The sequence below is a fragment of the Phyllobates terribilis genome, unplaced genomic scaffold, assembly GCF_046119375.1.
Source record: "Phyllobates terribilis strain yellow unplaced genomic scaffold, ASM4611937v1 Scaffold_12__6_contigs__length_324123572, whole genome shotgun sequence".
Taxonomy (NCBI): Eukaryota; Metazoa; Chordata; class Amphibia; order Anura; family Dendrobatidae; genus Phyllobates; species Phyllobates terribilis.
Genome location: NW_027362772.1, coordinates 103,997,811 through 104,069,899, shown reverse-complemented (window position 1 = coordinate 104,069,899; position 72,089 = coordinate 103,997,811).

Sequence of the window (72,089 nt, the reverse complement as noted above, 5' to 3'; positions counted from 1 at the left end):
GCTCACTCACACTCGCACACACACGCACACACACTCGCACACACACGCACACACACTCGCACACACTCATACGCACTCGCACACACACTCGCACACACTTGCACACACTCAAACACACTCGCACACACACTGGCACACACACTCGCACACACTCGCACACACACTCACACACACTCACACCCACTCACTCGTGCACACTCGCGCACATTTGCACACACTCACACACACTCGCACACTCTCTCACACACACTCGCACACAATCGTACACACACTCGCACACACACTCGCACACACTCACACACACTCACACACGCTCGCACACACTCACACGCACACACTCGCACACACACTCACACACACTCACACCCACTCACTCGTGCACACTCGCGCACATTTGCACACACTCGCACACACTCGCACACACACTCGCACACACTCGCACACACACTCGCACACACTCGCACACACACTCGCACACACTCGCAAACACTCGCACATACAGTCCTACAAGCTCACTCACACTCGCACACACACGCACACACACTCGCACACACACGCACACACACTCGCACACACTCATACGCACTCGCACACACACTCGCACACACTTGCACACACTCAAACACACTCGCACACACACTGGCACACACACTCGCACACACTCGCACACACACTCGCACACACTCACACACACTCGCACACGCTCGCACACACTCACACGCACACACTCGCACACACACTCGCACACACTCACACCCACTCACTCGTGCACACTCGCGCACACTCAGGCACATTTGCACACACTCGCACAATCTCGCACACACACTCGCACACACTCGCACACACACTCACACACACTCACACACTCAAACACACTTGCACACACTCGTAAACACTCGCACATACAGTCCTACAAGCTCACTCACACTCGCACACAATCACACACACTCGCACACACACTCGCACACACTCGTACGCACTCGCACACACACTCGCACACACTCGCACACACACTCACACACACTCACACACACTCAAACATACTCGCACACACTCGCAAACACTCGCACATAAAGTCCTACAAGCTCACTCACAATCGCACACAATCACACACACTCGCACACACACGCACACACACTCGCACACACTCATACTCACTCGCACACACACTCGCACACACTTGCACACACTCAAACACACTCGCACACACACTCGCACACACACTCGCACACACACTCATGCTCCCTCGCACACACTCGCACATACAGCCCTACACACAATCGCACACATTCACACACACTCGCACACACACTCACACACACACTCGCACACACTTATACACAATCGCACACACACACTCGTACACACACTCGCACACACTCACACACACTCGCACACACACACTCGCACACACTCACACACACTTGCACACACACACTCGCACACACTCACACACACTTGCACACACTCGCACACATTCACACGCACACACACTTGCACACACACTCACACATGCTCGCACACACTCACACGCACACACTCGCACACACACTCGCACACACTCACACCCACTCACTCGTGCACACTCACGCACATTTGAAAAACACTCGCACACACTCGCACACTCTCGCACACACACTCGCACACACTCGCACACACACTCGCACACACTCACACACACTCGAACATACTCGCACACACTCGCAAACACTCGCACATACAGTCCTACAAGCTCACTCACACTCGCACACAATCACACACACTCGCACACACACTCGCACACACTTGCACACACTCAAACACACTCGCACACACACTCGCACACACTCGCACACACTCGCACACATTCACACACACACACACTCACATACACTCGCACACACTCAAACGCACACACTCGCACACACACTCACACACACCCACTCATTCGTGCACACTCGCGCACATTTGCACACACTCGCACACACTCACACACTCTCGCACACACACTCGCACACACTCGCACACACACTCGCACACACTCACACACACTCACACACTCGAACACACTCGCACACACTCACAAACAATCGCACATACAGTCCTACAAGCTCACTCACACTCGCACACAATCACACACACTCGCACACATGCACACACACTCGCACACACTCGTACGCACTCACACACATACTCGCACACACTTGCACACACTCAAACACACTCACACACACAATCGCACACACTTATACACAATCGCACACACACACTCGTACACACACTCGCACACACTCGAACACACTCACACACACTCACACACACTCGCACACACACACTCGCACACACTCGCACACACTCGCACACATTCACACGCACACACACTCGCACACACACGCACACACACTCGCACACACTCGTACGCACTCACACACATACTCGCACACACTTGCACACACTCAAACACACTCGCACACACACTCGCACACACACTCGCACACACTTATACACAATCGCACACACACACTCGTACACACACTCGCACACACTCACACACACTCGCGCACACACACTCGCACACACTCGCACACACTCGTACACACTCACTCACACACACTCACACACAATCGAGCAAACTCGCACACAAACACTCGCACACACACTAACACACACACTCGCACACACTTATACACAATCGCACACACACACTCGTACACACACTCGCACACACTCGCACACACTCGCACACACTCACACACACTCGCACACACACACTCGCAAACATTCACACGCACAGACACTCGCACACACACTCACACACACTCGCACATGCTCGCACACACACTCGCACACACACTCGCACACACTCACACACACTCGAACATACTCGCACACACTCGAAAACACTCGCACATACAGTCCTACAAGCTCACTCACACTCGCACACACACGCACACACACTCGCACACACACGCGCACACACTCGCACACACTCATACGCACTCGCACACACACTCGCACACACTTGCACACACTCAAACACACTCACACACACACTGGCACACACACTCGCACACACTCGCACACACACTCACACACACTCACACCCACTCACTCGTGCACACTCGCGCACATTTGCACACACTCGCACACACTTGCACACACTCAAACACACTCGCACACACACTCGCACACACTCGCACACACACTCGCACACACTCACACACACTCGCACATGCTCGCACACACTCACACGCACACACTCGCACACACACTCACACACACTCACACCCACTCACTCGTGCACACTCGCGCACATTTGCACACACTCGAACACACTCGCACACTCTCGCACACACACTCGCACACACTCGCACACACACGCACACACACTCGCACACACTCGTACGCACTCACACACATACTCGCACACACTTGCACACACTCAAACACACTCGCACACACACTCGCACACACACTCGCACATACACTCATATACACTCGCACACACACGCACACACTCGCACACAGAGTCGTACACACTCACTCACACACTCGCACACACTCACACACACACTCACTTACTCACACGCACACACTTGCGCACACTCACACACACTCACACACTCACGCACACTCGCACACACTCATACACCCTCGCACACACACTTGCACACACTCGCACACACTCACATACACTCGCACATACAGTCCTACAAGCTCACTCACACTCGCACACAATCACACACACTCGCACACACATGCACACACACTCGCACACACTCATACGCACTCGCACACACACTCGCACACACTTGCACACACACAAACACACTTGCACACACACTTGCGCACACACTCGCACACACTCGCACACACACTCGCACACACTCACACACACCCGCACACGCTCGCACACACTCACACGCACACACTAGCACACACTCACACCCACTCACTCGTGCACACTCACTCACACTCGGGCACATTTGCACACACTCGCACACTCTCGCACACACACTCGCACACACTCGCACACACACTCGCACTTACTCACACACACTCACACACTCAAACACACTCACACACACTCGCACACACTCGCACACGCTCGCACACATTTGCACACACTCGCAATCACTTGCACACACTCGCACGCACACACCCGTGCACACTCACACACACACTCGCACACACTTTCACACACACTCGCACACACTCACTCATACACAATCGCACACACACTCGCACACACTCGCACACACTCGTACACACTTTGACACACACTCGCACACACTCACTCATACACAATCGCACACACACACTCGCACACACTCGCACACACTCGCACACACACCCGCACACACTCGCACACACTTGCACACACACGCACACACACTCGTACACACTCGCACTCACTTGCACACACTCGTATGCACACACTGGCACACACTCGCACACACACTCGTACACACTTGCACACATTCACACACACAGTTGCACACACTCGCACACACACTCGCACACACTCGCACACACTTGCACACACTCGCACACACACTCATACACACTCGCACACACTCGCACATACAGCCCTACACACAATCGCACACATTCACACACACTCGCACACACTCGCACACACTCGTACACACTCACTCACACTCGCACACACACACTCGCACACACACTCACACACACACTCGCACATACTTATACACAATCGCACACACACACTCGTACACACACTCGCACACACTCGCACACACTCGCACACACTCGCACACACTCACACACACTCGCACACACACACTCGCACACACTCGCACACACTCGCACACATTCACACGCACACACACTCGCACATACACTCACACACACTCGCACACACTCAAACGCACACACTCGCACACACACTCACACACACACCCACACACTCATGCACACTCGCGCACATTTGCACACACTCGCACACACTCACACACTCTCGCACACACACTCGCACACACTCGCACACACTCGTACACACTTTGACACACACTCGCACACACTCACTCATACACAATCGCACACACACACTCGCACACACTCGCACACACACCCGCACGCACTCGCACACACTTGCACACACACGCACACACACTCGTACACACTCGCACTCACTTGCACACACTCGTATGCACACACTGGCACACACTCGCACACACACTCGTACACACTTGCACACACTCACACACACACTCGCACACACTTGCACACACTCGCACACACTCATACACACTCGCACACACTCGCACATACAGCCCTACACACAATCGCACACATTCACACACACACTCGCACATACTCGTACACACTCACTCACACACACTCACACACACTCACACACAATCGAGCAAACTCGCACACACACACTCGCACACACACTCACACACACACTCGCACACACTTATACACAATCGCACACACACACTCGTACACACACTCGCACACACTCACACACACTCGTACACACTCGCACACACTCACACACTCACACACACTCGCACACACTCACACACACTCGCACACATTCACACGCACACACACTCGCACATACACTCACACACACTCGCACACACTCAAACGCACACACTCGCACACACACTCACACACACAGACCCACTCACTCGTGCACACTCGGGCACATTTGCACACACTCGCACACACTCACACACTCTCGCACACACACTCGCACACACTCGCACACACACTCGCACACACTCACACACACTCACACACTCGAACACACTCGCACACACTCACAAACAATCGCACATACAGTCCTACAAGCTCACTCACACTCGCACACAATCACACACACTCGCACACACACGCACACACACTCGCACACACTCATACGCACTCACACACATACTCGCACACACTTGCACACACTCAAACACACTCACACACACAATCGCACACACTTATACACAATCGCACACACACACTCGTACACAGACTCGCACACACTCGCACACACTCACACACACTCGCACACACACACTCGCACACACTCGCACACACTCGCACACATTCACACGCACACACACTCGCACATACACTCACACACACTCGCACACGCTCGCACACACTCAAACGCACACACTCGCACACACACTCGCACACACACACACACTCACTCGTGCACACTCGCGCACATTTGCACACACTCGCACATGCTCGCACACACTCAAACGCACACACTCGCACACACACTCGCACACACACACCCACTCACTCGTGCACACTCGCGCACATTTGCACACACTCGCACACTCTCGCACACACACTCGCACACACTCGCACACACACTCGCACACACTCACACACACTCACACACTCAAACACACTCGCACACACTCACAAACAATCGCACATACAGTCCTACAAGCTCACTCACACTCGCACACAATCACACACACTCGCACACACACGCACACACACTCGCACACACTCGTACGCACTCACACACATACTCGCACACACTTGCACACACTCAAACACACTCGCACACACACTCGCACACACACTCGCACACACACTCACACACACTTATACACAATCGCACACACACACTCGTACACACACTCGCACACACTCGCACACACTCGTATGCACACACTGGCACACACTCGCACACACACTCGTACACACTTGCACACACTCACACACACAGTCGCACACACTCGCACGCACACACTCGCACGCACACACACTCGCACACACTCGCACACACTTGCACACAATCGCACACACACTCATACACACTCGCACATACAGCCCTACACACAATCGCACACATTCACACACACACTCGCACACACTCGCACACACTCGTACACACTCAATCACACACACTCACACACAATCGAGCAAACTCGCACACACACACTCGCACACACTCACACACACTCACACACTTGAACACACTCGCACACACTCACAAACAATCGCACATACAGTCCTACAAGCTCACTCACACTCACACACAATCACACACACTCGCACACACGCACACACACTCGCACACACTCGTACTCACTCACACACATACTCGCACACACTTGCACACACTCAAACACACTCACACACACAATCGCACACACTTATACACAATCGCACACACACACTCGTACACACACTCGCACACTCTCGCACACACACTCGCACACACTCGCACACACACTCGCACACACTCACACACACTCACACACTCGAACATACTCGCACACACTCGCATACACTCGCACATACAGTCCTACAAGCTCACTCACACTCACACACAATCACACACACTCGCACACACACGCACACACACTCGCACACACTCATACGCACTTGCACACACACTCGCACACACTTGCACACACTCAAACACACTCGCACACACACTCGCACACACTCACACACACTCGCACATGCTCGCACACACTCACACGCACACACTCGCACACACACTCACACACACTCACACCCACTCACTCGTGCACACTCGCGCACATTTGCACACACTGGCACACACTCGCACACTCTCGCACACACACTCGCACACACTCGCACACACACGCACACACACTCGCACACACTCGTACGCACTCACACACATACTCGCACACACTTGCACACACTCAAACACACTCGCACACACACTCGCACACACACTCGCACATACACTCATATACACTCGCACACACACGCACACACTCGCACACAGAGTCGTACACACTCACACACACACTCGCACACACTCACACACACACTCACTTACTCACACACACACACTCGCGCACACTCACACACACTCACACACTCACGCACACTAGCACACACTCGCAAGCACACACTCACACAGACTCACACACACTCACTCACACTCGTGCACACTCACACACACTCACACTCACTCGCACGCACTCGCACACACTTGCACACACACGCACACACACTCATACACACTCGTACACTCTCGCACACACACTCAAACATACTCACACACACTCGCAAACACTCGCACATACAGTCCTACAAGCTCACTCACACTCGCACACAATCACACACACTCGCACACACACGCACACACACTCGCACACACTCACACACACTCACACACTCGAACACACTCGCACACACTTATACACAATCGCACACACACACTCGTACACACACTCGCACACACTCACACACACTCGAACACACACACTCGCACACACACTTGCACCCACTCGCACACATTCACACACACACACACTTGCACACACACTCACACACGCTCGCGCACACACTCGCACACACACTCGCACACACTCACACCCACTCACTCGTGCACACTCGCGCACACTCGCACACACACTCGCACACACTCACACACACTCGAACATACTCGCACACACTCGCAAACACTCGCACATACAGTCCTACAAGCTCACTCACACTCGCACACAATCACACACACTCGCACACACACGCACACACACTCGCACACACTCATACGCACTCGCACACACACTCGCACACACTTGCACACACTCAAACACACTCGCACACACACTCGCACACACTCGCACACACTCGCACACACTCGCACACATTCACACGCACACACACTCGCACATACACTCACACACACTCGCACACACTCAAACGCACACACTCGCACACACACTCACACACACACACACCCACTCACTCGTGCACACTCGCGCACATTTGCACACACTCGCACACACTCACACACTCTCACACACACACTCGCACACACTCGCACACACACTCGCACACACTCACACACACTCACACACTTGAACACACTCGCACACACTCACAAACAATCGCACATACAGTCCTACAAGCTCACTCACACTCACACACAATCACACACACTCGCACACACGCACACACACTCGCACACACTCGTACTCACTCACACACATACTCGCACACACTTGCACACACTCAAACACACTCACACACACAATCGCACACACTTATACTCAATCGCACACACAAACTCGTACACACACTCGCACACACTCGAACACACTCGCACACACTCACACACACTCGCACACACACACTCGCACACACTCGCACACATTCACACGCACACACTCGCACACACACGCACACACACTCGCACACACTCATACGCACTCACACACATACTCGCACACACTTGCACACACTCAAACACACTCGCACACACACTCGCACACACACTCGCACACACACTCGCACACACTTATACACAATCGCACACACACACTTGTACACACACTCGCACACACTCGAAAACACTCACACACACTCGCGCACACACACTCGCACACACTCACACACACTTGCACACACTCGCACACACTCACACGCACACACTCGCACTCACTTGCACACACTCGTACGCACACACTGGCACACACTAGCACACACACTCGCACACACTTGCACACACTCGCACACACACTCATACACACTCGCACATACAGCCCTACACACAATTGCACGCATTCACACACACTCGTACCCACTCACTCACACACACTCACACACAATCGAGCAAACTCGCACACACACACTCACACACATACTCACACACACACTCGCACACACTTATACACAATCGCACACACACACTCGTACACACACTCGCACACACTCGCACACACTCGCACACACTCACACACACTCGCGCACACACACTCGCACACAATCACACACACTTGCACACACTCGCACACACTCACAAACACTCACACTTACAGTCCTACAAGCTCACTCACACTCGCACACAATCACACACACTCGCACACACATGCACACACACTCGCACACACTCATACGCACTCGCACACACTTGCACACACTCAAACACACTTGCACACACACTTGCGCACACACTCGCACACACTCGCACACACACTCGCACACACTCACACACACCCGCACACGCTCGCACACACTCACACGCACACACTCGCACACACTCACACCCACTCACTCGTGCACACTCACTCACACTCGGGCACATTTGCACACACTCGCACACTCTCGCACACGCACTCGCACACACACTCGCACATACTCACACACACTCACACACTCAAACACACTCACACACACTCGCACACACTCGCACACACACTCGCACATACTCACACACACTCACACACTCAAACACACTCACACACACTCGCACACACTCGCACACGCTCGCACACATTTGCACACACTCGCACTCACTTGCACGCACTCTCACGCACAAACCCGTGCACACTCACACACACACTCGCACACACTTTCACACACACTCGCACACACTCACTCATACACAATCGCACACACACTCGCACACACTCGCACACACTCGTACACACTTTGACACACACTCGCACACACTCACTCATACACAATCGCACACACACACTCGCACACACACCCGCACGCACTCGCACACACTTGCACACACACGCACACACACTCGTACACACTCGCAGTCACTTGCACACACTCGTATGCACACACTGGCACACACTCGCACACACACTCGTACACACTTGCACACACTCACACACACAGTCGCACACACTCGCACGCACACACTCGCACGCACACACACTCGCACACACTCGCACACACTTGCACACACTCGCACACACACTCATACACACTCGCACACACTCGCACACACTTGCACACACTCGCACACACACTCATACACACTCGCACACACTCGCACATACAGCCCTACACACAATCGCACACATTCACACAAACTCGCACACACTCGCACACACTCGTACACACTCACTCACACACAATCGAGCAAACTCGCACACACACACTCGCACACACACTCACACACACACTCGCACACACTCGCACACACTCGCACACACTCGCACACACTCACACACACTCGCACACACACACTCGCACTCACTTGCACACACTCGTACGCACACACTGGCACACACTAGCACACACACTCGCACACACTTGCACACACTCGCACACACACTCATACACACTCGCACATACAGCCCTACACACAATTGCACGCATTCACACACACTCGTACCCACTCACTCACACACACTCACACACAATCGAGCAAACTCGCACACACACACTCACACACATACTCACACACACACTCGCACACACTTATACACAATCGCACACACACACTCGTACACACACTCGCACACACTCGCACACACTCACACACACTCGCGCACACACACTCGCACACACTCACACACACTTGCACACACTCGCACACACTCACAAACACTCACACATACAGTCCTACAAGCTCACTCACACTCGCACACAATCACACACACTCGCACACACATGCACACACACTCGCACACACTCATACGCACTTGCACACACACTCGCACACACTTGCACACACTCAAACACACTTGCACACACACTTGCACACACACTCGCACACACTCGCACACACACTCGCACACACTCACACACACTCGCACACGCTCGCACACACTCACACGCACACACTCGCACACACACTCGCACACACTCACACCCACTCACTCGTGCACACTCGCGCACACTCAGGCACATTTGCACACACTCGCACAATCTCGCACACACACTCGCACACACTCGCACACACACTCACACACACTCACACACTCAAACACACTCGCACACACTCACAAACACTCGCACATACAGTCCTACAAGCTCACTCAAACTCGTACACAATCACACACACTCGCACACACACTCGCACACACTCGTACGCACTCGCACACACACTCGCACATACACTCATACACACTCGCACACACGCACACACAGTCGTACACACTCACACACACTCGCACACAATCACACACACACGCACACACACTCGCACACACACTCGCACACACTCACACACACCCGCACACGCTCGCACACACTCACACGCACACACTCGCACACACTCACACCCACTCACTCGTGCACACTCACTCACACTCGGGCACATTTGCACACACTCGCACACTCTCGCACACACACTCGCACACACTCGCACACACACTCGCACATACTCACACACACTCACACACTCAAACACAGTCTCACACACTCGCACACACTCGCACACACACTCGCACATACTCACACACACTCACACACTCAAACACACTCACACACACTCGCACACACTCGCACACACACTCGCACATACTCACACACACTCACACACTCAAACACACTCACACACACTCGCACACACTCGCACACACTCGCACACATTTGCACACACTCGCACTCACTTGCACGCACTCGCACGCACACACCCGTGCACACTCACACACACACTCGCACACACTTTCACACACACTCGCACACACTCACTCATACACAATCGCACACACACTCGCACACACTCGCACACACTCGTACACACTTTGACACACACTCGCACACACTCACTCATACACAATCGCACACACACACTCGCACACACTCTCACACACTCGCACACACACCCGCACGCACTCGCACACACTTGCACACACACGCACACACACTCGTACACACTCGCACTCACTTGCACACACTCGTATGCACACACTGGCACACACTCGCACACACACTCGTACACACTTGCACACACTCACACACACAGTCGCACACACTCGCACGCACACACTCGCACGCACACACACTCGCACACACTCGCACACACTTGCACACACTCGCACACACACTCATACACACTCGCACATACAGCCCTACACACAATCGCACACATTCACACAAACTCGCACACACTCGCACACACTCGTACACACTCACTCACACACAATCGAGCAAACTCGCACACACACACTCGCACACACACTCACACACACACTCGCACACACTTATACACAATCGCACACACACACTCGTACACACACTCGCACACACTCGCACACACTCGCACACACTCGCACACACTCACACACACTCGCACACACACACTCGCACACACTCGCACACACTCGCACACATTCACACGCACACACACTCGCACATACACTCACACACACTCGCACACACTCAAACGCACACACTCACACACACACTCACACACAGACACACCCACTCACTCGTGCACACTCGCGCACATTTGCACACACTCACACACACTCATACACTCTCGCACACACACTCGCACACACTCACTCATACACAATCGCACACACACTCGCACACACTCGCACACACTCGTACACACTTTGACACACACTCGCACACACTCACTTGTACACAATCGCACACACACACTCGCACACACTCGCACACACACCCGCACGCACTCGCACACACTTGCACACACACGCACACACACTCGTACACACTCGCACTCACTTGCACACACTCGTATGCACACACTGGCACACACTCGCACACACACTCGTACACACTTGCACACACTCACACACACAGTCGCACACACTCGCACACACACACTCGCACGCACACACACTCGCACACACTCGCACACACTTGCACACACTCGCACACACTCATACACACTCGCACACACTCGCACATACAGCCCTACACACAATCGCACACATTCACACACACACTCGCACACACTCACTCACACACACTCACACACACTCACACACAATCGAGCAAACTCGCACACACACACTCGCACACACACTCACACACACACTCGCACACACTTATACACAATCGCACACACACACTCGTACACACACTCGCACACACTCGCACACACTCGCACACACTCGCACACACTCACACACACTCGCACACATACACTCGCACACACTCGCACACACTCGCACACATTCACACGCACACACACTCGCACATACACTCACACACACTGGCACACACTCAAACGCACACAATCGCACACACACTCACACACACACACACCCACTCACTCGTGCACACTCGCGCACATTTGCACACACTCGCACACACTCACACACTCTCGCACACACACTCGCACACACTCGCACACACACTCGCACACACTCACACACACTCACACACTCGAACACACTCGCACACACTCACAAACAATCGCACATACAGTCCTACAAGCTCACTCACACTCGCACACAATCACACACACTCGCACACACACGCACAAACCCTCGCACACACTCGTACGCACTCACACACATACTCGCACACACTTGCAAACACTCAAACACACTCACACACACAATCGCACACACTTATACACAATCGCACACACACACTCGTACACACACTCGCACACACTCGCACACACTCGCACACACTCACACACACTCGCACACACACACTCGCACACACTCGCACACATTCACACGCACACACACTCGCACATACACTCACACACACTCGCACACGCTCGCACACACTCAAACGCACACACTCGCACACACACTCGCACACACACACACCCACTCACTCGTGCACACTCGCGCACATTTGCACACACTCGCACACACTCACACACTCTCGCACACACACTCGCACACACTCGCACACACACGCACACACACTCGCACACACTCACACACACTCACACACTCGAACACACTCGCACACACTCACAAACAATCGCACATACAGTCCTACAAGCTCACTCACACTCGCACACAATCACACACACTCGCACACACACGCACACACACTCGCACACACTCGTACGCACTCACACACATACTCGCACACACTTGCACACACTCAAACACACTCACACACACAATCGCACACACTTATACACAATCGCACACACACACTCGTACACACACTCGCACACACTCGCACACACTCGCACACACTCACACACACTCGCACACACACACTCGCACACACTCACACACATTCACACACACACTCGCACATACACTCACACACTCGCACACGCTCGCACACACTCAAACGCACACACTCGCACACACACTCGCACACACACACACACACTCACTCGTGCACACTCGCGCACATTTGCACACACTCGCACACGCTCGCACATGCTCGCACACACTCAAACGCACACACTCGCACACACACTCGCACACGGACACACCCACTCACTCGTGCACACTCGCGCACATTTGCACACACTCGCACACTCTCGCACACACACTCGCACACACTCGCACACACACTCGCACACACTCACACACACTCACACACTCGAACACACTCGCACACACTCACAAACAATCGCACATACAGTCCTACAAGCTCACTCACACTTGCACACAATCACACACACTCGCACACACACGCACACACACTCGCACACACTCGTATGCACTCACACACATACTCGCACACACTTGCACACACTCAAACACAATCGCACACAAACTCGCACACACACTCGCACACACTCGCACACACACTCGCACACACTCACACACACTCGCACACGCTCGCACACACTCACACGCACATACTCGCACACACACTCGCACACACTCACACCCACTCACTCGTGCACACTCGCGCACACTCAGGCACATTTGCACACCCTCGCACAATCTCGCACACACACTCGCACACACTCGCACACACTCACACACACTCACACACTCAAACACACTCGCACACACTCGCAAACACTCGCACATACAGTCCTACAAGCTCACTCACACTCGCACACAATCACACACACTCGCACACACACTCGCACACACTCGTACGCACTCGCACACACACTCGCACATACACTCATACACACTCGCACACACGCACACACAGTCGTACACACTCAAACACACTCGCACACAATCACACACACTCGCACACACACGCACACACACTCGCACACACTCATACGCACTCGCACACACACTCGCACACACTTGCACACAATCAAACACACTCGCACACACACTCGCACACACACTCGCACACACTCGCACACACACTCGCACACACTCACACACACTCGCACACGCTCGCACACACTCACACGCACACACTCGCACACACACTCGCACACACACTCACACCCACTCACTCGTGCACACTCGCGCACACTCAGACACATTTGCACACACTCGAACAATCTCGCACACACACTCGCACACACTCGCACACACACTCACACACACTCACACACTCAAACACACTCGCACACACTCGCAAACACTCGCACATACAGTCCTACAAGCTCACTCACACTCGCACACAATCACACACACTCGCACACACACTCGCACACACTCGTACGCACTCGCACACACACTCGCACATACACTCATACACACTCGCACACACGCACACACAGTCGTACACACTCACACACACACACTCGCACACACTCACACACACACTCACTTACTCACACGCACACACTCGCGCACACTAGCACACACTCGCAAGCACACACTCACACAGACTCACACACACTCACTTACACACACACACTCGTGCACACTCACACACACTCGCACACACTCGCACACGCTCGCACACATTTGCACACACTCGTACTCACTTGCACGCACTCGCACGCACACACCCGTGCACACTCACACACACACTCGCACACACTTTCACACACACTCGCACACACTCACTCATACACAATCGCACACACACTCGCACACACTCGCACACACTCGTACACACTTTGACACACACTTGCACACACTCACTCATACACAATCGCACACACACACTCGCACACACTCGCACACACACCCGCACGCACTCGCACACACTTGTACACACACGCACACACACTCGTACACACTCGCACTCACTTGCACACACTCGTATGCACACACTGGCACACACTCGCACACACACTCGTACACACTTGCACACACGCACACACACAGTCGCACACACTCGCACGCACACACTCGCACGCACACACACTCGCACACACTCGCACACACTTGCACACACTCGCACACACACTCATACACACTCGCACACACTCGCACATACAGCCCTACACACAATCGCACACATTCACACACACTCGCACACATTCACACACACACTCGCACACACTCGTACACACTCACTCACACACACTCACACACACTCACACACAATCGAGCAAACTCGCACACACACACTCGCACACACACTCACACACACTCGCACACACTTATACACAATCGAACACACACACTCGTACACACACTCGCACACACTCGCACACACTCGCACACACTCGCACACACTCACACACACTCGCACACACACACTCGCACACACTCGCATACACTCGCACACATTCACACGCACACACACTCGCACATACACTCACAAACTCAAACGCACACACTCGCACACACACTCACACACACACACACCCACTCACTCGTGCACACTCGCGCACATTTGCACACACTCGCACACACTCGCACACTCTCGCACACACACTCGCACACGCTCGCACACACTCAAACGCACACACTCGCACACACACTCGCACACACACACACACACTCACTCGTGCACACTCGCGCACATTTGCACACACTCGCACACGCTCGCACATGCTCGCACACACTCAAACACACACACTCGCACACACACTCGCACACGGACACACCCACTCACTCGTGCACACTCGCGCACATTTGCACACACTCGCACACTCTCGCACACACACTCGCACACACTCGCACACACACTCGCACACACTCACACACACTCACACACTCGAACACACTCGCACACACTCACAAACAATCGCACATACAGTCCTACAAGCTCACTCACACTTGCACACAATCACACACACTCGCACACACACGCACACACACTCGCACACACTCGTATGCACTCACACACATACTCGCACACACTTGCACACACTCAAACACAATCGCACACAAACTCGCACACACACTCGCACACACTCGCACACACACTCGCACACACTCACACACACTCGCACACGCTCGCACACACTCACACGCACATACTCGCACACACACTCGCACACACTCACACCCACTCACTCGTGCACACTCGCGCACACTCAGGCACATTTTCACACCCTCGCACAATCTCGCACACACACTCGCACACACTCGCACACACTCACACACACTCACACACTCAAACACACTCGCACACACTCGCAAACACTCGCACATACAGTCCTACAAGCTCACTCACACTCGCACACAATCACACACACTCGCACACACACTCGCACACACTCGTACGCACTCGCACACACACTCGCACATACACTCATACACACTCGCACACACGCACACACAGTCGTACACACTCACACACACTCGCACACAATCACACACACTCGCACACACACGCACACACACTCGCACACACTCATACGCACTCGCACACACACTCGCACACACTTGCACACAATCAAACACACTCGCACACACACTCGCACACACACTCGCACACACTCGCACACACACTCGCACACACTCGCACACACTTGCACACACTCGCACACACACTCATACACACTCGCACACACTCGCACACACTTGCACACACTCGCACACACACTCATACACACTCGCACACACTCGCACATACAGCCCTACACACAATCGCACACATTCACACAAACTCGCACACACTCGCACACACTCGTACACACTCACTCACACACAATCGAGCAAACTCGCACACACACACTCGCACACACACTCACACACACACTCGCACACACTCGCACACACTCGCACACACTCGCACACACTCACACACACTCGCACACACACACTCGCACTCACTTGCACACACTCGTACGCACACACTGGCACACACTAGCACACACACTCGCACACACTTGCACACACTCGCACACACACTCATACACACTCGCACATACAGCCCTACACACAATTGCACGCATTCACACACACTCGTACCCACTCACTCACACACACTCACACACAATCGAGCAAACTCGCACACACACACTCACACACATACTCACACACACACTCGCACACACTTATACACAATCGCACACACACACTCGTACACACACTCGCACACACTCGCACACACTCACACACACTCGCGCACACACACTCGCACACACTCACACACACTTGCACACACTCGCACACACTCACAAACACTCACACATACAGTCCTACAAGCTCACTCACACTCGCACACAATCACACACACTCGCACACACATGCACACACACTCGCACACACTCATACGCACTTGCACACACACTCGCACACACTTGCACACACTCAAACACACTTGCACACACACTTGCACACACACTCGCACACACTCGCACACACACTCGCACACACTCACACACACTCGCACACGCTCGCACACACTCACACGCACACACTCGCACACACACTCGCACACACTCACACCCACTCACTCGTGCACACTCGCGCACACTCAGGCACATTTGCACACACTCGCACAATCTCGCACACACACTCGCACACACTCGCACACACACTCACACACACTCACACACTCAAACACACTCGCACACACTCACAAACACTCGCACATACAGTCCTACAAGCTCACTCAAACTCGTACACAATCACACACACTCGCACACACACTCGCACACACTCGTACGCACTCGCACACACACTCGCACATACACTCATACACACTCGCACACACGCACACACAGTCGTACACACTCACACACACTCGCACACAATCACACACACACGCACACACACTCGCACACACACTCGCACACACTCACACACACCCGCACACGCTCGCACACACTCACACGCACACACTCGCACACACTCACACCCACTCACTCGTGCACACTCACTCACACTCGGGCACATTTGCACACACTCGCACACTCTCGCACACACACTCGCACACACTCGCACACACACTCGCACATACTCACACACACTCACACACTCAAACACAGTCTCACACACTCGCACACACTCGCACACACACTCGCACATACTCACACACACTCACACACTCAAACACACTCACACACACTCGCACACACTCGCACACACACTCGCACATACTCACACACACTCACACACTCAAACACACTCACACACACTCGCACACACTCGCACACACTCGCACACATTTGCACACACTCGCACTCACTTGCACGCACTCGCACGCACACACCCGTGCACACTCACACACACACTCGCACACACTTTCACACACACTCGCACACACTCACTCATACACAATCGCACACACACTCGCACACACTCGCACACACTCGTACACACTTTGACACACACTCGCACACACTCACTCATACACAATCGCACACACACACTCGCACACACTCTCACACACTCGCACACACACCCGCACGCACTCGCACACACTTGCACACACACGCACACACACTCGTACACACTCGCACTCACTTGCACACACTCGTATGCACACACTGGCACACACTCGCACACACACTCGTACACACTTGCACACACTCACACACACAGTCGCACACACTCGCACGCACACACTCGCACGCACACACACTCGCACACACTCGCACACACTTGCACACACTCGCACACACACTCATACACACTCGCACATACAGCCCTACACACAATCGCACACATTCACACAAACTCGCACACACTCGCACACACTCGTACACACTCACTCACACACAATCGAGCAAACTCGCACACACACACTCGCACACACACTCACACACACACTCGCACACACTTATACACAATCGCACACACACACTCGTACACACACTCGCACACACTCGCACACACTCGCACACACTCGCACACACTCACACACACTCGCACACACACACTCGCACACACTCGCACACACTCGCACACATTCACACGCACACACACTCGCACATACACTCACACACACTCGCACACACTCAAACGCACACACTCACACACACACTCACACACAGACACACCCACTCACTCGTGCACACTCGCGCACATTTGCACACACTCACACACACTCATACACTCTCGCACACACACTCGCACACACTCACTCATACACAATCGCACACACACTCGCACACACTCGCACACACTCGTACACACTTTGACACACACTCGCACACACTCACTTGTACACAATCGCACACACACACTCGCACACACTCGCACACACACCCGCACGCACTCGCACACACTTGCACACACACGCACACACACTCGTACACACTCGCACTCACTTGCACACACTCGTATGCACACACTGGCACACACTCGCACACACACTCGTACACACTTGCACACACTCACACACACAGTCGCACACACTCGCACACACACACTCGCACGCACACACACTCGCACACACTCGCACACACTTGCACACACTCGCACACACTCATACACACTCGCACACACTCGCACATACAGCCCTACACACAATCGCACACATTCACACACACACTCGCACACACTCACTCACACACACTCACACACACTCACACACAATCGAGCAAACTCGCACACACACACTCGCACACACACTCACACACACACTCGCACACACTTATACACAATCGCACACACACACTCGTACACACACTCGCACACACTCGCACACACTCGCACACACTCGCACACACTCACACACACTCGCACACATACACTCGCACACACTCGCACACACTCGCACACATTCACACGCACACACACTCGCACATACACTCACACACACTGGCACACACTCAAACGCACACAATCGCACACACACTCACACACACACACACCCACTCACTCGTGCACACTCGCGCACATTTGCACACACTCGCACACACTCACACACTCTCGCACACACACTCGCACACACTCGCACACACACTCGCACACACTCACACACACTCACACACTCGAACACACTCGCACACACTCACAAACAATCGCACATACAGTCCTACAAGCTCACTCACACTCGCACACAATCACACACACTCGCACACACACGCACAAACCCTCGCACACACTCGTACGCACTCACACACATACTCGCACACACTTGCAAACACTCAAACACACTCACACACACAATCGCACACACTTATACACAATCGCACACACACACTCGTACACACACTCGCACACACTCGCACACACTCGCACACACTCACACACACTCGCACACACACACTCGCACACACTCGCACACATTCACACGCACACACACTCGCACATACACTCACACACACTCGCACACGCTCGCACACACTCAAACGCACACACTCGCACACACACTCGCACACACACACACCCACTCACTCGTGCACACTCGCGCACATTTGCACACACTCGCACACACTCACACACTCTCGCACACACACTCGCACACACTCGCACACACACGCACACACACTCGCACACACTCACACACACTCACACACTCGAACACACTCGCACACACTCACAAACAATCGCACATACAGTCCTACAAGCTCACTCACACTCGCACACAATCACACACACTCGCACACACACGCACACACACTCGCACACACTCGTACGCACTCACACACATACTCGCACACACTTGCACACACTCAAACACACTCACACACACAATCGCACACACTTATACACAATCGCACACACACACTCGTACACACACTCGCACACACTCGCACACACTCGCACACACTCACACACACTCGCACACACACACTCGCACACACTCACACACATTCACACACACACTCGCACATACACTCACACACTCGCACACGCTCGCACACACTCAAACGCACACACTCGCACACACACTCGCACACACACACACACACTCACTCGTGCACACTCGCGCACATTTGCACACACTCGCACACGCTCGCACATGCTCGCACACACTCAAACGCACACACTCGCACACACACTCGCACACGGACACACCCACTCACTCGTGCACACTCGCGCACATTTGCACACACTCGCACACTCTCGCACACACACTCGCACACACTCGCACACACACTCGCACACACTCACACACACTCACACACTCGAACACACTCGCACACACTCACAAACAATCGCACATACAGTCCTACAAGCTCACTCACACTTGCACACAATCACACACACTCGCACACACACGCACACACACTCGCACACACTCGTATGCACTCACACACATACTCGCACACACTTGCACACACTCAAACACAATCGCACACAAACTCGCACACACACTCGCACACACTCGCACACACACTCGCACACACTCACACACACTCGCACACGCTCGCACACACTCACACGCACATACTCGCACACACACTCGCACACACTCACACCCACTCACTCGTGCACACTCGCGCACACTCAGGCACATTTGCACACCCTCGCACAATCTCGCACACACACTCGCACACACTCGCACACACTCACACACACTCACACACTCAAACACACTCGCACACACTCGCAAACACTCGCACATACAGTCCTACAAGCTCACTCACACTCGCACACAATCACACACACTCGCACACACACTCGCACACACTCGTACGCACTCGCACACACACTCGCACATACACTCATACACACTCGCACACACGCACACACAGTCGTACACACTCAAACACACTCGCACACAATCACACACACTCGCACACACACGCACACACACTCGCACACACTCATACGCACTCGCACACACACTCGCACACACTTGCACACAATCAAACACACTCGCACACACACTCGCACACACACTCGCACACACTCGCACACACACTCGCACACACTCACACACACTCGCACACGCTCGCACACACTCACACGCACACACTCGCACACACACTCGCACACACACTCACACCCACTCACTCGTGCACACTCGCGCACACTCAGACACATTTGCACACACTCGAACAATCTCGCACACACACTCGCACACACTCGCACACACACTCACACACACTCACACACTCAAACACACTCGCACACACTCGCAAACACTCGCACATACAGTCCTACAAGCTCACTCACACTCGCACACAATCACACACACTCGCACACACACTCGCACACACTCGTACGCACTCGCACACACACTCGCACATACACTCATACACACTCGCACACACGCACACACAGTCGTACACACTCACACACACACACTCGCACACACTCACACACACACTCACTTACTCACACGCACACACTCGCGCACACTAGCACACACTCGCAAGCACACACTCACACAGACTCACACACACTCACTTACACACACACACTCGTGCACACTCACACACACTCGCACACACTCGCACACGCTCGCACACATTTGCACACACTCGTACTCACTTGCACGCACTCGCACGCACACACCCGTGCACACTCACACACACACTCGCACACACTTTCACACACACTCGCACACACTCACTCATACACAATCGCACACACACTCGCACACACTCGCACACACTCGTACACACTTTGACACACACTTGCACACACTCACTCATACACAATCGCACACACACACTCGCACACACTCGCACACACACCCGCACGCACTCGCACACACTTGTACACACACGCACACACACTCGTACACACTCGCACTCACTTGCACACACTCGTATGCACACACTGGCACACACTCGCACACACACTCGTACACACTTGCACACACGCACACACACAGTCGCACACACTCGCACGCACACACTCGCACGCACACACACTCGCACACACTCGCACACACTTGCACACACTCGCACACACACTCATACACACTCGCACACACTCGCACATACAGCCCTACACACAATCGCACACATTCACACACACTCGCACACATTCACACACACACTCGCACACACTCGTACACACTCACTCACACACACTCACACACACTCACACACAATCGAGCAAACTCGCACACACACACTCGCACACACACTCACACACACTCGCACACACTTATACACAATCGAACACACACACTCGTACACACACTCGCACACACTCGCACACACTCGCACACACTCGCACACACTCACACACACTCGCACACACACACTCGCACACACTCGCATACACTCGCACACATTCACACGCACACACACTCGCACATACACTCACAAACTCAAACGCACACACTCGCACACACACTCACACACACACACACCCACTCACTCGTGCACACTCGCGCACATTTGCACACACTCGCACACACTCGCACACTCTCGCACACACACTCGCACACGCTCGCACACACTCAAACGCACACACTCGCACACACACTCGCACACACACACACACACTCACTCGTGCACACTCGCGCACATTTGCACACACTCGCACACGCTCGCACATGCTCGCACACACTCAAACGCACACACTCGCACACACACTCGCACACGGACACACCCACTCACTCGTGCACACTCGCGCACATTTGCACACACTCGCACACTCTCGCACACACACTCGCACACACTCGCACACACACTCGCACACACTCACACACACTCACACACTCGAACACACTCGCACACACTCACAAACAATCGCACATACAGTCCTACAAGCTCACTCACACTTGCACACAATCACACACACTCGCACACACACGCACACACACTCGCACACACTCGTATGCACTCACACACATACTCGCACACACTTGCACACACTCAAACACAATCGCACACAAACTCGCACACACACTCGCACACACTCGCACACACACTCGCACACACTCACACACACTCGCACACGCTCGCACACACTCACACGCACATACTCGCACACACACTCGCACACACTCACACCCACTCACTCGTGCACACTCGCGCACACTCAGGCACATTTTCACACCCTCGCACAATCTCGCACACACACTCGCACACACTCGCACACACTCACACACACTCACACACTCAAACACACTCGCACACACTCGCAAACACTCGCACATACAGTCCTACAAGCTCACTCACACTCGCACACAATCACACACACTCGCACACACACTCGCACACACTCGTACGCACTCGCACACACACTCGCACATACACTCATACACACTCGCACACACGCACACACAGTCGTACACACTCACACACACTCGCACACAATCACACACACTCGCACACACACGCACACACACTCGCACACACTCATACGCACTCGCACACACACTCGCACACACTTGCACACAATCAAACACACTCGCACACACACTCGCACACACACTCGCACACACTCGCACACACACTCGCACACACTCACAAACACTCGCACACGCTCGCACACACTCACACGCACACACTCGCACACACACTCGCACACACACTCACACCCACTCACTCGTGCACACTCGCGCACACTCAGACACATTTGCACACACTCGAACAATCTCGCACACACACTCGCACACACTCGCACACACACTCACACACACTCACACACTCAAACACACTCGCACACACTCGCAAACACTCGCACATACAGTCCTACAAGCTCACTCACACTCGCACACAATCACACACACTCGCACACACACTCGCACACACTCGTACGCACTCGCACACACACTCGCACATACACTCATACACACTCGCACACACGCACACACAGTCGTACACACTCACACACACACACTCGCACACACTCACACACACACTCACTTACTCACACGCACACACTCGCGCACACTAGCACACACTCGCAAGCACACACTCACACAGACTCACACACACTCACTTACACACACACACTCGTGCACACTCACACACACTCGCACACACTCGCACACGCTCGCACACACTCGTACTCACTTGCACGCACTCGCACGCACACACCCGTGCACACTCACACACACACTCGCACACACTTTCACACGCACTCGCACACACTCACTCATACACAATCGCACACACACTCGCACACACTCGCACACACTCGTACACACTTTGACACACACTTGCACACACTCACTCATACACAATCGCACACACACACTCGCACACACTCGCACACACACCCGCACGCACTCGCACACACTTGTACACACACGCACACACACTCGTACACACTCGCACTCACTTGCACACACTCGTATGCACACACTGGCACACACTCGCACACACACTCGTACACACTCGCACACACTTATACACAATCGAACACACACACTCGTACACACACTCGCACACACTCGCACACACTCGCACACACTCGCACACACTCACACACACTCGCACACACACACTCGCACACACTCGCATACACTCGCACACATTCACACGCACACACACTCGCACATACACTCACAAACTCAAACGCACACACTCGCACACACACTCACACACACACACACCCACTCACTCGTGCACACTCGCGCACATTTGCACACACTCGCACACACTCGCACACTCTCGCACACACACTCGCACACACTCGCACACACACTCGCACACACTCATACACACTCACACACTCAAACACACTCGCACACACTCACAAACAATCGCACATACAGTCCTACAAGCTCACTCACACTCGCACACAATCACACACACTCGCACACACACGCACACACACTCGCACACACTCGTACGCACTCACACACATACTCGCACACACTTGCACACACTCAAACACACTCGCACACACACTCGCACACACACTCGCACACACACTCACACACACTTATACACAATCGCACACACACACTCGTACACACACTCGCACACACTCGCACACACTCGTATGCACACACTGGCACACACTCGCACACACACTCGTACACACTTGCACACACTCACACACACAGTCGCACACACTCGCACGCACACACTCGCACGCACACACAATCACACACACTCGCACACACACGCACACACACTCACACACACTCGTACGCACTCACACACATACTCGCACACACTTGCACACACTCAAACACACTCACACACACAATCGCACACACTTATACACAATCGCACACACACTCGTACACACGCTCGCAAACACTCGCACACACTCGCACACACTCACACACACTCGCACACACACACTCGCACACACTCGCACACACTCGCACACATTCACACGCACACACACTCGCACATACACTCACACACACTCGCACACACTCAAACGCACACACTCGCACACACACTCGCACACACACACACACACTCACTCGTGCACACTCGCGCACATTTGCACACACTCGCACACGCTCGCACACACTCAAACGCACACACTCGCACACACTCGCACACACACTCGCAGACACACACACCCACTCACTCGTGCACACTCGCGCACATTTGCACACACTCGCACACTCTCGCACACACACTCGCACACACTCGCATACACACTCGCACACACTCACACACACTCACACACTCGAACACACTCGCACACACTCACAAACAATCGCACATACAGTCCTACAAGCTCACTCACACTCGCACACAATCACACACACTCGCACACACACGCACACACACTAGCACACACTCGTACGCACTCACACACATACTCGCACACACTTGCACACACTCAAACACACTCGCACACACACTCACACACACACTCGCACACACACTCGCACACACACTCGCACACACTTATACAAAATTGCACACACACACTCGTACACACACTCGCACACACTCGCACACACTCACACACTCGCGCACACACACTCGCACACACTCACACACACTTGCACACACTCGCACACACTCACACGCACACACACTCGCACACACTCACACACACTTGCACACACTCGCACACACTCACACGCACACACTCGCACACACTCACACGCACACACTCGCACACACACTCGTACACACTTGCACACACTCACACAAACAGTCGCACACAATCGCACGCACACAATCGCACGCACACACACTCGCACACACTCGCACACACTTGCACACACTCGCACACACACTCATACACACTCGCACACACTCGCACATACAGCCCTACACACAATCGCACACATTCACACACACTCGCACACACTCACACACACACTCGCACACACTCATACACACACTCGCACACACTCGCACACACTCGTACACACTCACTCACACACACTCACACACAATCGAGCAAACTCGCACACAAACACTCGCACACACACTAACACACACACTCGCACACACTTATACACAATCGCACACACACACTCGTACACACACTCGCACACACTCGCACACACTCACACACACTCGCACACACACACTCGCAAACATTCACACGCACAGACACTCGCACACACACTCACACACACTCGCACATGCTCGCACACACTCACACGCACACACTCGCACACACACTCACACACACTCACACCCACTCACTCGTGCACACTCGCGCACATTTGCACACGCTCGCACACACTCGCACACTCTCTCACACACACTCGCACACACTCGAACACACACTCGTACACACACTCGCACACACTCACACACACTCGCACATGCTCGCACACACTCACACGCACACACTCGCACACACACTCACACACACTCACACACACTCACTCGTGCACACTCGCGCACATTTGCACACACTCGCACACACTCGCACACTCTCGCACACACACTCGCACACACTCACACACACACTCACACACACTCGAACATACTCGCACACGCTCGCAAACACTCGCACATACAGTCCTACAAGCTCACTCACACTCGCACACAATCACACACACTCGCACACACACGCACACACACACTCGCACACACTCATACGCACTCGCACACACACTCGCACACACTTGCACACACTCAAACACACTGGCACACACACTGGCACACACACTCGCACACACTCGCACACACACTCGCACACACTCACACACACTCGCACACGCTCGCACACACTCACACGCACACACTCGCACACACACTCGCACACACTCACACCCACTCACTCGTGCACACTCACGCACATTTGCACACACTCGCACACACTCGCACACTCTCGCACACACACTCGCACACACTCACACACACTCGAACATACTCGCACACACTCGCAAACACTCGCACATACAGTCCTACAAGCTCACTCACACTCGCACACAATCACACACACTCGCGCACACACGCACACACACTCGCACACACTCATACGCACTCGCACACACACTCGCACACACTTGCACACACTCAAACACACTGGCACACACACTGGCACACACACTCGCACACACTCGCACACACACTCGCACACACTCACACACACTCGCACACGCTCGCACACACTCACACGCACACACTCGCACACACACTCGCACACACTCACACCCACTCACTCGTGCACACTCGCGCACACTCAGGCACATTTGCACACACTCGCACAATCTCGCACACACACTCGCACACACTCGCACACACACTCACACACACTCACACACTCAAACACACTCGTAAACACTCGCACATACAGTCCTACAAGCTCACTCACACTCGCACACAATCACACACACTCGCACACACACTCGCACACACTCGTACGCACTCGCACATACACTCATACACACTCGCACACACTTATACACAATCGCACACACACACTCGTACACACACTCGTGCACACTCGCGCACATTTGCACACACTCGCACACACTCGCACACGCTCGCACACACTCAAACGCACACACTCGCACACACACTCGCACACACACACACCCACTCACTCGTGCACACTCACGCACATTTGCACACTCGCACACACACTCGCTCACACTCGCACACACACTCGCACACACTCACACACACTCACACACTCGAACACACTCGCACACACTCACAAACAATCGCACATACAGTCCTACAAGCACACTCACACTCGCACACAATCACACACACTCGCACACACACGCACACACACTCGCACACACTCAAACACACTCGCACACACACTCGCACACACACTCGCACACACACTCGCACACACTTATACACAATCGCACACACACACTCGTACACACACTCGCACACACTCGCACACACTCACACACACTCACGCACACACACTTGCACACACTCACACACACTTGCACACACTCGCACACACTCACACGCACACACTCGCACTCACTTGCACACACTCGTACGCACACACTGGCACAAACTAGCACACACACTTGCACACACTTGCACACACTCGCACACACACTCATACACACTCGCACATACAGCCCTACACACAATTTGCACGCATTCACACACACTCGTACACACTCACTCACACACACTCACACACAATCGAGCAAACTCGCACACACACACTCACACACATACTCACACACACACTCGCACACACTTATACACAATCGCACACACACACTCGTACACACACTCGCACACACTCGCACACACTCGCACACACTCACACACACTCGCGCACACACACTCGCACACACTCACACACACTTGCACACACTCGCACACACTCACACACACTCGCGCACACTCGCACACAATCACACACACTCGCACACACATGCACACACACTCGCACACACTCATACGCACTCGCACACACACTCGCACACACTTGCACACACTCAAACACACTTGCACACACTTGCGCACACACTCGCACACACTGGCACACACACTCGCACACACTCACACACACCCGCACACGCTCGCACACACTCACATGCACACACTCGCACACACACTCGCACACACTCACACCCACTCACTCGTGCACACTCGCGCACATTTGCACACACTCGCACACACTCGCACACTCTCGCACACACACTCGCACACACTCGCACACACACTCGCACACACTCACACACACTCACACACTCGAACATACTCGCACACACTCGCATACACTCGCACATACAGTCCTACAAGCTCACTCACACTCACACACAATCACACACACTCGCACACACACGCACACACACTCGCACACACTCATATGCACTCGCACACACACTCGCACACACTTGCACACACTCAAACACACTCGCACACACACTCGCACACACTCGCACACACACTCGCACATGCTCGCACACACTCACACGCACACACTCGCACACACTCACACACACTCACACCCACTCACTCGTGCACACTCGCGCACATTTGCACACACTCGCACACACTCGCACACTCTCGCACACACACTCGCACACACTCGCACACACACGCACACACACTCGCACACACTCGTACGCACTCACACACATACTCGCACACACTTGCACACACTCAAACACACTCGCACACACACTCGCACACACACTCGCACATACACTCATATACACTCGCACACACACGCACACACTCGCACACAGAGTCGTACACTCTCACACACACACTCGCACACACTCACACACACACTCACTTACTCACACGCACACACTCGCGCACACTCACACACACTCACACACTCACGCACACTAGCACACACTCGCAAGCACACACTCACACAGACTCACACACACTCACTCACACTCGTGCACACTCACACACACTCGCACACACTCGCACACGCTCGCACACATTTGCACACACTCACACTCACTCGCACACACTTGCACACACACGCACACACACTCATACACACTCGTACACACTCGCACACACACTCGCACAAACACGCACGCACACACTCGCACACACTCACACCCACTCACTCGTGCACACTCGCGCACATTTGCACACACTCGCACACACTCGCACACTCTCGCACACACACTCGCACACACTCACACACACTCAAACATACTCGCACACACTCGCAAACACTCGCACATACAGTCCTACAAGCTCACTCACACTCGCACACAATCACACACACTCGCACACACACGCACACACACTCGCACACACTTGCACACACTCAAACACACTCAAACACACTCGCACACACACTCGCACACACACTCATACACCCTCGCACACACTCGCACATACAGCCCTACACACAATCGCACACATTCACACACACTCGCACACACACTCACACACACACTCGCACACACTTATACACAATCGCACACACACACTCGTACACACACTCGCACACACTCACACACACTCGCACACACACACTCGCACACACTCACACACACTTGCACACACTCACACACATTCACACACACACACTCACATACGCTCGCACACACTCACACGCACACACTCGCACACACACTCGCACACACTCACACCCACTCACTCGCGCACATTTGCACACACTCGCACACACTTGCACACTCTCGCACACACACTCGCACACACTCATACACACACTCGCACACACTCGCACACACTCACACACACTCGCGCACACAAACTCGCACACACTCGCACACACTCGTACACACTCACTCACACACACTCACACACAATCGAGCAAACTCGCACACAAACACTCGCACACACACTAACACACACACTCGCACACACTTATACACAATCGCACACACACACTCGTACACACACTCGCACACACTCGCACACACTCGCACACACTCGCACACACTCACACACACTCGCACACACACACTCGCAAACATTCACACGCACAGACACTCGCACACACACTCACACACACTCGCACATGCTCGCACACACTCACACGCACACACTCGCACACACACTCACACACACTCACACCCACTCACTCGTGCACACTCGCGCACATTTGCACACACTCGCACACTCTCTCACACACACTCGCACACACTCGTACACACACTCGCACACACACTCGCACACACTCACACACACTCGCACACGCTCGCACACACTCACACGCACACACTCGCACACACACTCACACACACTCACACCCACTCACTCGTGCACACTCGCGCACATTTGCACACACTCGCACACACTCGCACACACACTCGCACACACTCGCACACACACGCACACACACTCGCACACACTCGCACGCACACACTCGCACGCACACACACTCGCACACACTCGCACACACTTGCACACACTCGCACACACTCATACACACTGGCACACACTCGCACATACAGGCCTACACACAATCGCACACATTCACACACACTCGCACACACACTCACACACACACTCGCACACACTTATACACAATCGCACACACACACTCGTACACACACTCGCACACACTCACACACACTCGCACACACACACTCGCACACACTCACACACACTTGCACACACTCACACACATTCACACACACACACTCACATACGCTCGCACACACTCACACGCACACACTCGCACACACACTCGCACACACTCACACCCACTCACTCGTGCACACTCGCGCACATTTGCACACACTCGCACACACTCGCACACTCTCGCACACACACTCGCACACACTCGCACACACACTCGCACACACTCACACACACTCGAACATACTCGCACACACTCGCAAACACTCGCACATACAGTCCTACAAGCTCACTCACACTCGCACACAATCACACACACTCGCACACACACGCACACACACTCGCACACACTCATACGCACTCGCACACACACTCGCACACACTTGCACACACTCAAACACACTCGCACACATTCGCACACATTCACACGCACACACACTCGCACATACACTCACACACACTCGCACACACTTTGACACACACTCGCACACACTCACTCATACACAATCGCACACACACACTCGCACACACTCACACACACTCGCACATGCTCGCACACACTCACACGCACACACTCGCACACACACTCACACACACTCACACACACTCACTCGTGCACACTCGCGCACATTTGCACACACTCGCACACACTCGCACACTCTCGCACACACACTCGCACACACTCGCACACACACGCACACACACTCGCACATACACTCACACACACTCGCACACACTTTGACACACACTCGCACACACTCACTCATACACAATCGCACACACACACTCGCACACACTCACACACACTCGCACATGCTCGCACACACTCACACGCACACACTCGCACACACACTCACACACACTCACACACACTCACTCGTGCACACTCGCGCACATTTGCACACACTCGCACACACTCGCACACTCTCGCACACACACTCGCACACACTCGCACACACACGCACACACACTCGCACACACTCGTACGCACTCACACACATACTCGCACACACTTGCACACACTCAAACACACTCGCACACACACTCGCACACACACTCGCACATACACTCATATACACTCGCACACACTCGCACACAGAGTCGTACACACTCACACACACACTCGCACACACTCACACACACACTCACTTACTCACACGCACACACTCGCGCACACTCACACACACTCACACACTCACGCACACTAGCACACACTCGCAAGCACACACTCACACAGACTCACACACACTCACTCACACTCGTGCACACTCACACACACTCGCACACACTCGCACACGCTCGCACACATTTGCACACACTCACACTCACTCGCACGCACTCGCACACACTTGCACACACACGTACACACACTCATACACACTCGTACACACTCGCACACACACTCGCACAAACACGCATGCACACACTCGCACACACTCACACCCACTCACTCGTGCACACTCGCGCACATTTGCACACACTCGCACACACTCGCACACTCTCGCACACACACTCGCACACACTCGCACACACACTCGCACACACTCACACACACTCAAACATACGAGCACACACTCGCAAACACTCGCACATACAGTCCTACAAGCTCACTCACACTCGCACACAATCACACACACTCGCACACACACGCACACACACTCGCACACACTCATACGCACTCGCACACACACTCGCACACACTTGCACACACTCAAACACACTCGCACACACACTCGCACACACACTCATACACCCTCGCACATACAGCCCTACACACAATCGCACACATTCACACACACTCGCACACACTCGTACGCACTCACACACATACTCGCACACACTTGCACACACTCAAACACACTCACACACACAATCGCACACACTTACACACAATCGCACACACACTCTCGCACACACTCGCACACACTTGCACACACTCAAACACACTCGCACACACACTCGCACACACTCGCACACACTCGCACACATTCACACGCACACACACTCGCACATACACTCACACACACTCGCACACACTCAAACGCACACACACGCACACACACTCACACACACGCACACCCACTCACTCGTGCACACTCGCGCACATTTGCACACACTCGCACACACTCACACACTCTCGCACACACACTCGCACACACTCGCACACACACTCGCACACACTCACACACACTCACACACTCGCACACACTCACAAACAATCGCACATACAGTCCTACAAGCTCACTCACACTCGCACTCAATCACACACACTCGCACACACGCACACACACTCGCACACACTCGTACGCACTCACACACATACTCGCACACACTTGCACACACTCAAACACACTCACACACACACTCGCACACACACTCGCACACACACTCATGCACCCTCGCACACACTCGCACATACAGCCCTACACACAATCGCACACATTCACACACACTCGCACACACACTCACACACACACTCGCACACACTTATACACAATCGCACACACACACTCGTACACACACTCGCACACACTCACACACACTCTCACACACACACTCGCACACACTCACACACACTTGCACACACTCGCACACATTCACACGCACACACACTTGCACACACTCACACACGCTCGCACACACTCACACGCACACACTCGCACACACACTCGCACCCACTCACTCGTGCACACTCGCGCACATTTGCACACACTCGCACACACTCGCACACTCTCGCACACACACTCGCACACACTCGCACACACACTCGCACACACTCACACACACTCGAACATACTCGCACACACTCGCAAACACTCGCACATACAGTCCTACAAGCTCACTCACACTCGCACACAATCACACACACTCGCACACACACGCACACACACTCGCACACACTCATACGCACTCGCACACACACTCGCACACACTTGCACACACTTGCACACACTCGCACACACACTCGCACACACTCGCACACACTCGCACACACTCGCACACATTCACACGCACACACACTCGCACATACACTCACACACACTCGCACACACTTAAACGCACACACTCGCACACACACTCACACACACGCACACCCACTCACTCGTGCACACTCGCGCACATTTGCACACACTCGCACACACTCACACACACTCACACACTCGAACACACTCGCACACACTCACAAACAATCGCACATACAGTCCTACAAGCTCACTCACACTCGGACTCAATCACACACACTCGCACACACGCACACACACTCGCACACACTCGTACGCACTCACACACATACTCGCACACACTTGCACACACTCAAACACTCTCACACACACAATCGCACACACTTATACACAATCGCACACACACACTCGTACACACACTCGCACACATTCGAACACACTCACACGCACACACTCGCACACACACTCACACACACTCACACCCACTCACTCGTGCACACTTGCGCACATTTGCACACACTCGCACACACTCGCACACTCTCGCACACACACTCGCACACACACACACACACACTCACACACACTCAAACACACTCGCACACACACTCGCAAACACACTCGCACACACTTGCACACACTCGCACACACTCGCACACTCTCGCACACACACTCGCACACACTCACACCCACTCACTCGTGCACACTCGCGCACATTTGCACACACTCGCACACACTCGCACACTCTCGCACACACACTCGCACACACTCACACACACTCACACACACTCACACACACTCACACACTCGAACATACTCGCACACACTCGCATACACTCGCACATACAGTCCTACAAGCTCACTCACACTCACACACAATCACACACACACGCACACACACTCGCACACACTCATACGCACTCGCACACACACTCGAACACACTCGCACAAACACTCGCACACACTCACACACACTCGCACATGCTCGCACACACTCACACGCACACACTTGCACACACACTCACACACACTCACACCCAATCACTCGTGCACACTCGTGCACATTTGCACACACTCGCACACACTCGCACACTCTCGCACACACACTCGCACACACTCGCACACACACGCACACACACTCGCACACACTCGTACGCACTCACACACATACTCGCACACACTTGCACACACTCAAACACACTCGCACACACACTCGCACACACACTCGCACATACACTCATATACACTCGCACACACACGCACACACTCGCACACAGAGTCGTACACACTCACACACACACTCGCACACACTCACACACACACTCACTTACTCACACGCACACACTCGCGCACACTCACACACACTCACACACTCACGCACACTAGCACACACTCGCAAGCACACACTCACACAGACTCAAACACACTCACTCACACTCGTGCACACTCACACACACTCGCACACACTCGCACACGCTCGCTCACATTTGCACACACTCACACTCACTCGCACGCACTCGCACACACTTGCACACACACGCACACACACTCATACACACTCGTACACACTCGCACACACACTCGCACAAACACGCACGCACACACTTGCACACACTCACACCCACTCACTCGTGCACACTCGCGCACATTTGCACACACTCGCACACACTCGCACACTCTCGCACACACACTCGCACACACTCGCACACACACTCACACACACTCACACACACTCAAACATACTCGCACACACTCGCAAACACTCGCACATACAGTCCTACAAGCTCACTCACACTCGCACACAATCACACACACTGGCACACACACGCACACACACTCGCACACACTCATACGCACTCGCACACACACTCGCACACACTTGCACACACTCAAACACACACGCACACACACTCGCACACACACTCGCACACACACTCATGCACCCTCGCACACACTCGCACATACAGCCCTACACACAATCGCACACATTCACACACACTCGCACACACACTCACACACACACTCGCACACACTTTTACACAATCGCACACACACACTCGTACACACACTCGCACACACTCACACACACTCGCACACACACACTCGCACACACTCACACACACTTGCACACACTCGCACACATTCACACGCACACACACTTGCACACACACTCACACACGCTCGCACACACTCACACGCACACACTCGCAGACACACTCGCACACACTCACACCCACTCACTCGTGCACACTCACGCACATTTGCACACACTCGCACACACTCGCACACTCTCGCACACACAGTCGCACACACTCGCACACACACTCGCACACACTCACACACACTCGAACATACTCGCACACACTCACAAACACTCGCACATACAGTCCTACAAGCTCACTCACACTCGCACACAATCACACACACTGGCACACACACGCACACACACTCGCACACACTCATACGCACTCGTACACACACTCGCACACACTTGCACACACTCAAACACACTCGCGCACACACTCGCACACACTCGCACACACTCGCACACATTCACACGCACACACACTCGCACATACACTCACACACACTCGCACACACTCAAACGCACACACTCGCACACACACTCACACACACACACACCCACTCACTCGTGCACACTCGCGCACATTTGCACACACTCGCACACACTCACACACTCTCGCACACACACTCGCACACACTCGCACACACACTCGCACACACTCACACACACTCACACACTCGAACACACTCGCACACACTCACAAACAATCGCACATACAGTCCTACAAGCTCACTCACACTCGCACACAATCACACACACTCGCACACATGCACACACACTCGCACACACTCGTACGCACTCACACACATACTCGCACACACTTGCACACACTCAAACACACTCACACACACAATCGCACACACTTATACACAATCGCACACACACACTCGTACACACACTCGCACACACTCGAACACACTCGCACACACTCACACACACTCGCACACACACACTCGCACACACTCGCACACACTCGCACACATTCACACGCACACACACACTCGCACACACACGCACACACACTCGCACACACTCGTACGCACTCACACACATACTCGCACACACTTGCACACACTCAAACACACTCGCACACACACTCGCACACACACTCGCACACACACTCGCACACACTTATACACAATCGCACACACACACTCGTACACACACTCGCACACACTCGCACACACTCACACACACTCGCGCACACAAACTCGCACACACTCGCACACACTCGTACACACTCACTCACACACACTCACACACAATCAAGCAAACTCGCACACAAACACTCGCACACACACTAACACACACACTCGCAAACACTTATACACAATCGCACACACACACTCGTACACACACTCGCACACACTCGCACACACTCGCACACACTCGCACACACTCACACACACTCGCACACACACACTCGCAAACATTCACACGCACAGACACTCGCACACACACTCACACACACTCGCACATGCTCGCACACACTCACACGCACACACTCGCACACACACTCACACACACTCACACCCACTCACTCGTGCACACTCGCGCACATTTGCACACACTCGCACACTCTCTCACACACACTCGCACACACTCGTACACACACTCGCACACACACTCGCACACACTCACACACACTCGCACACGCTCGCACACACTCACACGCACACACTCGCACACACACTCACACACACTCACACCCACTCACTCGTGCACACTCGCGCACATTTGCACACACTCGCACACACTCGCACACACACTCGCACACACTCGCACACACACGCACACACACTCGCACACACTCACACACACTCGAACATACTCGCACACGCTCGCACACACTCACACACACACACTCGCACACACACTCGCACACACTCACACCCACTCACTCGTGCATACTCACGCACACTCAGGCACATTTGCACACACTCGCACAATCTCGCACACACACTCGCACACACTCGCACACACACTCACACATACTCACACACACTCACACACTCAAACACACTCACACACACTCGCAAACACTCGCACATACAGTCCTACAAGCTCACTCACACTCGCACACAATCACACACACTCGCACACACACTCGCACACACTCGTACGCACTCGCACATACACTCGCACATACACTCATACACACTCGCACACACTTATACACAATCGCACACACACACTCGTACACACACTCGTGCACACTCGCGCACATTTGCACACACTCGCACACACTCGCACATGCTCGCACACACTCAAACGTACACACTCGCACACACACTCGCACACACACACACCCACTCACTCGTGCACACTCACGCACATTTGCACACACTCGCACACTCTCGCACACACACTCGCTCACACTCGCACACACACTCGCACACACTCACACACACTCACACACTCGAACACACTCGCACACACTCACAAACAATCGCACATACAGTCCTACAAGCTCACTCACACTCGCACACAATCACACACACTCGCACACACATGCACACACACTCGCACACACACTCGCACACACTCACACCCACTCACTCGTGCACACTCGCGCACATTTGCACACACTCGCACACACTCGCACACTCTCGCACACACACTCGCACACACTCGCACACACACTCGCACACACTCACACACACTCGAACATACTCGCACACACTCGCAAACACTCGCACATACAGTCCTACAAGCTCACTAACACTCGCACACAATCACACACACTCGCACACACACGCACACACACTCGCACACACTCATACGCACTCGCACACACACTCGCACACACTTGCACACACTCAAACACACTCGCACACACTCGCACACACTCGCACACACTCGCACACATTCACACGCACACACACTCGCACATACACTCACACACACTCGCACACACTCAAACGCACACACTCGCACACACACTCACACACACGCACACCCACTCACTCGTGCACACTCGCGCACATTTGCACACACTCGCACACACTCACACACTCTCGCACACACACTCGCACACACTCGCACACACACTCGCACACACTCACACACACTCACACACTCGAACACACTCGCACACACTCACAAACAATCGCACATACAGTCCTACAAGCTCACTCACACTCGCACTCAATCACACACACTCGCACACACGCACACACACTCGCACACACTCGTACGCACTCACACACATACTCGCACACACTTGCACACACTCAAACACACTCACACACACAATCGCACACACTTATACACAATCGCACACACACACTCGTACACACACTCGCACACATTCGAACACTCTCACACGCACACACTCGCACACACACTCACACACACTCACACCCACTCACTCGTGCACACTTGCGCACATTTGCACACACTCGCACACACTCGCACACTCTCGCACACACACTCGCACACACACGCACACACACTCGCACACACTCAAACACACTCGCACGCACACTCGCAAACACACTCGCACACACTTGCACACACTCGCACACACTCGCACACTCTCGCACACACACTCGCACACACTCACACCCACTCACTCGTGCACACTCGCGCACATTTGCACACACTCGCACACACTCGCACACTCTCGCACACACACTCGCACACACTCACACACACACTCGCACACACTCACACACACTCACACACTCGAACATACTCGCACACACTCGCATACACTCGCACATAAAGTCCTACAAGCTCACTCACACTCACACACAATCACACACACTCGCACACACACGCACACACACTCGCACACACTCATACCCACTCACTCGTGCACACTTGCGCACATTTGCACACACTCGCACACACTCGCACACTCTCGCACACACACTCGCACACACACACACACACACTCGCACACACTCAAACACACTCGCACACACACTCGCACACACTCGCACACACACTCGCACACATTCGAACACACTCACACGCACACACTCGCACACACACTCACACACACTCACACCCACTCACTCGTGCACACTTGCGCACATTTGCACACACTCGCACACACTCGCACACACTCGCACACACACGCACACACACTCGCACACACTCAAACACACTCGCACACACACTCGCACACACTCGCACACACACTCGCACACACTCACACACACTCGCACATGCTCGCGCACACTCACACGCACACACTCGCACACACACTCACACACACTCACACCCACTCACTCGTGCACACTCGTGCACATTTGCACACACTCGCACACACTCGCACACTCTCGCACACACACTCGCACACACTCGCACACACACGCACACACACTCGCACACACTCGTATGCACTCACACACATACTCGCACACACTTGCACACACTCAAACACACTCGCACACACACTCGCACACACACTCGCACATACACTCATATACACTCGCACACACATGCACACACTCGCACACAGAGTCGTACACACTCACACACACACTCGCACACACTCACACACACACTCACTTACTCACACGCACACACTCGCGCACACTCACACACACTCACACACTCACGCACACTAGCACACACTCGCAAGCACACCCTCACACAGACTCACACACACTCACTCACACTCGTGCACACTCACACACACTCGCACACACTCGCACACACTCGCACACATTTGCACACACTCACACTCACTCGCACCCACTCGCACACACTTGCACACACACGCACACACACTCATACACACTCGTACACACTCGCACACACACTCGCACAAACACGCACGCACACACTCGCACACACTCACACCCACTCACTCGTGCACACTCGCGCACATTTGCACACACTCGCACACACTCGCACACTCTCGCACACACACTCGCACACACTCGCACACACACTCACACACACTCACACACACTCAAACATACTCGCACACACTCGCAAACACTCGCACATAAAGTCCTACAAGCTCACTCACAATTGCACACAATCACACACACTCGCACACACACGAACACACACTCGCACACACTCATACTCACTCGCACACACACTCGCACACACTTGCACACACTCAAACACACTCGCACACACACTCGCACACACATTCGCACACACACTCATGCTCCCTCGCACACACTCGCACATACAGCCCTACACACAATCGCACACATTCACACACACTCGCACACACACTCACACACACACTCGCACACACTTATACACAATCGCACACACACACTCGTACACACACTCGCACACACTCACACACACTCGCACACACACACTCGCACACACTCACACACACTTGCACACACTCGCACACATTCACACGCACACACATTTGCACACACACTCACACACGCTCGCACACACTCACACGCACACACTCGCACACACACTCGCACACACTCACACCCACTCACTCGTGCACACTCGCGCACATTTGAAAAACACTCGCACACACTCGCACACTCTCGCACACACACTCGCACACACTCGCACACACACTCGCACACACTCACACACACTCGAACATACTCGCACACACTCGCAAGCACTCGCACATACAGTCCTACAAGCTCACTCACACTCGCACACAATCACACACACTCGCACACACACGCACACACACTCGCACACACTAATACGCACTCGCACACACACTCGCACACACTTGCACACACTCAAACACACTCACACACACACTCGCACACACTCGCACACACTCGCACACATTCACACGCACACACACTCACACACACTCGCACACACTCAACTCAAACGCACACACTCACACACACACTCACACACACACACACCCACTCACTCGTGGACACTCGCGCACATTTGCACACACTCGCACACACTCACACACTCTCGCACACACACTCGCACACACTCGCACACACACTCGCACACACTCACACACACTCACACACTCGAACACACTCGCACACACTCACAATCGCACATACAGTCCTACAAGCTCACTCACACTCGCACACAATCACACACACTCGCACACATGCACACACACTCGCACACACTCGTACGCACTCACACACATACTCGCACACACTTGCACACACTCAAACACACTCACACACACAATCGCACACACTTATACACAATCGCACACACACACTCGTACACACACTCGCACACACTCGAACACACTCGCACACACTCACACACACTCGCACACACACACTCGCACACACTCGCACACACTCGCACACATTCACACGCACACACACTCGCACACACACGCACACACACTCGCACACACTCGTACGCACTCACACACATACTCGCACACACTTGCACACACTCAAACACACTCGCACACACACTCGCACACACACTCGCACACACACTCGCACACACTTATACACAATCGCACACACACACTCGTACACACACTCGCACACACTCGCACACACTCGTACACACTCACTCACACACACTCACACACAATCGAGCAAACTCGCACACAAACACTCGCACACACACTAACACACACACTCGCACACACTTATACACAATCGCACACACACACTCGTACACACACTCGCACACACTCGCACACACTCGCACACACTCGCACACACTCACACACACTCGCACACACACACTCGCAAACATTCACACGCACAGACACTCGCACACACACTCACACACACTCGCACATGCTCGCACACACACTCGCACACACACTCGCACACACTCACACACACTCGAACATACTCGCACACACTCGCAAACACTCGCACATACAGTCGTACAAGCTCACTCACACTCGCACACACACGCACACACACTCGCACACACACGCACACACACTCGCACACACTCATACGCACTCGCACACACACTCGCACACACTTGCACACACTCAAACACACTCGCACACACACTGGCACACACACTCGCACACACTCGCACACACACTCACACACACTCACACCCACTCACTCGTGCACACTCGCGCACATTTGCACACACTCGCACACTCTCTCACACACACTCGCACACACTCGTACACACACTCGCACACACACTCGCACACACTCACACACACTCACACACGCTCGCACACACTCACACGCACACACTCACACACACTCACACCCACTCACTCGTGCACACTCGCGCACATTTGCACACACTCGCACACACTCGCACACACACTCGCACACACTCGCACACACACTCGCACTCACTCACACACACTCGAACATACTCGCACACACTCGCAAACACTCGCACATACAGTCCTACAAGCTCACTCACACTCGCACACACACGCACACACACTCACACACACAAGCACACGCACTCGCACACACTCATACGCACTCGCACACACACTCGCACACACTTGCACACACTCAAACACACTCGCACACACACTGGCACGCACACTCGCACACACTCGCACACACACTCGCACACACTCACACACACTCGCACACGCTCACACACACTCACACGCACACACTCGCACACACACTCGCACACACTCACACCCACTCACTCGTGCACACTCGCGCACACTCAGGCACATTTGCACACACTCGCACAATCTCGCACACACACTCGCACACACTCGCACACACACTCACACACACTCACACACTCAAACACACTCGCACACACTCGTAAACACTCGCACATACAGTCCTACAAGCTCACTCACACTCGCACACAATCACACACACTCGCACACACACTCGCACACACTCGTACGCACTCGCACATACACTCGCACATACACTCATACACACTCGCACACACTTATACACAATCGCACACACACACTCGTACACACACTCGTGCACACTCGCGCACATTTGCACACACTCGCACACGCTCGCACACGCTCGCACACACTCAAACGCACACACTCGCACACACACTCGCACACACACACACCCACTCACTCGTGCACACTCACGCACATTTGCACACACTCGCACACTCTCGCACACACACTCGCTCACACTCGCACACACACTCGCACACACTCACACACACTCACACACTCGAACACACTCGCACACACTCACAAACAATCGCACATACAGTCCTACAAGCTCACTCACACTCGCACACAATCACACACACTCGCACACACACGCACACACACTCGCACACACTCGTACGCACTCACACACATACTCGCACACACTTGCACACACTCAAACACACTGGTACACACTCGCACACACACTCGCACACACACTCGCACACACTTATACACAATCGCACACACACACTCGTACACACACTCGCACACACTCGCACACACTCACACACACTCACGCACACACACTCGCACACACTCACACACACTTGCACACACTCGCACACACTCACACGCACACACTCGCACTCACTTGCACACACTCGTACACACACACTGGCACACACTAGCACACACACTTGCACACACTTGCACACACTCGCACACACACTCATACACACTCGCACATACAGCCCTACACACAATTTGCACGCATTCACACACACTCGTACACACTCACTCACACACACTCACACACAATCGAGCAAACTCGCACACACACACTCACACACATACTCACACACACACTCGCACACACTTATACACAATTGCACACACACACTCGTACACACACTCGCACACACTCGCACACACTCGCACACACTCACACACACTCGCGCACACACACTCGCACACACTCACACACACTTGCACACACTCGCACACACTTGCACACATTCACACGCACACACACTCGCAAACACACGCACACACACTCGCACACACTCGTACGCACTCACACACATACTCGCACACACTTGCACACACTCAAACACACTCGCACACACACTCGCACACACACTCGCACACACACTCGCACACACTTATACACAATCGCACACACACACTCGTACACACACTCGCACACACTCGCACACACTCGTACACACTCACTCACACACACTCACACACAATCGAGCAAACTCGCACACAAACACTCGCACACACACTAACACACACACTCGCACACACTTATACACAATCGCACACACACACTCGTACACACACTCGCACACACTCGCACACACTCGCACACACTTGCACACACTCACACACACTCGCACACACACACTCGCAAACATTCACACGCACAGACACTCGCACACACACTCACACACACTCGCACATGCTCGCACACACACTCGCACACACACTCGCACACACTCACACACACTCGAACATACTCGCACACACTCGCAAACATTCGCACATACAGTCGTACAAGCTCACTCACACTCGCACACACACGCACACACACTCGCACACACACGCACACACACTCGCACACACTCATACGCACTCGCACACACACTCGCACACACTTGCACACACTCAAACACACTCGCACACACACTGGCACACACACTCGCACACACTCGCACACACACTCACACACACTCACACCCACTCACTCGTGCACACTCGCGCACATTTGCACACACTCGCACACTCTCTCACACACACTCGCACACACTCGTACACACACTCGCACACACACTCGCACACACTCACACACACTCACACACGCTCGCACACACTCACACGCACACACTCGCACACACACTCACACACACTCACACCCACTCACTCGTGCACACTCGCGCACATTTGCACACACTCGCACACACTCGCACACACACTCGCACACACTCGCACACACACTCGCACTCACTCACACACACTCGAACATACTCGCACACACTCGCAAACACTCGCACATACAGTCCTACAAGCTCACTCACACTCGCACACACACGCACACACACTCGCACACACAAGCACACGCACTCGCACACACTCATACGCACTCGCACACACACTCGCACACACTTGCACACACTCAAACACACTCGCACACACACTGGCACACACACTCGCACACACTCGCACACACACTCGCACACACTCACACACACTCGCACACGCTCACACACACTCACACGCACACACTCGCACACACACTCGCACACACTCACACCCACTCACTTGTGCACACTCGCGCACACTCAGGCACATTTGCACACACTCGCACAATCTCGCACACACACTCGCACACACTCGCACACACACTCACACACACTCACACACTCAAACACACTCGCACACACTCGTAAACACTCGCACATACAGTCCTACAAGCTCACTCACACTCGCACACAATCACACACACTCGCACACAAACTCGCACACACTCGTACGCACTCGCACATACACTCGCACATTCATTCATACACACTCGCACACACTTATACACAATCGCACACACACACTCGTACACACACTCGTGCACACTCGCGCACATTTGCACACACTCGCACACACTCGCACACGCTCGCACACACTCAAACGCACACACTCGCACACACACTCGCACACACACACACCCACTCACTCGTGCACACTCACGCACATTTACACACACTCGCACACTCTCGCACACACACTCGCTCACACTCGCACACACACTCGCACACACTCACACACACTCACACACTCGAACACACTCGCACACACTCACAAACAATCGCACATACAGTCCTACAAGCTCACTCACACTCGCACACAATCACACACACTCGCACACACACGCACACACACTCGCACACACTCACACCCACTCACTCGTGCACACTCGCGCACATTTGAAAAACACTCGCACACACTCGCACACTCTCGCACACACACTCGCACACACTCGCACACACACTCGCACACACTCACACACACTCGAACATACTCGCACACACTCGCAAGCACTCGCACATACAGTCCTACAAGCTCACTCACACTCGCACACAATCACACACACTCGCACACACACGCACACACACTCGCACACACTAATACGCACTCGCACACACACTCGCACACACTTGCACACACTCAAACACACTCACACACACACTCGCACACACTCGCACACACTCGCACACATTCACACGCACACACACTCACACACACTCGCACACACTCAACTCAAACGCACACACTCACACACACACTCACACACACACACACCCACTCACTCGTGGACACTCGCGCACATTTGCACACACTCGCACACACTCACACACTCTCGCACACACACTCGCACACACTCGCACACACACTCGCACACACTCACACACACTCACACACTCGAACACACTCGCACACACTCACAAACAATCGCACATACAGTCCTACAAGCTCACTCACACTCGCACACAATCACACACACTCGCACACATGCACACACACTCGCACACACTCGTACGCACTCACACACATACTCGCACACACTTGCACACACTCAAACACACTCACACACACAATCGCACACACTTATACACAATCGCACACACACACTCGTACACACACTCGCACACACTCGAACACACTCGCACACACTCACACACACTCGCACACACACACTCGCACACACTCGCACACACTCGCACACATTCACACGCACACACACTCGCACACACACGCACACACACTCGCACACACTCGTACGCACTCACACACATACTCGCACACACTTGCACACACTCAAACACACTCGCACACACACTCGCACACACACTCGCACACACACTCGCACACACTTATACACAATCGCACACACACACTCGTACACACACTCGCACACACTCGCACACACTCGTACACACTCACTCACACACACTCACACACAATCGAGCAAACTCGCACACAAACACTCGCACACACACTAACACACACACTCGCACACACTTATACACAATCGCACACACACACTCGTACACACACTCGCACACACTCGCACACACTCGCACACACTCGCACACACTCACACACACTCGCACACACACACTCGCAAACATTCACACGCACAGACACTCGCACACACACTCACACACACTCGCACATGCTCGCACACACACTCGCACACACACTCGCACACACTCACACACACTCGAACATACTCGCACACACTCGCAAACACTCGCACATACAGTCGTACAAGCTCACTCACACTCGCACACACACGCACACACACTCGCACACACACGCACACACACTCGCACACACTCATACGCACTCGCACACACACTCGCACACACTTGCACACACTCAAACACACTCGCACACACACTGGCACACACACTCGCACACACTCGCACACACACTCACACACACTCACACCCACTCACTCGTGCACACTCGCGCACATTTGCACACACTCGCACACTCTCTCACACACACTCGCACACACTCGTACACACACTCGCACACACACTCGCACACACTCACACACACTCACACACGCTCGCACACACTCACACGCACACACTCACACACACTCACACCCACTCACTCGTGCACACTCGCGCACATTTGCACACACTCGCACACACTCGCACACACACTCGCACACACTCGCACACACACTCGCACTCACTCACACACACTCGAACATACTCGCACACACTCGCAAACACTCGCACATACAGTCCTACAAGCTCACTCACACTCGCACACACACGCACACACACTCACACACACAAGCACACGCACTCGCACACACTCATACGCACTCGCACACACACTCGCACACACTTGCACACACTCAAACACACTCGCACACACACTGGCACGCACACTCGCACACACTCGCACACACACTCGCACATACTCACACACACTCGCACACGCTCACACACACTCACACGAACACACTCGCACACACACTCGCACACACTCACACCCACTCACTCGTGCACACTCGCGCACACTCAGGCACATTTGCACACACTCGCACAATCTCGCACACACACTCGCACACACTCGCACACACACTCACACACACTCACACACTCAAACACACTCGCACACACTCGTAAACACTCGCACATACAGTCCTACAAGCTCACTCACACTCGCACACAATCACACACACTCGCACACACACTCGCACACACTCGTACGCACTCGCACATACACTCGCACATACACTCATACACACTCGCACACACTTATACACAATCGCACACACACACTCGTACACACACTCGTGCACACTCGCGCACATTTGCACACACTCGCACACGCTCGCACACGCTCGCACACACTCAAACGCACACACTCGCACACACACTCGCACACACACACACCCACTCACTCGTGCACACTCACGCACATTTGCACACACTCGCACACTCTCGCACACACACTCGCTCACACTCGCACACACACTCGCACACACTCACACACACTCACACACTCGAACACACTCGCACACACTCACAAACAATCGCACATACAGTCCTACAAGCTCACTCACACTCGCACACAATCACACACACTCGCACACACACGCACACACACTCGCACACACTCGTACGCACTCACACACATACTCGCACACACTTGCACACACTCAAACACACTCGCACACACACTCGCACACACACTCGCACACACACTCGCACACACTTATACACAATCGCACACACACACTCGTACACACACTCGCACACACTCGCACACACTCACACACACTCGCGCACACACACTCGCACACACTCACACACACTTGCACACACTCGCACACACTCACACGCACACACTCGCACTCACTTGCACACACTCGTACACACACACTGGCACACACTAGCACACACACTTGCACACACTTGCACACACTCGCACACACACTCATACACACTCGCACATACAGCCCTACACACAATTTGCACGCATTCACACACACTCGTACACACTCACTCACACACACTCACACACAATCGAGCAAACTCGCACACACACACTCACACACATACTCACACACACACTCGCACACACTTATACACAATTGCACACACACACTCGTACACACACTCGCACACACTCGCACACACTCGCACACACTCACACACACTCGCGCACACACACTCGCACACACTCACACACACTTGCACACACTCGCACACACTTGCACACATTCACACGCACACACACTCGCAAACACACGCACACACACTCGCACACACTCGTACGCACTCACACACATACTCGCACACACTTGCACACACTCAAACACACTCGCACACACACTCGCACACACACTCGCACACACACTCGCACACACTTATACACAATCGCACACACACACTCGTACACACACTCGCACACACTCGCACACACTCACTCACACACACTCACACACAATCGAGCAAACTCGCACACAAACACTCGCACACACACTAACACACACACTCGCACACACTTATACACAATCGCACACACACACTCGTACACACACTCGCACACACTCGCACACACTCGCACACACTTGCACACACTCACACACACTCGCACACACACACTCGCAAACATTCACACGCACAGACACTCGCACACACACTCACACACACTCGCACATGCTCGCACACACACTCGCACACACACTCGCACACACTCACACACACTCGAACATACTCGCACACACTCGCAAACACTCGCACATACAGTCGTACAAGCTCACTCACACTCGCACACACACGCACACACACTCGCACACACACGCACACACACTCGCACACACTCATACGCACTCGCACACACACTCGCACACACTTGCACACACTCAAACACACTCGCACACACACTGGCACACACACTCGCACACACTCGCACACACACTCACACACACTCACACCCACTCACTCGTGCACACTCGCGCACATTTGCACACACTCGCACACTCTCTCACACACACTCGCACACACTCGTACACACACTCGCACACACACTCGCACACACTCACACACACTCACACACGCTCGCACACACTCACACGCACACACTCGCACACACACTCACACACACTCACACCCACTCACTCGTGCACACTCGCGCACATTTGCACACACTCGCACACACTCGCACACACACTCGCACACACTCGCACACACACTCGCACTCACTCACACACACTCGAACATACTCGCACACACTCGCAAACACTCGCACATACAGTCCTACAAGCTCACTCACACTCGCACACACACGCACACACACTCGCACACACAAGCACACGCACTCGCACACACTCATACGCACTCGCACACACACTCGCACACACTTGCACACACTCAAACACACTCGCACACACACTGGCACACACACTCGCACACACTCGCACACACACTCGCACACACTCACACACACTCGCACACGCTCACACACACTCACACGCACACACTCGCACACACACTCGCACACACTCACACCCACTCACTCGTGCACACTCGCGCACACTCAGGCACATTTGCACACACTCGCACAATCTCGCACACACACTCGCACACACTCGCACACACACTCACACACACTCACACACTCAAACACACTCGCACACACTCGTAAACACTCGCACATACAGTCCTACAAGCTCACTCACACTCGCACACAATCACACACACTCGCACACAAACTCGCACACACTCGTACGCACTCGCACATACACTCGCACATTCATTCATACACACTCGCACACACTTATACACAATCGCACACACACACTCGTACACACACTCGTGCACACTCGCGCACATTTGCACACACTCGCACACACTCGCACACGCTCGCACACACTCAAACGCACACACTCGCACACACACTCGCACACACACACACCCACTCACTCGTGCACACTCACGCACATTTACACACACTCGCACACTCTCGCACACACACTCGCTCACACTCGCACACACACTCGCACACACTCACACACACTCACACACTCGAACACACTCGCACACACTCACAAACAATCGCACATACAGTCCTACAAGCTCACTCACACTCGCACACAATCACACACACTCGCACACACACGCACACACACTCGCACACACTCGTACGCACTCACACACATACTCGCACACACTTGCACACACTCAAACACACTGGTACACACTCGCACACACACTCGCACACACACTCGCACACACTTATACACACTCGCACATACAGCCCTACACACAATTTGCACGCATTCACACACACTCGTACACACTCACTCACACACACTCACACACAATCGAGCAAACTCGCACACACACACTCACACACATACTCACACACACACTCGCACACACTTATACACAATTGCACACACACACTCGTACACACACTCGCACACACTCGCACACACTCGCACACACTCACACACACTCGCGCACACACACTCGCACACACTCACACACACTTGCACACACTCGCACACACTCACAAACACTCGCACATACAGTCCTACAAGCTCCCTCACACTCGCACACAATCACACACACTCGCACACACATGCACACACACTCGCACACACTCATACGCACTCGCACACACACTCGCACACACTTGCACACACTCAAACACACTTGCACACACACTTGCGCACACACTCGCACACACTCGCACACACACTCGCACACACTCACACACACCCGCACACGCTCGCACACACTCACATGCACACACTCGCACACACACTCGCACACACTCACACCCACTCACTCGTGCACACTCACGCACACTCAGGCACATTTGCACACACTCGCACACTCTCGCACACACACTCGCACACACTCGCACACAGACTCGCACACACTCACACACACTCACACACTCAAACACACTCACACACACTCGCAAACACTCGCACATACAGTCCTACAAGCTCACTCACACTCGCACACAATCACACACACTCGCACACACACGCACACACACTTGCACACACTGGTATGCACTCGCACACACACTCGCACACACTTGCACACACTCAAACACACTCGCACACACACTCGCAAACACACTCGCACACACTTGCACACACTCGCACACTCTCGCACACACACTCGCACACACTTACACCCACTCACTCGTGCACACTCGCGCACATTTGCACACACTCGCACACACTCGCACACTCTCGCACACACACTCGCACACACTCGCACACACACTCGCACACACTCACACACACTCGAACATACTCGCACACACTCGCAAACACTCGCACATACAGTCCTACAAGCTCACTAACACTCGCACACAATCACACACACTCGCACACACACGCACACACACTCGCACACACTCATACGCACTCGCACACACACTCACACACACTTGCACACACTCAAACACACTCGCACACACACTCGCACACACTCGCACACACTCGCACACACTCGCACACATTCACACGCACACACACTCGCACATACACTCACACACACTCGCACACACTCAAACGCACACACTCGCACACACACTCACACACACGCACACCCACTCACTCGTGCACACTCGCGCACATTTGCACACACTCGCACACACTCACACACTCTCGCACACACACTCGCACACACTCGCACACACACTCGCACACACTCACACACACTCACACACTCGAACACACTCGCACACACTCACAAACAATCGCACATACAGTCCTACAAGCTCACTCACACTCGCACTCAATCACACACACTCGCACACACGCACACACACTCGCACACACTCGTACGCACTCACACACATACTCGCACACACTTGCACACACTCAAACACACTCACACACACTCGCACACACTTATACACAATCGCACACACACACACTCGTACACACACTCGCAAACATTCAAACACACTCACACGCACACACTCGCACACACACTCACACACACTCACACCCACTCACTCGTGCACACTTGCGCACATTTGCACACACTCGCACACACTCGCACACTCTCGCACACACACTCGCACACACACGCACACACACTCGCACACACTCAAACACACTCGCACACACACTCGCAAACACACTCGCACACACTTCCACACACTCGCACACACTCGCACACTCTCGCACACACACTCGCACACACTCACACCCACTCACTCGTGCACACTCGCGCACATTTGCACACACTCGCACACACTCGCACACTCTCGCACACACACTCGCACACGCTCACACACACACTCGCACACACTCACACACACTCACACACTCAAACATACTCGCACACACTCGCATACACTCGCACATACAGTCCTACAAGCTCACTCACACTCACACACAATCACACACACTCGCACACACACGCACACACACTCGCACACACTCATACCCACTCACTCATGCACACTTGTGCACATTTGCACACACTCGCACACACTCGCACACTCTCGCACACACACTCGCACACACACGCACACACACTCGCACACACTCAAACACACTCGCACACACACTCGCACACACTCGCACACACACTCGCACACATTCGAACACACTCACACGCACACACTCGCACACACACTCACACACACTCACACCCACTCACTCGTGCACACTTGCGCACATTTGCACACACTCGCACACACTCGCACACTCTCGCACACACACTCGCACACACACGCACACACACTCGCACACACTCAAACACACTCGCACACACACTCGCACACACTCGCACACACACGCACACACACTCGCACACACTCGTACGCACTCACACACATACTCGCACACACTTGCACACACTCAAAAACACTCGCACACACACTCGCACACACACTCGCACATACACTCATATACACTCGCACACACACGCACACACTCGCACACAGAGTCGTACACACTCACACACACACTCGCACACACTCACACACACACTCACTTACTCACACGCACACACTCGCGCACACTCACACACACTCACACACTCACGCACCCTAGCACACACTCGCAAGCACACACTCACACAGACTCACACACACTCACTCACACTCGTGCACACTCACACACACTCGCACACACTCGCACACACTCCCACACATTTGCACACACTCACACTCACTCGCACGCACTCGCACACACTTGCACACACACGCACACACACTCATACACACTCGTACACACTCGCACACACACTCGCACAAACACGCACGCACACACTCGCACACACTCACACCCACTCACTCGTGCACACTCGCGCACATTTGCACACACTCGCACACACTCGCACACTCTCGCACACACACTTGCACACACTCGCACACACACTCACACACACTCACACACACTCAAACATACTCGCACACACTCGCAAACACTCGCACATAAAGTCCTACAAGCTCACTCACAATCGCACACAATCACACACACTCGCACACACACGCACACACACTCGCACACACTCAAACTCACTCGCACACACACTCGCACACACTTGCACACACTCAAACACACTCGCACACACACTCGCACACACACTCGCACACACACTCATGCTCCCTCGCACACACTCGCACATACAGCCCTACACACAATCGCACACATTCACACACACTCGCACACACACTCACACACACACTCGCACACACTTATACACAATCGCACACACACACTCGTACACACACTCGCACACACTCACACACACTCGCACACACACACTCGCACACACTCACACACACTTGCACACACTCGCACACATTCACACGCACACACACTTGCACACACACTCACACACGCTCGCACACACTCACACGCACACACTCGCACACACACTCGCACACACTCACACCCACTCACTCGTGCACACTCGCGCACATTTGAAAAACACTCGCACACACTCGCACACTCTCGCACACACACTCGCACACACTCGCACACACACTCGCACACACTCACACACACTCGAACATACTCGCACACACTCGCACACACTCACAAACAATCGCACATACAGTCCTACAAGCTCACTCACACTCGCACACAATCACACACACTCGCACACATGCACACACACTCGCACACACTCGTACGCACTCACACACATACTCGCACACACTTGCACACACTCAAACACACTCACACACACAATCGCACACACTTATACACAATCGCACACACACACTCGTACACACACTCACACACACTCGCGCACACACACTCGCATACACTCGCACACACTCGTACACACTCACTCACACACACTCACACACAGTCGAGCAAACTCGCACACAAACACTCGCACACACACTAACACACACACTCGCACACACTTATACACAATCGCACACACACACTCGTACACACACTCGCACACACTCGCACACACTCGCACACACTCGCACACACTCACACACACTCGCACACACACACTCGCAAACATTCACACGCACAGACACTCGCACACACACTCACACACACTCGCACATGCTCGCACACACACTCGCACACACACTCGCACACACTCACACACACTCGAACATACTCGCACACACTCGCAAACACTCGCACATACAGTCCTACAAGCTCACTCACACTCGCACACACACGCACACACACTCGCACACACACGCACACACACTCGCACACACTCATACGCACTCGCACACACACTCGCACACACTTGCACACACTCAAACACACTCACACACACACTGGCACACACACTCGCACACACTCGCACACACACTCACACACACTCACACCCACTCACTCGTGCACACTCGCGCACATTTACACACACTCGCACACACTCGTACACACACTCGCACACACACTCGCACACACTCACACACACTCACACACGCTCGCACACACTCACACGCACACACTCGCACACACACTCACACACACTCACACCCACTCACACTTGCACACTCGCGCACATTTGCACACACTCGCACACACTCGCACACTCACTCGCACACACTCGCACACACACTCGCACACACTCGCACACACTCGCACATACAGTCCTACAAGCTCACTCACACTCGCACACACATGCACACACACTCGCACACACACGCACACACACTCGCACACACTCATACGCACTCGCACACACACTCGCACACACTTGCACACACTCAAACACACTCGCACACACACTGGCACACACACTCGCACACACTCGCACACACACTCGCACACACTCACACACACTTGCACACGCTCGCACACACTCACACGCACACACTCGCACACACACTCGCACACACTCACACCCACTCACTCGTGCACACTCGCGCACACTCAGGCACATTTGCACACACTCGCACAATCTCGCACACACACTCGCACACACTCGCACACACACTCACACACACTCACACACTCAAACACACTCGCACACACTCGTAAACACTCGCACATACAGTCCTACAAGCTCACTCACACTCGCACACAATCACACACACTCGCACACACACTCGCACACACTCGTACGCACTCGCACACACACTCGCACACACTCGCACACACACTCACACACACTCACACACACTCAAACATACTCGCACACACTCGCAAACACTCGCACATAAAGTCCTACAAGCTCACTCACAATCGCACACAATCACACACACTCGCACACACACGCACACACACTCGCACACACTCATACTCACTCGCACACACACTCGCACACACTTGCACACACTCAAACACACTCGCACACACACTCGCACACACACTCGCACACACACTCATGCTCCCTCGCACACACTCGCACATACAGCCCTACACACAATCGCACACATTCACACACATTCGCACACACACTCACACACACACTCGCACACACTTATACACAATCGCACACACACACTCGTACACACACTCGCACACACTCACACACACTCGCACACACACACTCGCACACACTCACACACACTTGCACACACTCGCACACATTCACATGCACACACACTTGCACAAACACTCACACACGCTCGCACACACTCACACGCACACACTCGCACACACACTCGCACACACTCACACCCACTCACTCGTGCACACTCGCGCACATTTGAAAAACACTCGCACACACTCGCACACTCTCGCACACACACTCGCACACACTCGCACACACACTCGCACACACTCACACACACTCGAACATACTCTCACACACTCGCAAACACTCGCACATACAGTCCTACAAGCTCACTCACACTCGCACACAATCACACACACTCGCACACACACGCACACACACTCGCACACACTCATACGCACTCGCACACACACTCGCACACACTTGCACACACTCAAACACACTCGCACACACACTCGCACACACTCGCACACACTCGCACACATTCACACACACACACACTCACACACACTCGCACACACTCAAACGCACACACTCGCACACACACACACACACACCCACTCATTCGTGCACACTCGCGCACATTTGCACACACTCGCACACACTCACACACTCTCGCACACACACTCGCACACACTCGCACACACACTCGCACACACTCACACACACTCACACACTCGAACACACTCGCACACACTCACAAACAATCGCACATACAGTCCTACAAGCTCACTCACACTCGCACACAATCACACACACTCGCACACATGCACACACACTCGCACACACTCGTACGCACTCACACACATACTCGCACACACTTGCACACACTCAAACACACTCACACACACAATCGCACACACTTATACACAATCGCACACACACACTCGTACACACACTCGCACACACTCGAACACACTCGCACACACTCACACACACTCGCACACACACACTCGCACACACTCGCACACACTCGCACACATTCACACGCACACACACTCGCACACACACGCACACACACTCGCACACACTCGTACGCACTCACACACATACTCGCACACACTTGCACACACTCAAACACACTCGCACACACACTCGCACACACACTCGTACACACTTATACACAATCGCACACACACACTCGTACACACACTCGCACACACTCACACACACTCGCGCACACACACTCGCACACACGCGCACACACTCGTACACACTCACTCACACACACTCACACACAATCGAGCAAACTCGCACACAAACACTCGCACACACACTAACACACACACTCGCACACACTTATACACAATCGCACACACACACTCGTACACACACTCGCACACACTCGAACACACTCGCACACACTCGCACACACTCACACACACTCGCACACACACACTCGCAAACATTCACACGCACAGACACTCGCACACACACTCACACACACTCGCACATGCTCGCACACACACTCGCACACACACTCGCACACACTCACACACACTCGAACATACTCGCACACACTCGCAAACACTCGCACATACAGTCCTACAAGCTCACTCACACTCGCACACACACGCACACACACTCGCACACACACGCACACACACTCGCACACACTCATACGCACTCGCACACACACTCGCACACACTTGCACACACTCAGACACACTGGCACACACACTCGCACACACTCGTACACACACTCGCACACACACTCGCACACACTCACACACACTCACACACGCTCGCACACACTCACACGCACACACTCGCACACACACTCACACACACTCACACCCACTCACTCGTGCACACTCGCGCACATTTGCACACACTCGCACACACTCGCACACACACTCGCACACACTCGCACACACACTCGCACACACTCACACACACTCGAACATACTCGCACACACTCGCAAACACTCGCACATACAGTCCTACAAGCTCACTCACACTCGCACACACACGCACACACACTCGCACACACACGCACACACACTCGCACACACTCATACGCACTCGCACACACACTCGCACACACTTGCACACACTCAAACACACTCGCACACACACTGGCACACACACTCGCACACACTCGCACACACAATCGCACACACTCACACACACTCGCACACGCTCGCACACACTCACACGCACACACTCGCACACACACGCACACACACTCGCACACACACGCACACACACTCGCACACACTCATACGCACTCGCACACACACTCGCACACACTTGCACACACTCAAACACACTCACACACACACTGGCACACACACTCGCACACACTCGTACACACACTCGCACACACACTCGCACACACACTCGCACACACTCACACACACTCACACACGCTCGCACACACTCACACGCACACACTCGCACACACACTCACACACACTCACACCCACTCACTCGTGCACACTCGCGCACATTTGCACACACTCGCACACACTCGCACACACACTCGCACACACTCGCACACACACTCGCACACACTCACACACACTCGAACATACTCGTACACACTCGCAAACACTCGCACATACAGTCCTACAAGCTCACTCACACTCGCACACACACGCACACACACTCGCACACACACGCACACACACTCGCACACACTCATACGCACTCGCACACACACTCGCACACACTTGCACACACTCAAACACACTCGCACACACACTGGCACACACACTCGCACACACTCGCACACACACTCGCACACACTCACACACACTCGCACACGCTCGCACACACTCACACGCACACACTCGCACACACACTCGCACACACTCACACCCACTCACTCGTGCACACTCGCGCACACTCAGGCACATTTGCACACACTCGCACAATCTCGCACACACACTCGCACACACTCGCACACACACTCACACACACTCACACACTCAAACACACTCGCACACACTCGTAAACACTCGCACATACAGTCCTACAAGCTCACTCACACTCGCACACAATCACACACACTCGCACACACACTCGCACACACTCGTACGCACTCACACATACACTCGCACATACACTCATACACACTCGCACACACTTATACACAATCGCACACACACACTCGTACACACACTCGTGCACACTCGCGCACATTTGCACACACTCGCACACACTCGCACACGCTCGCACACGCTCAAATGCACACACTCGCACACACACTCGCACACACACACACCCACTCACTCGTGCACACTCACGCACATTTGCACACACTCGCACACTCTCGCACACACACTCGCTCACACTCGCACACACACTCGCACACACTCACACACACTCACACACTCGAACACACTCGCACACACTCACAAACAATCGCACATACAGTCCTACAAGCTCACTCACACTCGCACACAATCACACACACTCGCACACACACGCACAAACACTCGCACACACTCGTACACACTCACACACATACTCGCACACACTTGCACACACTCAAACACACTCGCACACACACTCGCACACACACTCGCACACACACTCGCACACACTTATACACAATCGCACACACACACTCGTACACACACTCGCACACACTCGCACACACTCACACACACTCGCGCACACACACTCGCACACACTCACACACACTTGCACACACTCGCACACACTCACACGCACACACTCGCACTCACTTGCACACACTCGTACGCACACACTGGCACACACTAGCACACACACTTGCACACACTTGCACACACTCGCACACACACTCATACACACTCGCACATACAGCCCTACACACAATTTGCACGCATTCACACACACTCGTACACACTCACTCACACACACTCACACACAATCGAGCAAACTCGCACACACACACTCACACACATACTCACACACACACTCGCACACACTTATACACAATTGCACACACACACTCGTACACACACTCGCACACACTCGCACACACTCGCACACACTCACACACACTCGCGCACACACACTCGCACACACTTGCACACACTCGCACACACTCACAAACACTCGCACATACAGTCCTACAAGCTCACTCACACTCGCACACAATCACACACACTCGCACACACACGCACACACACTCGCACACACTGGTATGCACTCGCACACACACTCGCACACACACTCGCACACACTCACACACACTCGCGCACACACACTCGCACACACTCGCACACACTCGTACACACTCACTCACACACACTCACACACAATCGAGCAAACTCGCACACAAACACTCGCACACACACTAACACACACACTCGCACACACTTATACACAATCGCACACACACACTCGTACACACACTCGCACACACTCGAACACACTCGCACACACTCGCACACACTCACACACACTCGCACACACACACTCGCAAACATTCACACGCACAGACACTCGCACACACACTCACACACACTCGCACATGCTCGCACACACACTCGCACACACACTCGCACACACTCACACACACTCGAACATACTCGCACACACTCGCAAACACTCGCACATACAGTCCTACAAGCTCACTCACACTCGCACACACACGCACACACACTCGCACACACACGCACACACACTCGCACACACTCATACGCACTCGCACACACACTCGCACACACTCACACACACTCACACACGCTCGCACACACTCACACGCACACACTCGCACACACACTCACACACACTCACACCCACTCACTCGTGCACACTCGCGCACATTTGCACACACTCGCACACACTCGCACACACACTCGCACACACTCGCACACACACTCGCACACACTCACACACACTCGAACATACTCGCACACACTCGCAAACACTCGCACATACAGTCCTACAAGCTCACTCACACTCGCACACACACGCACACACACTCGCACACACACGCACACACACTCGCACACACTCATACGCACTCGCACACACACTCGCACACACTTGCACACACTCAAACACACTCGCACACACACTGGCACACACACTCGCACACACTCGCACACACACTCGCACACACTCACACACACTCGCACACGCTCGCACACACTCACACGCACACACTCGCACACACACTCGCACACACTCACACCCACTCACTCGTGCACACTCGCGCACACTCAGGCACATTTGCACACACTCGCACAATCTCGCACACACACTCGCACACACTCGCACACACACTCACACACACTCACACACTCAAACACACTCGCACACACTCGTAAACACTCGCACATACAGTCCTACAAGCTCACTCACACTCGCACACAATCACACACACTCGCACACACACTCGCACACACTCGTACGCACTCACACATACACTCGCACATACACTCATACACACTCGCACACACTTATACACAATCGCACACACACACTCGTACACACACTCGTGCACACTCGCGCACATTTGCACACACTCGCACACACTCGCACACGCTCGCACACGCTCAAATGCACACACTCGCACACACACTCGCACACACACACACCCACTCACTCGTGCACACTCACGCACATTTGCACACACTCGCACACTCTCGCACACACACTCGCTCACACTCGCACACACACTCGCACACACTCACACACACTCACACACTCGAACACACTCGCACACACTCACAAACAATCGCACATACAGTCCTACAAGCTCACTCACACTCGCACACAATCACACACACTCGCACACACACGCACAAACACTCGCACACACTCGTACACACTCACACACATACTCGCACACACTTGCACACACTCAAACACACTCGCACACACACTCGCACACACACTCGCACACACACTCGCACACACTTATACACAATCGCACACACACACTCGTACACACACTCGCACACACTCGCACACACTCACACACACTCGCGCACACACACTCGCACACACTCACACACACTTGCACACACTCGCACACACTCACACGCACACACTCGCACTCACTTGCACACACTCGTACGCACACACTGGCACACACTAGCACACACACTTGCACACACTTGCACACACTCGCACACACACTCATACACACTCGCACATACAGCCCTACACACAATTTGCACGCATTCACACACACTCGTACACACTCACTCACACACACTCACACACAATCGAGCAAACTCGCACACACACACTCACACACATACTCACACACACACTCGCACACACTTATACACAATTGCACACACACACTCGTACACACACTCGCACACACTCGCACACACTCGCACACACTCACACACACTCGCGCACACACACTCGCACACACTTGCACACACTCGCACACACTCACAAACACTCGCACATACAGTCCTACAAGCTCACTCACACTCGCACACAATCACACACACTCGCACACACATGCACACACACTCGCACACACTCATACGCACTCGCACACACACTCGCACACACTTGCACACACTCAAACACACTTGCACACACACTTGCGCACACACTCGCACACACTCGCACACACACTCGCACACACTCACACACACCCGCACACGCTCGCACACACTCACATGCACACACTCGCACACACACTCGCACACACTCACACCCACTCACTCGTGCACACTCACGCACACTCAGGCACATTTGCACACACTCGCACACTCTCGCACACACACTCGCACACACTCGCACACAGACTCGCACACACTCACACACACTCACACACTCAAACACACTCGCACACACACTCGCAAACACACTCGCACACACTTGCACACACTCGCACACACTCGCACACTCTCGCACACACTTACACCCACTCACTCGTGCACACTCGTGCACATTTGCACACACTCGCACACACTCGCACACTCTCGCACACACACTCGCACACACTCGCACACACACTCGCACACACTCACACACACTCACACACTCGAACATACTCACACACACTCGCATACACTCACACATACAGTCCTACAAGCTCACTCACACTCACACACAATCACACACACTCGCACACACACGCACACACACTCGCACACACTCATACGCACTCGCACACACACTCGCACACACTTGCACACACTCAAACACACTCGCACACACACTCGCACACACTCGCACACACTCGCACACACACTCGCACATGCTCGCACACACTCACACGCACATATTCGCACACACACTCACACACACTCACACCCACTCACTCGTGCACACTCGCGCACATTTGCACACACTCGCACACACTCGCACACTCTCGCACACACACTCGCACACACTCGCACACACACGCACACACACTCGCACACACTCGTACGCACTCACACACTCGTACGCACACACTTGCACACACTCAAACACACTCGCACACACACTCGCACACACATTCGCACATACACTCATATACACTCGCACACACACGCACACACTCGCACACAGAGTCGTACACACTCACACACACACTCGCACACACTCATACACACACTCACTTACTCACACGCACACACTCGCGCACACTCACACACACTCACACACTCACGCACACTAGCACACACTTGCAAGCACACACTCACACAGACTCACACACACTCACTCACATTCGTGCACACTCACACACACTCGCACACACTCGCACACGCTCGCACACACACGCACACACACTCGCACACACTCATACGCACTCGCACACACACTCGCACACACTTGCACATACTCAAACACACTCGCACACACACTCGCACACACACTCGCACACACACTCATACACCCTCGCACACACTCGCACATAGAGCCCTACACACAATCGCACACATTCACACACACTCGCACACACACTCACACACACACTCGCACACACTTATACACAATCGCACACACACACTCGTACACACACTCGCACACACTCACACACACTCGCACACACACACTCGCACACACTCACACACACTCGCACACACACACTCGCACACACTCACACACACTTGCACACACTCGCACACATTCACACGCACACACACTCGCACACACACTCACACACGCTCGCACACACTCACACGCACACACTCGCACACACACTCGCACACACTCACACCCACTCACTCGTGCACACTCGCGCACATTTGCACACACTCGCACACACTCGCACACTCTCGCACACACACTCGCACACACTCGCACACACACTCGCACACACTCACACACACTCGAACATACTCGCACACACTCGCAAACACTCGCACATACAGTCCTACAAGCTCACTCACACTCGCACACAATCACACACACTCGCACACACACGCACACACACTCGCACACACTCATACGCACTCGCACACACACTCGCACACACTTGCACACACTCAAACACACTCGCACACACACTCGCACATACACTCACACACACTCGCACACACTCAAACGCACACACTCGCACACACACTCACACACACACACCCACTCACTCGTGCACACTCGCGCACATTTGCACACACTCGCACACACTCTCGCACACACACTCGCACACACTCGCACACACTCGTACACACTCGAACATACTCGCACACACTCGCAAACACTCGCACATACAGTCCTACAAGCTCACTCACACTCGCACACAATCACACACACTCGCACACACACGCACACACACTCGCACACACTCATACGCACTCGCACACACACTCGCACACACTTGCACACACTCAAACACACTCGCACACACACTCGCACATACACTCACACACACTCGCACAGACTCACACACACTCACTCACACTCGTGCACACTCACACACACTCGCACACACTCGCACACGCTCGCACACATTTGCACACACTCACACTCACTTGCACGCACTCGCACACACTTGCACACACACGCACACACACTCATACACACTCGTACACACTCGCACACACACTCGCACAAACACGCACGCACACACTCGCACACACTCACACCCACTCACTCATGCACACTCGCGCACATTTGCACACACTCGCACACACTCGCACACTCTCGCACACACACTCGCACACACTCACACACACTCAAACATACGAGCACACACTCGCAAACACACGCACACACACTCGCACACACTCATACGCACTCGCACACACACTCGCACACACTTGCACACACTCAAACACACTCGCACACACACTGGCACACACACTCGCACACACTCGCACACACACTCACACACACTCACACCCACTCACTCGTGCACACTCGCGCACATTTGCACACACTCGCACACTCTCTCACACACACTCGCACACACTCGCACACACACTCGCACACACACTCGCACACACTCACACACACTCACACACGCTCGCACACACTCACACGCACACACTCACACACACTCACACCCACTCACTCGTGCACACTCGCGCACATTTGCACACACTCGCACACACTCGCACACACACTCGCACACACTCGCACACACACTCGCACTCACTCACACACACTCGAACATACTCGCACACACTCGCAAACACTCGCACATACAGTCCTACAAGCTCACTCACACTCGCACACACACGCACACACACTCACACACACAAGCACACGCACTCGCACACACTCATACGCACTCGCACACACACTCGCACACACTTGCACACACTCAAACACACTCGCACACACACTGGCACACACACTCGCACACACTCGCACACACACTCGCACACACTCACACACACTCGCACACGCTCACACACACTCACACGCACACACTCGCACACACACTCGCACACACTCACACCCACTCACTCGTGCACACTCGCGCACACTCAGGCACATTTGCACACACTCGCACAATCTCGCACACACACTCGCACACACTCGCACACACACTCACACACACTCACACACTCAAACACACTCGCACACACTCGTAAACACTCGCACATACAGTCCTACAAGCTCACTCACACTCGCACACAATCACACACACTCGCACACACACTCGCACACACTCGTACGCACTCGCACATACACTCGCACATACACTCATACACACTCGCACACACTTATACACAATCGCACACACACACTCGTACACACACTCGTGCACACTCGCGCACATTTGCACACACTCGCACACACTCGCACACGCTCGCACACACTCAAACGCACACACTCGCACACACACTCGCACACACACATACCCACTCACTCGTGCACACTCACGCACATTTGCACACACTCGCACACTCTCGCACACACACTCGCTCACACTCGCACACACACTCGCACACACTCACACACACTCACACACTCGAACACACTCGCACACACTCACAAACAATCGCACATACAGTCCTACAAGCTCACTCACACTCGCACACAATCACACACACTCGCACACACACGCACACACACTCGCACACACTCGTACGCACTCACACACATACTCGCACACACTTGCACACACTCAAACACACTGGTACACACTCGCACACACACTCGCACACACACTCGCACACACTTATACACAATCGCACACACACACTCGTACACACACTCGCACACACTCGCACACACTCACACACACTCGCGCACACACACTCGCACACACTCACACACACTTGCACACACTCGCACACACTCACACGCACACACTCGCACTCACTTGCACACACTCGTACACACACACTGGCACACACTAGCACACACACTTGCACACACTTGCACACACTCGCACACACACTCATACACACTCGCACATACAGCCCTACACACAATTTGCACGCATTCACACACACTCGTACACACTCACTCACACACACTCACACACAATCGAGCAAACTCGCACACACACACTCACACACATACTCACACACACACTCGCACACACTTATACACAATTGCACACACACACTCGTACACACACTCGCACACACTCGCACACACTCGCACACACTCACACACACTCGCGCACACACACTCGCACACACTCACACACACTTGCACACACTCGCACACACTTGCACACATTCACACGCACACACACTCGCAAACACACGCACACACA